General features: G+C 37.1%; 2 protein-coding genes across 7 annotated transcripts; one reads left to right on the forward strand and one right to left on the reverse strand.

The window, feature by feature from the left end:
• The first annotated feature begins 10,101 nt into the window (after positions 1-10,101).
• Positions 10,102-43,637, forward strand: MsrA (methionine sulfoxide reductase A). 6 transcript variants are annotated; one of them, XM_081746209.1, is made up of 5 exons: positions 10,102-10,297; positions 14,342-14,505; positions 19,988-20,102; positions 28,216-28,352; positions 39,563-43,637. In XM_081746209.1, exons 1-5 carry the CDS (start codon positions 10,199-10,201, stop codon positions 39,801-39,803), a joined length of 756 nt encoding a protein of 251 aa, XP_081602335.1. In that variant the 5' UTR covers positions 10,102-10,198; the 3' UTR covers positions 39,804-43,637. The 6 variants fall into 6 exon arrangements, with proteins under 6 accessions (XP_081602335.1, XP_081602334.1, XP_081602339.1 ...); XM_081746208.1 differs by having other exon boundaries at positions 10,103-10,303; XM_081746213.1 differs by having other exon boundaries at positions 10,278-10,414.
• An 8,112-nt stretch (positions 43,638-51,749) lies between these two features.
• On the reverse strand, positions 51,750-71,663 carry LOC145674896 (uncharacterized). Its single transcript, XM_081745155.1, has 2 exons — positions 71,392-71,663; positions 51,750-52,878 (listed from the first exon to the last, which is right to left on the reverse strand). The coding sequence occupies exons 1-2, from the start codon at positions 71,484-71,486 to the stop codon at positions 52,047-52,049; spliced, it is 927 nt and encodes a 308-aa protein (XP_081601281.1). The 5' UTR covers positions 71,487-71,663; the 3' UTR covers positions 51,750-52,046.
• Positions 71,664-72,089: the final 426 nt, after the last annotated feature.

Raw genomic sequence — 72,089 nt, forward strand, 5'->3', positions numbered from 1 at the left:
GGGAATTTTAAAACTTACCTCACCCTTGGGCACTGGCGGATCCAAGGGGGGGCGGAGGGGGCGACCGCCCCCCCCAAAGGTCTGGTTTTTACTTCCAGTATTTATTGTTAGAAAATACAAATATGGTCTTTTCCCGACCGATTCAACCTTTGTGACAAGCCTAGCAGAGTCTATCAAAATGTGTGGTACTTAGTAGTACTTAATACAGACATATTTGAAGTGAGAATAATGTTGTCCCTAGTTTCTTGAGGCGGTCACCATAAGGCCCAAAGAAGCGAGAATATGATTCATTCCTTGAACGAACAGATGTAGAAAGGAGGGTAAGACGCCTCACTCTTTGCACTAAAAAGATATATTTTAAAATTGTGTCCTAGAAAAAGGATATGGAAATGGAATTCGTATCTCGAAACTTCAAGTACCTTCACCTTGAATAAAGAGAAATATAGAATCTTCAGCGCTCCTTACCGAAAAGCTCTCTGAATCTGAGATTAGACTTTTCGGTTGGTTGATTAATTGATATGTATTTACTCGTTTGTCAAAAGTGATGCTTTACAGAACGAGAACTAGAGTTTAAAGTTGGATTTGAACCACTGTAGTGCGTTTGATGCTCACTCACCGGGAATCAAACCACAGAACCTCGTGCATGAAAGATACTTTCGCTAGCTACTAGATCAAAGAAGAGAGCCTGACTTTTGGGGTTAAAGATCGGTAACATTAGGAAGGGACCAGGGATTTATTGTGACTTTTAATGGCATTTCATCTTTTCTTGGGAAATAACACAAGCTGTTATATAAAAGACGAAGTTCTGTTTGAGTAACTGATCGCACGGGCCAAATCGCTCAAGTTAGAAACTTGGAATTCGGACTGTAGATAAGATTTCTGGTGTAGGGTATCACTAAGGAAGGATTTCTTGGAAATTCGAATCCCTTAAGGGGGAAGACTTGAAATTTGGTATTTGGATTTCTCATTTTAAATAATTTGACACTCGTTTCAACGTTTTTTGATACTTTAGTAAAATGGGGAAAAGGGAGGGGGAAAAAGGGGCGGGGATTGCAATTATTAAAATAAGATATCAATATCTAAGAATCTTCGAAGGTTAGAAACATGAAATTTGGTGTACGGAATTCTCACTCAAAATAATTCAATATGGATTTCAGCGTTTTTGATATTTTACCTACAAGGAAAGAAAAGGGACGGTTATTATTATTATTATTATTATTATTATTATTATTATTATTATTATTATTATTATTATTATTATTATTATTATTATTATTATTATAAGTTGCTCATATCTCGGGATCCTTTGCGGTTAGAGACATGAACGTTGGTAGTTTAATTTTTCATTTAAAATAATTAAACATATCTTTGAGCGTTTTTTGCCACTTAACGTAGAAGGGAAGCAAAAGATGTGGTGGTGGTTCACTAAAATGCCTTACGAGGTGTTTGAATTTCGTGACAGAGTTTTAGCTCAATCCAATGCTATATGAAAGAGATACGTAGAAGGAAGAACGCGAAAATTGTGCCACGGTAAAACGTAGGAGCATTTGCTACACGGTGTGAGGCAGTATGCAGAGCAAATTAGGGGTCTGAGGGCGAAGCCCTACCTAGCAAAGGCTAGTATAATACTTGATATAATTTTATTGTTGTTGTAAACATAGCTATAATTATATTATGTTTCTAACAACTGCATTTAAGAAATTACCTAATACAGCCAATTTCCAACCCCGTATTCCTAGTCTGGTCTAATGCTTTTTTTTTCTTTCATACTCAATTATACCACTGCAAAAGAGGTATATTCGTACAAAATACCCTATACAAAGTATCAGCTGAAATACCATTTCAACACTAAAAAGGTTGAAAACATAGCTACGGTCCCGGATGGGTGCAGATCGACTTAGCGACCTGGCACTACTATATGCGCACCAAGATAAACGTAGATTACGATCGTGTCATTGACAGATTTGCCAGGAACAAGACAGGGCGTAGATTTGCGTTTGTGCTGTAACTTTCACAGAGATGGACTGCAAGGTGACTAAGGCCGTTGTGTGGTTTCCGCCCGTCGTGGTGTTTGCTCGTAATTATTTTCAACTCGTGGGTACTCCCCAAAAGTCATGAGCCTGAGTATAGGTTGAACTTCTTGTATCTAAATCGCAAACAAAATCAAGAAAGATGAACGAACTCGAAAAAGTTTCTGAAATTGCTTTTTTTAAAAATCTTTAACTGAAACAAAAGGGCACAACCACAATCGTAAAAGATGTTCACCGGTATATAGGCTATATTATATTTTTAATAAACAATTATATATTATACATATGATATTTGTCCCACGTTTGTGCCAGAACGGCTAAAGGAGACGTGGACCTACTGATAATAGTGGAATCCGAACCACTTTTTCGTTCAATTTTACCCCCACCGGGAACCGAATCCGGGATCACGCACACCAAAGGCAAGCGTGTTAGCCATTAGACCACGTACTTTATTCTCTATTGGTAATTTCGTTTAAAGGTGATATTTTTTTCAAAATTAAATTTTAATTTGATTTTTTTTTAATATCTGATATTGTCAAATAATATCACCAGTCGGTACACTATACTATGCTTTAGGAAATATAGTTTGTGTGCTGTAATGAAAGGAAACATCACTTTGGTTTTACATTTCTGATCTTCTTTCGTTCATTTTGTTGTATACTTTGTTAATCTTTCAGAGTTTCTTTTTACTAGTTATACATTATAATAGCTTATATTGTAATTCTATATAATTTTAATTCGAGTAAAATTTATACACATTTCGTGCTAGATCCGACAAAATTTCTGTCGAGTTTGTGTAAGAGAAAGTTTAGTATTGATATTTTTGTTATTACATTATTTGCAGTATTTTACTGAATAAATTGTGCATTTACCTTCGTAGTGATTTATATGGTTAAGGAGTACTGCAATATATTATATTTATATGTAGGATTTATCTTCACAATTCATTTCTTTGTATGTTAAGGTATTTCTTTGTAGGTTAACTTCAAATCGTCCATCTGGGTTCCTGTTAGAAGTACAGTACAGTGCTTAAATGCAGCGATGATTAGTATTATGTATTAGAAAGTGTATCATTTCATTCTCCTGTACTTGATCTGTGCCCTTGAATGCGCAGGCCATAGTTCTTTTAAGGCAAAAACCATAACATCCTTATCTCGGGGGAAAGCCACGAAATTCAAGTTCGAGCAATCACTACCACGGGGAATTATCACGGAGCCACTAAACATCTTTGGAGTTCAGTTTGAATATTATATTTTTCTCTTTTCAATTTTCAATTTGCTGAATTATATCTGATATAAACAGAAATGAAAGCAATATGTAAAGATTGCTCCCCTGTATTTTGGCTCATTTGGAACACTGTGCCATATACTATTAACATCACTTTATAATTAATTATTGTATTTTTTAGCTACCAAGAAATATATACAGAAATATGATAATGTATTTTGTTATTTGTTGACATTTTGTATTATTCTTTATGCATGTATACATTTGATATTGATTTTTGCGTACACCGAATTTGTCGTTTTGTTTTTCAACTGCTGTTGCGCAATTGTTATTCAAAATATAAATGATTAGAGCAAATTGTACACGTTTTCGCTAAAGTGAATACCATCGTCAATAAAGTATTTTCTTTTGTGTATTTGATATATTGCGGTAACTAGTGAATCATGACACCGAAATGAAAGTGCGTATTTAATTTAAGTCTTCAGAAAAAATATACTTTCGTAAATAATAATAATAATAATAATAATAATAATAATAATAATAATAATAATAATAATAATAATAATAATAATAATAATAATAATAATAATAGGGTCTCAAAATGGAATCTTGGAATCAGGTTTAGGTACCCCCCTCTAGTCCCGCATTCATATGCGTCCGATTTTTGCAAAGTAAAATTCTGGTCACCTTGAGGCTACAATCATCTTCCAGGAAGCAAACCGCCCCCCCCAAACGATCCTTCTGGATCCGCTAGTGCCCTTGGGAGAGCTGTTTTATACTTTGATAAGTTCTCTTCTTCGTAACTGTATCTAGATATTCTATTCTTGGTTTTCCGCTTCCTGGTTTTCTTTCTGCCTTTCCCTCTATCAGCACAGTGATCCAATTGGAGTGCCGAATCAGATGACCAAGCATGCTGTTTCTTCCTTTTCCTATTATCTTCATGATGTGTCGTCCTTCATTAGCTTCCTTTAGTAGGTCTTCATTCCTTTTCCTTTTGGTCCATGATATAGACAGCATTCTGCCCCAACACCATATTTCAAATGCTTCTTGCTCGAATATTTCAGTTTTTCTCAATGTCCATGTCTCTGGTTCGTAAAGCAACACGCTCTATACCAAGGTCTTAATAAATCGTTTACGAACTTCCAGCGACACATTTCTTAATGTTAGTAGTCCTCTTTTCCTATTGAATGCTTGTTTAGCATGCGCTATACTGGGACGTACGTCTTTTTCACTTCTTCCGTCCGAGGATATAGACTCCCTAGTTAGGGGAACGTCTTTGATTTTCTCACCATCTAGCCATAAGTTCCCCTAATTCTTCTAAACTTCCTGTCCTGCTCTTGTGCACTTTGGTTTTCTTCTTATTTATATTCATAATATATATTTTACATAATATTTTCTGTCATTCGTTGTCGATGAAGTTTAGAAATAAATTGATTTAAAGTACTAAGGCGGTAGGCCCATTGTCTTCATCAAGCTATGGATGAAAACTCCATGAGCACGATAATGGGTGGAACGTACGGTGGTGACTCAATCGTGGGTCGACGTCGATGCAATACATTAGGCGTGAATATACTTATGGGGAAAACTAATTAGAAATTGCATTGATCATTCTTTAATTACTGGTTCAACTTGTAGACAAAGTTTCATGTCTCCTGACGACTTCTGAATAACAAATCACTTTATAAAAGACAGCTTTGAACGGGAGGAAAGCGTTATGCCGTCTTAATGATGTATTTATTAATTAAGTAGTTTTGTTTGGTAGTTGCAAAACTCTTTTGATACACTGTCCGAGTGTCCGTCCGTCGAGGAGACAAAGATCTCAAGATCTACGTGATGGTCAAAAGATAGGAAATGAGTTTGCTGATGCAGGTGATAATGAAACTGGAATAGATACAAATCAATAATTTCTGCTTTATTTCGTTGGCTATCCTCCATTTCTCCACTTGATAGGCAATAAACAAATGTAATATATATATTGTTTTTTTTTTAAAAAAAACAATTTGGTACCGTAGTTCTTTAGGTAGGTAGCCCATAATAGGATTTAAAAACGGTACGGTAGCTCAGAAGCTTCATAAGTTTGGCGACCACTGATCTTAAACGATAATATATAGCGATAAGTGGTTTTGTGTAATCGATTAATCGTTCCAAGAACACATTTTATTTCTATCCGTAACTCTCTATGAAAAGCAGGAGAGATAGAAATCCACTGAAACTTCTGGTTTCAATATTCATCTATATAGAGCAGAAACTATAGAGGTAGCGAGTAACTTTTTTTCAACTGATTAACCATTCTAACAATAGGTAACTAACATCTCTCCATTTAAAAAGAAAGTGACAGAAGTCAACCACTTCTAGTTTTGACGTTAATCGCCATAAGTAAAAACTGTAATAGATAGTGAGAAGCGGTTTCTTTTAATCAATTGAGAGTTCCAAGCATATATTACACCTCCACTCTAAACTTTCTACTAAATCAAAAAGTAGCAGAAATCAATAACTTCCGCCTTTAACATTCATCGTAATAGTACTACGATCAGTTAAAAAAAAAAGGATGGCAAAGAGTAATTTCCATGTTTAAATTTTGCCAGGTGTACCTTGGTCCACTTCCAAAATTTTCGGAGGTATATAGAACCAACTCTTAAATTTTGCAAATCAAATTTGGTATGCTAGTATACAACCAATGTTGTGTACATCATTTACATGGATAAAATACTTTCATTCATTTTAACATCTATCTATTAAAACGCTACAAAAGCTGTAAAAACGCCTGAACTCCAACCTCTAACTTTGGATTTCAAACCTTTGACTTACGGTTATTTGCGATTTAACGTTTAACAAAGACAATATTTTAAAGCATGTGTACTTTAAATAAATTATTATTTAAACTAGCTGAACCTGCGCTCTCTACACAGCGCATCATTCGCATATGAGCATAAATCTCCTTACCATTCCTTACAACATCTGTACATGTCCCTTTACAGACACAAGTGAAAGACGTCTTGAGAAAACAAATCAGCAAGGAGTATCACAAAGGGGAGATATTTTCGATTATTTTTCCTCAATATCTTTCACCGTTTGCAAAATTTAAGCCTACTTCATGTTGGAGTTTCTAAGTCATGTATGACCAGTGCTTACTTTCTTCTTGCATGCAGTATATAATAAGCAAATACATTACATACACAATTAATTATAATGTCAGTTATATATGGTGTTCATTAGTCAAAACACTCCCTCCCCCCAAAAAAAAGGTTCATCTTAGACTGGAGAAATGGTTATCCTTCCTTTTCCATTATTATTTGGCCATAAAACAAACGCCTGAGACATATACAACAGTGTGGTGTTGGAATGTATAATGCTTAGGATGTGATGCTTTAGTTTTTTTTTAATTTCAACACTTCCAATATACCCGTAAAAATGTAATAAAGAAATAGTGGCCATGTTTTTTTAAAAATATTCAATTAGAAATGGACAATCTACATGAAATTTGCAATCGATCAGTGAAAACGTCATCTTTCTAGAGCCTGTAGTTTCCGAGATCTCATTGTCGAAAGGATTGGACACAAACATATAAATGTAATTTAAAAGAGCTCCAAAGATGGCAGCACAATTCATTTGCATTTATTTCGGAGAAGGCTTATTAAAGGCAAAGGCCTTTGAACAATAATTTAAAAGGATAAACTTTGTGAAAAATATTTCTTTAGGTAATTTATTTAAAGTACACTCTTTTAAAAATATTTGACTTTGTTATAAGTGTGAAATCACAAATAACCGTAAATCAAATATTTGAAAGCTAAGGTTATAGGTTAGAGCTCGGTCGCTCTTAATTGGTACTGTAGCATTTTAATAGATAGATAGGCCTACATCTTTTTTTTTTTTTAAATAAAGTTTATGTTTTAAAACTATTGTTCAAAGCCTTTGTATTTTAATAACTCTTTTCCAAAATCAATGAAAATAAATTGTGCTGCTATCTTTGGAGTGCTTTTAAACTATGTTTGTGGCCAATCCTTTCGACAATGAGATCTCGGAAACTACAGGGTCTACAGAGATCACGTTTTCACTGATCGATTGCAAATGTTGCATAGATTGTCCAGTTCTAGTTGAATATTTAAAAAAAAACATGGCCATTATTTCTTTATTACATTTTTACGGGTACATTGGAAGGGTTGAAATTAAAAAAAAACTAAAGCATTACATCCTAAGCATTATACATTCCAACACCACACTGTTGTATATAGGAGTTGTATATGTCTCAGGCGTTTGTTTTATGGCCAAATAATAATGGAAAAGGAAGGATAACCATTTCTCCAGTCTAAGATGAACCTTTTTTTTGGGGGGAGGGAGTGTTTTGACTAATGAACACCATATATAACTGACATTATAATTAATTGTGTATGTAATGTATTTGCTTATTATATACTGCATGCAAGAAGAAAGTAAGCACTGGTCATACATGACTTAGAAACTCCAACATGAAGTAGGCTTAAATTTTGCAAACGGTGAAAGATATTGAGGAAAAATAATCGAAAATATCTCCCCTTTGTGATACTCCTTGCTGATTTGTTTTCTCAAGACGTCTTTCACTTGTGTCTGTAAAGGGACATGTACAGATGTTGTGAGGAATGAGAAGGAGATTTATGCTCATATGCGAATGATGCGCTGTGTAGAGCGCACAGGTTCAGCTAGTCTATATATTAAAATGCTAGGTTTATATGTTTGTCTCCAAAGAAAAGTTTATGTGTTTGTCTCGAATCCTTCCGACAACGAGATCTCGGAAACACAAGCGCTAGAAACGGGGCGTTCTTGCAAGTCGATTCCAAATTTTGTGTAGATTGTCCAGTTTTAATTAAATATTTTATAAAAGATGGCCGTTATTTCTTTATTACATTTTTTTTACTGGAAGTGTTGAAATTTTAAAAAAGTAGAGCATCATAGCCTACGAGTTATACATTCCAACACCACATCATTGTATAAAGGAGTAGTATATCTTTCAGGCGTTTGTTTGATGCCCAAATGATAATGAAAAACGAAGGATAACCATTTCTCCAGTCTAAGATGAATCTTTATTGTTTGGACTGTTTTGCCTAATGAACACCATATATCACTGACATTTTAATTAACTGTGTGTGTAATGTATTGGCTTATTACATACTGCATACAAGAAGAAAAAAATCACTGATCATGCATAAATTAGAAATTCCAACCGGAAATAGGCTCAAGTCTTGCAAACGGTGCGATACCTTGAAAATATAATCGAAAAAAATCTCTCCTTTATGATATCTCTTGCCGATTTTTATCAAGACGTCTTTCACTTGTAACTATAAAGGAACATGTATATATTAATTTTGTATATATGCAAGCAATGAAAAGACAACAATCAGAAGAAATAACTTTTGAGTTCACCTAGAGGAAATAATAAGTATGAAGACAATGGAAAAATAAGCAAACAGGACGAAATTTGTCAGGCGCGCATCCAGAAATGTTTGCTGGGAGGGTCCAAAGTATTTTGGGGGGTTCCAATACGTAGTGTTTCTTTCAGACATATTTTAAAGAGGCACTGTTCCCCAGAGGAGACCAAAATAATACGTCAATAATAAATAAAAAAAAAAAAAGTAGCAGCAGTGTTTCTCCCGGAGAGTGTACCCCTCCGGAACATTTTTGCTGAAAGAGATACTGCCCATATGTCTATATAATATTAAACCTCTCTTATTCTGTACTCGAAAAAGGGCCCATTACAAGCAAAGCTGGAAAACGTGGACTCTATCAGGCCCGTAGCCAGCCCAAAAATGTAGGGGGTCCGGCTGAAGTTAGGGAGGACCCGATCCAGCCATATGATAGTTCATTTACAAGCCTACCGTGAAAATTTTAGGGGGGCAGCAAAAATTTAGGGGTGGCGGACCCCTAGACCCCCTGGATACGGGCCTGGGCTCCATTATAAGCGAAGCTGGATAACAGGGTTTTCTTACAAGTGGAACTGAGAAATATGATACAACCCTATTACTTCCTCCATGACAATACACCATTGTTGTATGTTCGTTTTAACTTATTTGCTTTTTCTTGTTATTTGGAAAAAATTATTTTTTTTTGGCTTAATTTTTTTGAACCTTTAATTCTTTTGGCCCCCGAGCGAGTAGGGCACTAAGCTATAGTTTGTTTAGCTTACACGTAAATCCGGCACTGTAAACAAGTGTAGTTCGTTCTGTTAAGGGAGTTTGCAAATGTTAGTCGATTTATGTTACATTTTAGGGTCCAAAATCAATTTTGAAGGTCCCTGTGGGCACGCCCTTGACATCAACAACAAATAAAAGGATGCGATCTCTTCTTATTTAGGGGAGCCGCGGTGGCTCAGTGGTAGGTCGTTTACTTCTGGTGCTAGAGGTCTCGAGTTCAAACCCTGCTCCCGCCACGTGAACTTTGTGGTGGACAAACACCGTGTGCGTGGGTTTTCTCGGGGTTCTCCCGTTTCCTCCCACTTTCTTCATTCCACCATTTCATTCATTATTCATCATCACCGTCTCCTTTAGCCTAACCGACATAAACGTAGGACGTAAAACTTAAAGATTTCATTTCATTTTTTCCCCTCATTTACTGGGAGTACGAACTCCTGTTTTGGATTGAACCAAGGTATCTTACCACGAGTTGTGAACAATCTATCATTGATTCACTATGCTTAGTTATTGAAATGAGTCGCAAAGAAATTGATCGATAGTTGTAATACGGAGTTCTCCTTAGTCAAGCGTGAATTGATTTGAAATCTGATTCATTAGTTTGAGATAGATGACTTGCAGAAAAAATTAATCTAAATAAATGACAAATGAGAAATATCATAATACCGAACAATCAACAGAAAATGTGCATGTTGTAAATATTAAACAAACCATTCACAAGAGCAAAGAGGTTATCTTATAACTATGTTATAGTGCACAGTACATAAGAGCCTCCTTATCATGATTCGTTATATTGGATCACTGATTACTGATGGTGTGAGAACTCAGTTGCTCCAGATAGATCGAACAGCTGCAAGAAGCTTAGGATTCTTTAAGACGGTCAGAGTTAGTAGTTGTACTAATTTAAATAATTTCAACTATTAATATTTTGCATTTACATCATTGCGTGTGTGACAACCAAGATTGTAATTATTATATGCTTCGTCCGGATCAGAGGTATATAACTTGTTTGTACTGTTTCGAATGTATGATGGAGAAAAAAACCTAAACATATAATAATAATAAGGTCACTGACCTGACCTCCTGACCGATATAAAACTACAAATATTCTATTGTTTTCGCTGTTGGGCGGAGGTGGGTTCTGCGTGCATGAATGTCATGAAAGGGAGAGGAAAGGCACAGGTAGACTAGTGAATCTGTAGTGTATTAAACAGTTGCTCGTAAATTTCATGGGATCAGAATATTCATCACCTTTTAAAAAGGTAAATTACTAATTTTAAGAAAAAATTAATGGTTGCGCCTTTATTATTATTATTATTTATTTTCTTTTTAAGTTTTATTGTGTTGCATTTCAAAATCACAACAAGGAACTAAGTTCAAAGTGTTTTCCCTTTTGTCGTGGATCAGTTCTTAGGTATCAAGCATATAATTATATAATAAATAAATAACATTTTATTCCGTTACACCGAAAAGCCGTAAAAATGTACAATAGTCAAGTTAATGCAGGATATCCGAAGATATCCTCCCTGCTTTACAGGATATCCTAAGATATTCTGCACTTCTGCAGAACAAGTGATGTTGTCAGGATGTGGCACTGTTCACATAAGGTAATGTAAGGATAATTAGGGTAGAGTCGGGTTAGCTTAGGGAAGTTTGGACCCATTTTGTTGAAATTATTAGTATGCAATTTTTTCGTATTGGTATTTATTGTGAATCGGTTCCCATGAATGTTCCGCTCAAAGTGCATTTTTGCCCTGCTAAAAACAAACCAACCTTCGCTACGAGTATTGTGTATTCCGCGTCAGAGCATAGCAAAGTTGGTGGACCCGCGCGGAGATGCATACGTAAGGAGCAGGCGCGACAGTGGATATACTCACAATGCTGCACTAGGTTCCGAATATAAGCGAGAATTGTATGTATTGTATTCCGTGCCAGGACAGGGCAAAGCTGGTGAGCCTGCGCAGGGGTACGTTCGTAGGGAGCAGCTGTGGAGTCATCGCAATGGTGAGGTTGCACAAAAAATGATTATTTATGCGAAACACTCACTAAACTGTGCTAGCTTGTCATAAGCAGCAGCTTGATCATGATTTCGGCATACATATACAAGTGTCTTAATGTGCTTTTTGCAGAGTTTCAACATGTACGACGTTTCGAAAATAACACTCATGACAGACATTTTGTCTGCTGAAAGCCTTACTGCAAGTACTCAGAATTAAACCAGTTCCTGTAGTCTCATACTAGTAACCTTTCTGTTGTAAACATAAATGTGTTATTAAGTCTTATCTGGAATACTGGCCCAGACATATAGTAAAACTGTGTATGTAACCAGGTTGGTCTCTTTCTTTATCAGAGCTCAGTACTCAATTCACATACTAGGGGGCCGCGGTGGCTCAGTGGTAGAGCGTTCACCTCTGGTGCTTGGGGTCCCGGGTTCGATCACAGCCCCCGCCAAGTGAACTTTGTGATGGACAAACACCGTGTGCGTGGGTTTTCTCGGGGTTCTCCAGTTTCCTCCCACTTTCTTCATTCCACCATTTCATTCATCACTCATCATCACCGTCTCCTTTAGCCTAACCGGCATAACTGTGGGACGTAAAACTCAAAGATTTCATTTCATTTTCAATTCACATACTAATGCCGATAGAGCGATAGCGAGTAAAGGCATGTTAGTAGCCAAGTAATTACTTTCGGATGACTTACTGTCTGCCCCAGATCAATCGACGGCTCCGGAGCTGGTACTATAACATAGTGAGTCGTTGTAAACGAGCTCGTTGGCCCCCATGCTGCGCTTCTGCCCTGACTCGGTTGGACACCATTCGTACTTTTTAGTGACCACGTAGCACAAATTGGTTCGTGTTTCATGCACTGTAGTTTTTAGGCCATACGTCCGCACTATATTTATACTCATCAAAGTTACAAATAACGAAACGTAATCGTTACCAAGTGAGTTAGAATCACTACCAAGTGATTTGGGGGAGAAACTAAATAATACCCATACTTTCCTTATTAAGACCCAATGGGGATGCGGCCCAGTGTTCTAGAACACAGGTCCTCCTTCCCGTTTAGCTATAATAAAGACAGAAAGCAATGTGCTCTGCGGGCGTCTAACCCCTTTACTCACTAACGCTCGCTAGCTAGAACCCTACCGCTTTTTTGCCTGTAGTCAGGTCCTGGGACTAATGAGATTTCTTAAGTTCGGCTCTGGAAATGTTTCTTTCCTTTCTGTACCAAAGTTTAATATTTAATTCACATAGTATTGTCGAGCGAGCGTCAGCGAGTGAAGGGGGTTAGAGCCCCACAGAGCACGTTGCTTTCTGTCTTTATTATAGCTAAATGGGAAGGAGGACCTGTGTTCTAGAACCTCGCCTCTCCTTTCCTATAATTTTTAAGTCTCTCTGTCCATTTTATCTTCTCCATCCTCCTGCAACATCACATTTCGAAGCTCTCTAAATATTTCTTCTCTAGCTTCCGTAATGTAAAGTCTCTGAATCATATAATTCAACTTAATAATAGTACTTGACCAACTCCTTTTTTAGTCGTATATTAAACTTTCTAGTTAGAAATGATCTTTTCTTGTTGAATACCCCTTCAGCTGCTGTAGTTCTTGACCTGATCTCATTGGTGCAGTAGGCGTCGTTTGTCAAAATACTTCTCAGATATTTGAAATGAACGACCTCTTCAAGTTCCTTTGTCTTATATGCACAAAGGCTAAGTTTGACTTAGGAGACCCGGGTTCGATTCCCGGCTGGAGCCCATGTGGTTCTGATTCCACGTTAATCAGTAGGTCCCGTCTCATATAGCCTCGCTGCTGAAAGGGACATTAAACTCCAAATCAACTCAACTCACAGAGACTAAGGCAGACGATGATAATGATAATGAATGAAGAAAGTGGGAGAACCCTGAGAAAATGCACGTAGATGGTGTTTGTCAAACACAAAGTTCAGTTGCCACGAGCTGGGATCAAACCAGGGATCCCACACATCGGAGATGAGTACTCTAGCAGTGATCCACTGTGACCCCGTACAACAGTTTTATTTCAGTTTTCATACACTATTGTATCAAATACACAAGAGTGGTACCTATCTTAGAGGAGTCGGAATCAATTTATAATTTGCACATGAACGTGTGTATGGACCAGATCCTAAGACCTCCTTCGGTACCCAAATATTGCTGATTTCCATTTCACAACTTCTTCCATCATTTCTTCACGGTTGTTGTTCCTCCAAAGCCTTTATCTCGCTGAGCACTAGCCCTAGAATTTAAAATCGCGCTTTCTCCTATTTTGAAGTAATTAGGCTGAAACAACGCAGTTTTTAAAGTTGCAATTAAGTCTGCAAATTGCTTGAGTGCTAGCGCCAGTTAACCAACGCAAGTAGTGGCCTATTAGAGACCAGCAACTGTCAACTGTTAGAAGCGTTACTCACAGACTGAGGCGTCTCTGTATTATAATAAGGATTTATAATGTATTTCTTTTAGCCTTCAAGGTATAAACTTGTGACGTTAAACTAAACAGTGCATTTCGATAGACTTTACATTGTACATTCTGCCTTCACACAACTACATACTGAATTATAGCTAGTTGCATAATTACTAACATACGCTGTAGGGAGCATTTTTGAAATAACCTCTTACCTTGCACTGGGAACGTGCACCTATTTAGGATTCGTTTTTCACGATATTTCTGTCATCTTTAACCATGATCGCATGCGTCCAACTTACATTTCATATTCTCAAGTTTGAGCAAGATTGCCTTGGCCTTCAACAAGTCTTTATGGAATCCTAAACAGGAAGACGTTAATGATGCAGACTAACAGTTTATATAGTTAATTGAATGAAATCAGATTCATAACTTTAGTCTATGTATTACTTTAATATAAATTAAAACATTTGAGTACTAGTTAAGGTGTTGTGTAATAATTGCAGGTAATGGCTCCATTACATGATGTTGATGTGACAACGAAGAAGGCTACGTTCTCGATGGCTTGTTTCTGGGAGCCAGACGCTATTTTTGGAGCAGTGAAAGGAGTGATTCGTACTCGAGTGGGATACACAGGTGGAACGAAGGACGAACCTTCCTATAAGAGCTTGTAAGTAATGGCTTCCTTGACCCATGGGTGTTTATAGTAGATTGCTCTGACGTAGAATAAAGTAATTATTGTGTTACAGTGCCATAATGTAGCATTTTGTACATACATTCTCCATACTTTATGGCTTGAGATTATTATCCCAGAAAAGAGCCATCAGAGAATTGTGTCCAGTATGAATCTATTCTACCTCTGGGGAAACGAACGTGCTGACACAGCTGAGAAGAACGCCACCTTGGAGCATTGCCGTCCTTGCTCCGATCTTTTTCGTTATTTCTATAGCTTGATGCGCTCTCGTTGGCAAGCAGATTGGGACCAGGCAAATGATAAGAAACTTCATGCAGTTAAGCCACTCTAGGAGTATGGCATACATCTTCTCGCTCAAATTGTGGAGATGAAGCGCTCCTGACGCGTTTGCGTATTAGACATTCTCATCTGACACACAGTCATTTATTACGTAGTCTCAACCGTAGGTATTGTAAGGAATGTATTGTTCCCCTGAATATTCACCACATTCTTGTTGAATGTCCTGGATACTCAGATCTCAGAGAACGTCACGGACTGCTTTGTACACATACTCGTGATATTATTAGCCGGGTACTTCAGTTTATTAATGCGTCTGAGCTTGTTCACATTCTGTGAGCTTTTTAGTCTATTATTTCTTTTTATTCCTGCTACGATTTTATCTTTTGTTCTGCCTTTTTATTGTTGTTTTTTCTATATTTATTGTTATCGTTATCTGTTTTATTCCATATATTTAGTCTTTTATTTTTACTTTTTAATTTAGCAGCGTTTTTTTGTTCCTTCGTTTTAACTTTTCCCTGCTTTTTATCGTTCCAATCCGTGCTCGGGCACCCTTGTTAATCGTGACGGGAATGCATAGCCTCGATACTGATGTCCCCATTAACCCCCCTCCCCCGTAATCAATCAATCAATAATCTAGCTATGGAAGTGGCACTAGTTACGTCTTTGGCTGAATGATACAACGCTCATCTCTGGTGAAAGGGATTCCGCACTTCGATCTTAAGCCATGTCAGTTCGTGGTGAACAACGTGAGTTTTCCCGGTTTTTCTTTCATTATTATCCCACCAATTCTTTGGTAATCATTCACTTTTTTTTTTTTTAGCCTGAAGGCCATAACCGTGGGATTTTTTTTTAAAGGTTATCTTTCCACTTTGGTTTACCTAATGGACGTTTTCTCAAAGGTCTTTAAACTACAACTTTAATATTCTTTCGCGTGTATTATCTCGTATAAGTAGAAATATATTGCATTGAATTCAAATCTACATTTTAAATGTAGTTTTTACTTTCGATCAACGATTGGAGAAAAGAAAGTCTGCTGATCATGATCGAGATTCTGAAGGTATTACTCGTTTCGTGGACCAAAAGAGTGATTCTTCAAAATGAAATGAAATGAAATCTTTCTAGTTTTACATCCTACGGTTATACCGACTAGGCTAAAGGGGACGATGATGACGAGAAATGAAGGAAATGGTGAAATGAAGAAAGTGAGAGGAAACGGGAGAACCCCGAGGAAACACACGTACGCGCTGTTTGTCTACTACAAACCTTACTTGGCGCGAGCTGGGATCGAACGAACGATCGCATGCACCAGTGGTGAACGCTCTATCATTGAGCCACTGCGGCCCCTAGAGTGATTTTTGAATATCGGTTCGTCCGTTTCTACGTCGGGATGTTAATATGCTCACTTGCCTCTACACGTCATACCGTTCAACGAATCTACACCAAAGCTTTAAATTTAAGGCTTTTGTAACTTTTTTTTCCCTTTCTTTTGTAATTTTGTTCCTATCTGAAAATTAGGGTAGTTTACTGAAGTGAAGAAAGCGCCACGGTAGCTTAGTGGTAGACGGTTCACCTCTGGTGCGTGGTGTCCCGGGTTCAATCCCAGCTCCCGCCAAGTGAACTTTGTGGTGGACAAACACCGTGTGCGTGCGTTTCCTCGGGGTTTTCCCATTTCCTCCCACTTTCTTCATTCCACCATTTCATTTATTACTAATCATCGCCGTCTCCTTTAGCCTAGTCGACATAACCGTGGGACGTAAAACTCAAATATTTGATTTTCATTTGAGGTGATTTTTTTTTCTTACACGAAAACAGCCCTAAGGATTTTGTTCATATAACATATATCAATATTTCATGAAGAACCTACACTGTGGTATAAGTAATTTATCTGAGGAATACCTACGAAGGGTAATTTCATCTTGGTATAACTTATTTCATCCTGGTATACCTTTGAGTCTATTATATGAAAAACGCCAGGCGATTTGGTTCATTTATTTCATAAATAAATATTTCGTTAGTAACATTATAATGCAGAGTAAGTCATTATGACAGACTCCATAAGAGGCTGTTTAACCTTGGGAGTGAATTTCTTTTCGGATGATTTTCTCAGCTTTAAAGCGACTTTAGCGGTTTTGTTCATATTCTATAAATAAACGTTTCATTATTAACTCTATAATGTTGCCTAAATTGCTTCTTATGAATCCTAAGGAGTGTTTTACACTTGAGGATGAGTTCATCTTTAGACGGTTTTCTAAAAACTAAAATAAATATTTCATTAATAATCGTATAATATTGCCTGAATCACTTTCATGAAAATATTCACAAGATATACTTTATTTTTTTCTCTTATAGGATGCGATTTTATTCATATTTTATAAACAAATATTCGATTAGTTGGTTTTTAATGGATGTGTTAGCAGCGAAGCTGTTTGTCCCCGTCAAGATAAAGCCAATGGCCGACTCATTTTGTAAAGCGAAAATTCAAAATAAAGCTTCTAGAAATGGAGAGTCCAAGTAAAAATACTCAAAAAGAAAATATTAAAAGAAAATACAATTGAAACAGAACATTTGAAAATGCTAAAAGAATCAGTAGCAAAATCTAAAAGATATGACTACAAACAAGTCAGAAAAGCAGTAATAGTAACACATGATAGGAAAAATTTAAAAAGGAAATCTGACAGCGCGTTAACTATTCCAATCTGAGAAACAAAAGTGATGGTACGACCACTAGGGACCGCATTATTTCGAAAGTCTTATTAACACTCTTTTATGTAGTCCTGGCCGTTTTCTAAATTCTGTATAATCCACAAGAATGTTCCGAATACTCAGTGAGACGATGCAGCCTTCACAATAATGTCGACCACTAAATATGAATGAAGGGGGCACGGTGGCTCAGTGGTGGAGTGCTTACCTCTGGTTCGATCCCCGGTCAAGTAAGTTTGTGTTCCATCATTCACTTGCTTTAATTATCGTCTTCGTTAGCTTAAAGGGCAGAATCGTGGAACGTTAAACTCAAAGATTTCATTTCATTTTTAAATAGGAATGAGTAGAGGCACGAGTTTCTCACAATGCGCGATAAAACGAAATGCGTCAGAATTAAGTAAGTTTCAGCTTCTTGACATTTTATGACATTCTGTGTGTATTTTCATTGGTTTCTGTTGTGCGATAAAACGCGAAATTGGCAGTTTTACGCGAAATTTCTAACAATACGCGAAATTTCAAAAACAAGTTTTCATTAATTTAAAAACGCTAGTTTTCCGCTGATGGAACGATAGAACGTGGCATGAGCTGTGCATTTTGGGTGATTGGAACACGGCTATAGAGAACATGTAAATGCACTTACATATGTGTGGCTCCCAACAAGCAATGCCAATTGTGAGAGTTTTTTTTCTTTCTTGAGTATGGACTGATGATAAGTGGCAAACGTACAACAGTGAAAGAAGAAAATGTGGAAACATGTAACATGCTTGTGTTTAATGCTTAAATATAACCTGTGTTTATGTGTTTTCAGAAAACAGCAAAACTTATTTTAAGTTTAGTTTACTGATTTTCCTTCAGTTTGGTTAAAAAAAATATATAATTTTTTATAAGTGAAATCTACAATGTCAAGTGAAATATTCAGTGTATTTTATTTTTGGGTAATTAATGGTTTATTTCTGTAGTGATTTGTAAATAAAAGGAACAATTGTAAAAATGTCACAGAATAACTTTTTCACAAGAGCGACAAAATGCGAAACTATTTGGAAAATGCGACAAAACGCGAAAAATGAAAAACGAAACGCGAAATTTTTAAATTCTATGTGCGAAAAACTAGTGCCCCTAGGAATGAGAGATGAAATTGTTCAACATGCAACACTTAATCTCGGCGACGCCTGCCAATTGCCCAAAATACATTGTACTAAGTGAAACTTACCTTCGTTGGCCTGGTTGCAATCCATTTGGCTGCGAGAGCGCTTCCTTTGCATGAAACAGTAGCGGAGAGAGAGTGCTTCATGCCTCAGCATTCGTGACTGCTAAGTCGGCACGTTCTTCTACCCGAATACTGACCCAAAATGTTTTGTGCCGGGACGTAGCAGACGACGGCACAGTTTTGTTGCTATAGCTAATGGCGTCTCTCAAAAAATGTCTTGCACTAAGAAGAAACAAAGAACAGTAATAGATGTCGGAATTAATCTATTATAAAAAAATCCCCAAGGAGTAATTTACTTTTGTGAGTGAGTTTGCTTCGGGCGAAGTTTTCCGAAAACTGATAATTTTGTTTCGCAAGAAAATTTTTCATTAATGATTGTAGCATAACATGATTTATTTTAAGGAATAAGAGCGAGAAATTTTAGTCCGGTGGCCAGTATTTTTTATTTGTTAAAATATTATAAAGGACCCAAATGTAGTTTTGAATATTATGTGTGCTGTTGGTTCCCTTGTTTATTATACACGAAGGCATAAAAAATTTGTCGAAATTTTGTAGAAACTATAAAACATGGCAGCTTTCTGTTGTGTTATATAACATTGTATGAGTGCCTAATGTTAACAAACCCTATAGTGAAGCAGTTGAAATGTATGTTTCTCAGATTACGGCGCTTAACTACGTTCTTTGTTCTCTTAAAAATCCTTCCCCTTCAAACGGGATTAATCGTAGAAAATTATATTCCAATATCTTGTAGTTGCGAAATTATGTAAACAACGGAATTTAGTATAGAACATTTTGTTCCAAAAACTAAGAATTTAGTAACCCAACGAAACGTGAGATGTGTAAATTATATCAATATACTGTATTTAGGGTGTGAAAATCTTGAGGAGGAAAACCTCTCTCCATTTAATATTTTTGGAAGAGAACTCCCACTAATAACTTACTGGAACTTAATAAAGTGATGTTCTTCCCAAAAGTTTGCAAATTAGTTACAGTAACTCATATATAATTAACATCTATGTGTTCACAATTAACATGCAGTTAAAGGGTGAAGTAGTTCTTAACAATATGTCCTAATTTTTCATACTTTAATAATTATGGATCTTCAGATATGCGAACTATATGTCGAAATATTTAAGTAGGAAGAGTTTTTTTTATTTTATTTTATTTTTAATTTTTGCCCACTTCTCCCTTTCCCACCATTTTCACTGTTATAATTTCGCCTGTATTACAACTTCTATAAAATCTAAAATGTTTAATCTTTCTTTGTTTTAGAGGTGATCATACAGAAAGCATCGAAATAGACTACGATCCTACACAAATTTCTTACAGTGACCTTCTGGAATTGTTTTGGAAACATCACGATCCAACAGCAAGGACGAGTAGACAGGTGAGGGGAAAAGAGACGTATTTAAACATGCGATGCAAAACTCGCCTAAGTTTCGATTTCTTTTGCTGGGCGTTTCTGCACATTCGCCAATATATTCATAACTATCACTGTGTTGCAAATGATGATGATATTTAGAAAAATGTAAGCAAAAGGCTAATACTCACCGCAGAAAACAAACCACTCCTCTATGAAGTACTTTCGGAGAACATTATCTGTATTATCAACCTAGACACAATTCAAAAAGGATTTAAAACATGGGGAGAAGTGTGGATGGATAAAATTGGTTAGAAAGGATTTAAAACTCCTCAGAATCACCCCAAAGTTTTAAATCCTTTTAACCAATTTTACCCATTGAAAAGGATCATGGTGAGAAATGTGAGTTGCGACCCATTGGTGGGCCATGAGTAGTGTTGAAAAGGCCTGGAAAGAAACGGAAATTTTGGGTAAAAACAGTTTTTTTTACCGTTTTTTCTTCCGAGTTAGGAAAAAAATGGAAAAATTGAAATTTTCGAGTGTTTTACTACATTATGCTTTTAAAATGGGAACTATTTTATATTTACTAGTTTACAGTTAAGATCATTGAGTAGTTATGTTTCTTGTATTAGCATAGGGAAATTTTGTGGCAACAAATATATTTGTACCATGCATTTGCACCGTGATAGAATGAAGTCAAGGCTACTAACTAACTAACTCTATGGCCTATGGAACCCAGAGGTTCAATGCCGTGTTCACAAAAGCTCTCCACTAACTTCTGTCCTTAGCTAACTGCATCCAGTTTCTACTTTGTATTCCAATCTCTGCGAGATCCATCTTAATATTGTCCTCCCATCTGCGCCTAGGTCTTCCTAATGGTCGTTTTCCGATTGGTTATCCAGTCAAGACTTTGAAAGCGTTTCTACTTTCTTCCATTCTAGCTACATAACCCGCCCACCTAAGCCTCCTAGACTTGACGACCCTAACAATGTTGGGAACTTGTTCTGAAATATTTTCAGTCTATGTTCTTCCCTCAGAGTAAGTGACCATGTTTCGCAACCATACAGAACAACAGGCATGATTATCGTTTTGTATATTTTAAGCTTCAGATTCCTCGACAGAATTCGCGAGGACAAGAGATTTTGAACCGAATAGTAACAGGAATTCCCTGCTTTTAGTCGACATTTAATTTCTCCGTAAATATGATTTTCGTCTGTTAATACTGATCCTAGATATTTGAAACTATCCACTTTATCAAAAGTATTATTTAATATTTTAACGCATCCATAATTTGCTGTATTCCGGTCCCGACGCACTTCCATGTATTTAGTTTTCTCTGCATTTACTTCTAAACCCATATCTCTGCAAGCGTTTAATAAGATCTCTGCATTTCTTTCTATTGTTCTCCTATCATCCCCTATTAAATTTACATCATCAGCATATGCCATAACCTGGTGGATGCCGTTCAACTCTTGCCCCTGCTTGCTATCTTTGATTTTCCTTATAGCGCATTCCAGAACAAAGATAAATAATAATTACGACAACGCATCTCCTTGTTTCAGGCCATTTTCGACGTGAAAGCTCGTGGATAAAAATTTTCCTACCCGGACTTTACTTTGGGATTCATTTAAACATATCTTAATTAATCTAATTAGCTTTATCGGTATTCCAAGTTCTGTAAGAACGTTGTATAATGTTTCTCTCCTAACCGAGTCGTAACCGAGTAGGAATAATACAATGAAATGAACTTATATCTGTGCAAATACATTTACACTAACATAGAGAATGAAACTAATCGACATTTGAGGTTATTGGGTTGTGAGTATTTCCAACCTGGTACAAAATGTTTTGCTTTCAAATAGCACTAGACGTCCACACGTTAGCATATGATTGCTGACATTAAAACGTTTCTAAATATGGGGCACTGTCTTCCAAAGTTTATTTGTGGTATAAATGAGACCTGTGGCCTCCATCGAATACCTTTCTCAATTACTTATCTTTCGAAACATGCAATAGTTGTCATCTATAAACCGTTGTTTACTAATTTGAACAATTAATTGGTTTCACACTTGGACGCCTTGTCTTTCGAAAACGAAGCGGAACCTGTCTCATGTTTATAGGAACATTTTTACTTATATGGATGTCCGCAATCACCTCGTCACTTCTGGCCATGCATTTATGTTACACCCTATATGTATATATATATAAGGTTCATTAATTGATACATCTCACGAAGTGGAGCCCATCATATAATGGCATTTCTTTGGAAACTCTGCCCTTGTTTCGTGTATTTCAAAACGCAATTCGCTTAAAAGAAAAATTCAAGTTGTGCACGGCACGATATATTTCCGTCCTACCAAACTGTGTATAAAATCTTCGTGCATATTTTTGGAGGAAGGATGTCCTTCATTGTTACTGCGTTACTCGTAGTTGATAAGGTTATCATCTTCCGTGGAAAGTTTAAGATGTAAGAATTTTAAATTTTAAAAAAGACGTATACTCTGCGTTGTGTTCCTAAGATAAGCACTACTGTACAATAATACTAATTTTTCTGAAAATACGGGTTTACTAAAGACTGAATTCTCTCTGTACAATTGTATATGTATTTTTTCTTACGTTTTTCTCACTGTCAAAAATAAACCTGTTTTCTTTCAGCTGTTTCTTATTGTATGGAGTGGAGTAATATATTTTATTAAAAATCTTCGTTTGTTTATTAAGATGATACATTTGTCTAAAGGTAATATTGTTGTATAGAGGTAAGCCGTCTGTTATTGTCAATTTGATGACATTTGTTGGTTTTGTGACTATAGTTTGTGTGTTGGGGTGGTTAGCACATCTGCACTATTCATATTTTGTAGCACCGCTTTCAAAAGTGTGAGTGAGTAGCTAGTCCTGTAAGAAATGGTTGATATAGTGGTTAAAGCACCGGTATGATAACTGAAAGGTTCGTGTCCGATAACCGATCTAATCGCGAAGTTTCATTTCTTCAAAAAATCAGTGTACAAAGCACGTAATTATCTGGCAGTGCCATAAGATATCAATACATACATACATACATACATACATATATGTAAAAAAAAAACTGAAAATTTTAAACAACCCTTGTGGGATTACATATAATCAGAAGTTACCAATGATATAATCAGATCATTTCTAAATGAACATTCATTAGAGGAAAGTGCCTAAAACTCTTGGAGACTACCGATTGTTCCAAGATAAACACTGGTTAAGAATGAATTCCTGTAAAATTGATATTCCATAATTATAATAAACATGTAAAAGATTATAATTAATCCTATTCCGAATTATCATTATTTCTAAAACAATGAAAAGTGAGTAAGTATGATTTTTCTTTGTTAATGACACAATACGTCACTCTTCCTCTACCTCGTTGGCGGGAGATAAACATTTGAGGAGTCGAAGAAAACAAAAGGAGTGAAGTGTTGCGTTCTGAAGAAACAAGATATTGTTAGCTTCCTGTTCGCGCTTTTACTTCACAAAATCAGTTGAATTTTCATTAATGTGATATTAATGCAACAGAAACATACACATTGTTAAATACGCTCATCATACAGTTTGTATCCAGTGTAAAATTATATTAATCGAAAGATACCGAAGTGACAATGAAACAAAAGTGAAGAAAGCAGTGCATACGCCCTTGTCTCAACGTGTTATGTAATAAAAATATTTTCATCCATCGGTAATACTCAAATCCAGCAATGGGTAGAAGTCACTTGAAATGTAGTAAAAGATTAAAACAACTCAAGAATAATGTTATTCGAAATTATGTTGATTTACATTTATAAAAGGGCCAGAAGTTGAATCGCGCATCCGCGACGCGAACTGGTGAATCAAGGGACTATACGTGAAAATGTTGGGAAATAATAAATATGTGGACATCTAATTGAAATATTAAGTAATTAAAGTGTTGTTGTGTGTGTTTATAATATATGGCAAGATGTATTTCTGTTTTAGTGATAACAAGTTTTTTCATATATCCAATAAATGTTTATTAATATTACTACATATTTTTAAAGGTCCATAAAACTCATATTAGCTATGTTAAATATTCAACAAATATTTAAGCATTTTACTGTTATAGTTAGCGTTGTAAGGTGCAAGGTATAACCTTCCAGTTATTAGCTTGTACTTGCACAAAAATGTATTCCTGCATTCGGCTAGTAACTATAATTTGATTGTGTCCTGTGACACGAACCTTACGTGGATCGTAAAAGCCTAATTAAAACCCTATATCGTTACCAGTGGTTTGCTCTTCCCAGGGTTCAAACCCCGTGAACATTTTCAGTTCATGCCGCAGTTAATCTGTAATTTTAAGAGTGACATATCTGCCGAGTAGTTGTATCCATTTTTAAGGCAAAGACGTCAGGTTTAGAGTAGACAGAAGTGCAGGTGCTTTGTAGGAAGTTGCGATAATATTGAAGAAAATCGGAATACCTGGTGCATGTAATGTGGTCTTTCATACGATTTTTGAATGGACGGAATGTGCGAGCAGCTCAAATTAACCATCAAGTTCGTGAAGTGTATGATAAAGAGATGGTGATTGTGCTTTGAAAGATACGAAGATGGATGAAACAGTTTAACGGTGGTTGAGGCTGGATGAGACAGTAATAACAGTACTTTATGTGTTGTGTAGTGAGGAAGGCTTACAGACTTTGGCTGAGAAATATTTCTCGTATCATCCAAGTGATCCAGACCTCACCTCATTAAATCTCTCTTTTTTGTTGTTGTTGTTGTTGTTGTTGCACGTGAAATCTTCCCTTGCTGGCCAGAGCTTCGGAGATGACGATTCGATGAAATAAGCTGTTACCATCACAGGTGGCATCGTTCTTGGATATGGCGATACAAAATATGTTGTCTTGTTATGATAATCGTGTCACCAAGGTCTGACTTCAGTATACAATAAACTCTGATAAAGCGCAAAACTTACAACTATGAATGAGTCTATGCTGATAGTTGAAGCCGTCAGTATTATACCTGAGTATGTGAGGTTTTAACCTTAACAATATTTTTTGAGATTTAACCAAGAAATATTACATTTGATGCAAAACAATAACAGTACTCTAACACGGGATGTACGGTTCTGAATATGGGTCTGGGGTCAACCTATATATGTCCAGAAAGTACGCGTCATGTGATGGAAGAATACGCTTGTAAAAGTTCCGTCGGGCCTAACCCAGCCCACCCCAAAATAGGGGGGTCTGACAAAAAATTGAGCTACCCTGTTGACCTATAGAGCAAATTTCTTGTAGCTACCTCTAGAATATTCTTCAGGTAAGTTTGACACGATTCTCACGAAACGACACATGTAGAAACATATTTCAGCCATTTTGTCCTATAGGAGCCGCGGTGGCTCAGTGGTAGAGCGTTCACCTGTGGTGCTTGGGGTCCCGGGTTCGATCCCAGCCTCCGCCAAGTGAACTTTGTGGTGGACAAACACCGTGTGCGTGGGTTCCTTTGGGGTTCTCCCGTTTCCTCCCACTTTCTTCATTCCACCATTTCATTCATTACTCATCATCACCGTCTCCTTTAGCCTAACCGGCATAACCGTGGGACGTAAAACTCAAAGATTTCATTTCATTTTTCATTTTGTCCTATATACTGATATCTATGAGGAAACCAACCATGAATCCATGACCTGCTCTCCAAGACAAGTAGTGTAATATGTCGCATCCTATACCCTGACAGACATCTCTATGACTTGTCATTAACTCATCCCAGATTCCATGTTCAGAACCGTGTACATCAAGTGCAAGGTTTATATATCCTCTCATACGCCAAGTATGTAAGATTTACCTCACCAGTATTTTTTAAGGCTTAACCAGAAATCTATATAAAAAAAATAAGTATCAACCTCAAAAAATGGGATTAGTGGTGGGCACAAAAACTGGTTTTTCGATTTTTAGAAAACGGAAACCGGTTTTTGAAAATTAAAAAAAAAAAAAACTTTCGATTTTCTCCAAAACCGGTTCGGTTTTTCGCCGGATCCAGTTTTGATTTTCTTCAAACTCGGTTTCGGTTTTTCCAAAATTTGTTCTATTTCTGAGCAGAATAGTGTTTCGTTGTTTTCTGGAAACTGATTCCGTTTTCGCAGAAATAATTTTGTTTTAAAAAAGTGTTCACCGAAACCAGTTTTACCGCTTTTAAAGAAAACCGACGGTGAAAAACCGAACCGGTTTTGAAGAAAAGCGAAATGTCGGTTTTTCGGATTTTAGTTTTTCTAGAAACCGGTTTCCGGTTTTTATAGAAACTGGTTTTGCCCATCCCTAATTGGTATATGGATAACTACCGTTAAAGTCACCTGTAACCTTTAAGATGTTAAGAAACTTGCCGAGAACTTGCTATAGCTGTTTACTGAAAAAAAGCACAGAATCAAATTCCCGACTCAATCGGGGCCACTTGACATATTCATTATAAATCCACTCATTCAGGAAAGGCTAAAAATCTAAGATTTGGAAGAATTTCTTTTTACATGCCATTCAACGTACCTCTTTGGATCAGGCTTACAGATAAAGAGTGACTATTTATTGAAACTCGGGAGTATGAATGGGTATCCAGTCCCATTATTAATAAATTGTTTTAACCAAGTTAGAAGGAATTCATGCATCGATAATCCTGAAACTGAAATCAGGGGCCGCGGTGGCTCAGTGGTAGAGCGTTCGCCTCTGGCGCATGGGGTCCCGGGTTCAAACCGTGATCCCGCCAAGTGAACTTTGTGGTGGACAGACATCGTGTGCATGGGTTTTCTCGGGGTTCTCCCGTTTCCTCCCATTTTCTTCATTCCACCATTTCATTCATTTCTCATAATCACCGTCTCCTTTAGCCGGCATAACCGTGGGACGTAAAAAAAAAAAAAAAAAACGAAATCAATGTCCGGGAAAAGGTGAGACGAACTAGTTTGCCCGGATTGACAGTAGCATTTTTTTCAGCATGGTTTTCGTACTGCTTTGAAATACTCCAAAACTTTAAAGAACAACACCCAGCTTATGAGGAATCGGGTAACTGTGAAATAAAACACAGTTCCCACGAGAGCTACATAGACAAGAGTAACAGAAACCTCAACATACCTGTTAAGTAACGTGTAAGGGATGCCAAAGCGAAAATTCTGGTGTCACTTGTTAGGAAGCATTTAAAAGAAACAACACGGGATAGAAGATTCAAAAAATGTATTGTGGGCTAAAAATGAAGTACAGAGAGACTCGTGTTTAGAAAATGTGTTTATTGATTCGTTAAGAAAAAAAAGGGAATGATTAAGTGACGAATGGGAAGCAGTAATTTTAAAATTTACACAGCAGTGGCATAACAATAAAAATACCAACATGATTAGCAACCTTCTACCAATAAAGAAACGACTGTACAAATTATCCCCTGCCATATTGCAATCCGCGTGTCTATTACTTGCCGTGTGAGTTTGGTTTTGACAAGGAGTTTCTAGCACTACTGTGAATTGGTAACTCCTTTTCTTTTATTTTCTCCTGATTTTTTAAAAAAATATTTTTCCTCTTCCTGTTTTTATCTTTCGTGACCAAGACTCCAGTGCAGAGCTGAAAGTGCGGAAATGCAAATAGAATTCAGATATCCCATAAACCTAAGTAGAATGAATATTAGAATTCCTGAGCGTATTATTAGAATGTATGTAATGTAAATTTGTAAATTGCTACCATATCATAACAGAAACTTGTCTTAGTCACATTGACTTACAAACAAATTGCTGTAATTGTATCATAATATGTAATACAAAAAGTTATATTGAATCATTTAAGTCCAACATAGAATGTTTTGAGGTTAGTGGTTAAAGTAAAAGGTCTGGCCACCGGCTGTTATGGTACGACGTTAGTTTGGTGATCTAAGTAAGACCTCTCTCTTTCGGGTTCCATTGAGAGCATAAGCATTATCGTATGGCCCTTTGATCTTTCGTTCCATTGATTTTTTTTTTTTTTTTTTTAATTCTTAGCCTAATTTCTTAGTTCTCTAAGCCTAATTTCTTTTTTTAATTTCTTAGTTTCCTTTAGCCTAAAGGGTAGAAAATGAGACTTAAACCTCAAGAACAAATAAATGTTGTGTGTCTTCTGATTAATATGACGTGTTTAAAGAACACTGACGTAGTTATTTCTTGTTACAGTACACGTCGTTTGTATTCTACCATGATGATGAGCAGAAAACATTAGCCGAAGCGTCTCTAAAAGACAAACAGCAACAGACAAAAAGTGTGATTGTGACTCAAGTGAGACCAGCTGGAACATTCTACAACGCAGAATAGTAAGTAGTTTTCCTTACTATGTTTCCATTAATATTATAATAATACATTGAAACCTTTGTATATTGGCCACCATCGGCCCCATTGAAAAGTGGCCAACTTACAGAAAATAAGTGTAATTGATGTATTTTTAGACTATGATTTCTAGTATAACTTGATTGTAAAATTTTAATAAGCAATGGCATGACAGATACTTTTAAATAATGTTTATAAAGTGATTATAACAAAATACATTACTAGAAAAAAAAAAAAAAAAAAACTACAGTACGTTAATACGCTCAAGTCATTCAACTTTCTCCGTTTTGAATCCATTATGAATTCATGAACTCAGCACTCCTCTTCCACTGAACACATACATCAAAATCGGAAATCGCTCTTTTGCTGTCTGAAGAGTAAGAAACTTTTATCTAAACTGATTAAACAGTGACAAAACATCTTCCGTAGATATCATCGAAAAATAGCAAATCCACTATTAATGACAAATTTATTCATTGTGGTTCATTCTAAAAGCACTCCTTTTATTCTTTTTTGGGTCATATGCACATTCTAATTTTGTATTCAACTACCTCTTGTTAATGAGCTACAAGTGTTTGCGTCGGAGCAAGAGATGTTTTGAGAAAATCTTAATTGAATTCATGTCTCAAAACTTCGACAAGCCGTCAGGTGCCAATAGTTGACAATTGAGATGATTAGCTTTAACCTTGAGAATTGTCTGGAATTACTAAGGCTCCCCACTGATGAAGGGAGCCGATATAGTTAATGGTTTTACCACAACAGACAGGGCAAACAAATGCGTACAACCATTTCCTGAATTCCTGTACGTGCTTTCTCTTATTCACATCTCCCTTCACCACTCCTTTATTAGGGTAGTGTTCTGGCCATTGACCTCCAAGAGTAAATCGCGCGAATCATTGCTTCGTTTCTCCAGTCACAAATACAGAACATCTGCCTCTCATATGGGAATACGAAAGAGTTAAGAAAAATGACAAAACTATATTTTGCGTGGCCAAGATACGCAAGTAAATTTATCATCATCATAGGGTAGCATTGCTTCAAGGCGGCCAACTTCCAAGATAGACAGGTGGCCAACTTAAAAGTAGTAAGTAACGAATGTCGTATGGGAAAATGCAGGTTCTAGACGAACCAGGCCAAGATAAGGAGGTGGCCAACTTAGAGAGGTGGCCAAGTTGACAGGTTTTACTGTATAATGATACGATATTTGACCAACTCCCGCGATACCATATGAGAATTCTAGTAGGGAATTTTAATGCGAAGGTAGGACGAGAGGATATTTTCAAACCGATTATAGGAAACGAAAGTTTGCATAAGAAAAGTAATGACAATGGTGTTAGACTCGTGAACTTTGCAACATCCAAAAACCTAATCGTGAAGAGTACAAAATTCCCACATCGTGACATTCATAAATACACTTGGACATCACCAGACGGGAAAACACATAATCAGATTGATCACGTTTTAGTAGATAGAAGAAGGCAATCTAGCATAATTGATGTCCGGTCGTTTAGAGGGGCTGATTGTGACACTGACCACTACCTGGTAACAACGATAATACGAGAGAGGTTATCGTTGAATAAAGGTAATATTCAATGCCCGAAAACGGAGAGATTTAATTTAAAGAAATGAGAAGAGAGCCAGGTAAGAGAGAAATACCATATTAAAGTTTCGAATAGATTCTCGGTTTTAGAAGATTCGGAGTGCACTAGTGGTGAGGATACTTGGATTGAAATTAGAGATAGCATTAAAATTTCAGCAAAAGAGAAATTAGAACGCGCGGAAATACGTAGGAACAAACCATGGTTCGACCAAGAACGCATTCAACTAGTGGAGAAGAGAAAACAGGCAAAATTACGGTGGCTACAAAATCCGAATGAAATAACTACACAAAATTTCGCAGAAACTTCCAAAACTTTTAGAACAAAGAAACGCGATTTTTTGAAAGCTAAAATTAAGGAACTTGAAGATAATAGTAAAAATAAAAACATCCGGGACATGTATAAGGGAATCAACGAATTTAAGAAAAGCTATGAACGTCGTGCTTGTATATTAAAGAAAGCTGACGGAACAGTTCTCACTGATACGGATAGCATCTTAAATAGATGGAAAGGTTTCTTTGACGAATCGCTTAACACGCAACAAAAAACTAATGTGCGTGGAGAAAAGGAGATACATCGCAGAACCGTATATTCCAGAACCCAACCGAATAGAAGTGGAAGTCGCTATAAAAAAATGAAAGAAACATAAATCTTTGGGTGTAGACGAAATTCCGGCTGAGTTAATTTTAGCTGGAAGCGAAAAATTCTGGAACAAGATACACAAACTCATTCTCCTTATCTGGAACAAGGAAGAATTGCCACAAGAGTGGACAGAATCAATCATTGTTCCAATTTATAAGAAAGGCGACAAAACTGACTGTAATAATTATCGAGGCATTTCTCTTCTGTCAATATCCTGTAAAATCCTTTCAAACATTCTATTAGCAAGATTGACCCCATATGCAGATGAAATTATTGGAGATTATCAGTGCGGATTTAGGCGAAATCGATCAACTATCGACCAGATATTTACCATTCGACAAATACTCGAAAAGAAGTGAGAATACAATACCCCGGTACATCAACTATTTATTGATTTTCGAAAGGCTTACGACTCGGTTAGGAAAGAAACATTGTACAACATTCTTATAGAATTTGGAGTGCCGAAAAAACTAATAAGATTAATTAAGATATGTGTAAATTAATCCCAAAGTAAAGTCCGGGTAGAAAAAAATTTGTCAATGAGCTTTCACGTAGAAAATGGCATGAAACAAGGAGATGCGTTGTCGCCATTATTATTTAATTTCGTTCTGGAATACGCTATAAGGAAAATCAAAGATAGCAACTATGGTCTAGGGCTGAATGGTATTCACCAGGTTATGGCGTATGCTGATGATGAAAATCTGATAGAAGATGATAGGAGAACAATAGACAGAAATGCAGAAGTCTTATTAAACGCTTGTAGGGACATGGGTTTAGAAGTAAATGCAAAGAAAATTAAATATATGGAAGTTCGTTGGGATCGTAATACGGCAAATTATGGACGCGTTAACATATCTAATATTTTAACCATTTGTTAAAGTGGATACTTTAAAATATTTAGGATCAATATTAACAGACGAAAACCATATCCACGAAGAAATTAAATGTCAATTAAAAGCAGGGAATTAGTGTTGGTATTCAGTTCAAAATCTCTTGTTGTCGCGAATTGTGTCAAGGAACTTGAAACTTAAAATGTACAAAAGGATAATCATGCCTGTTGTTCTGTATGGTTGCGAAACATGGTGGCTTACTGGGAAGGAAGAACATAGACTGAAAGTATTTGAGAACAAGATCCTGAGACGAACATTCGGACCCAAGAGGAACGGAAATGGGGAATTGCGGAAACTTCATAACGAGGAACTACATAGTTTATACTATTTACCAAAAATTGCTAGGGCCATCAAGTCTAGGAGGCTTAGGTAGGCAGGTTATGTAGCCAGGATGGAAGAAAGTAGGAATGCTTTCAAAGTCTTAAGTAGAAGACCAACCGGAAAATGACCATTAGGAAGACCTAGACCCAGATAGAAGGAGGATATTAAGATGGATCTGGCAGAAATAGGAATACGAAATAGAAACTGAATCCAGTTGGCTAAGGATAGAAGTCAGTGGAGAGCTTTTGTGAACGCGGTATTGAACCTCCTGGTTCCATAGGCCATAGAGTTCGTTAGTTAGTTATAATATAATGATGATCAAGAAGGAAAGGCAGTAATCGAATAAACAGGATAGAAGGAAGTACTGTTTTGTCATAAGAATATCCTAGTTACGCCTGGACTATACCAGTGGCGCCCGAAGAAAATTTTCTGAGAGGGGATCATCTCCATTGTTGCTATATTACGTCTGGTATTTAATATACGTGGCTTTGCTATATCACGTACACATTTTTGTGAGCCAGAGGGGCGGACCCTTGCCTTCGGGCGCCCATGGGCTTGGACTAGACGGATGTTAAAGGCGTGGCATGAACAACGCAGCATTAACGCCGGCCGATTGGAACAGTGGCTATACAGACTTTTTCAGCCAAGCGTTGAGAATGTTTAACGCGTCTAGGTGCTTTAAAATCCCGGCATTTGGTAGTGTGTACGTACACAAAGTAAAGGAAATTTTAAAACATTCAGTGATGTGCCCAACAGTAAGAAGTTATGAGGAATCCCACAATTTATTTGAAAAGGGAGGAAAGATTAATATCGTGAAAATGCAATCCACGCAATCGGCATCACAATTATTGCATACAGAAGTATTTTTCGAAACCTGGAAACAATATATAGCGTCCTTCTGCTACATGTACAGAATTAATTGGGTACCCCCACCCCTCCCACAAACGAACATCTTGATGAGACGGCAACATTGTACCTTCAAAGTTTGGCAATGGTGTAGCATGTCTTGGTATCCTGACATAACTAATTCTGAATTTAGAGTTAATTCGTACTCCTAAACACCGAACCATGAAAGTTCACTCGAAACAGCAGGGCTATCGTCCATTCCGTTTATCATATGTGTGCTTTAGCCTACAAGGCATAAACAATGGAACGTTAAATTTAACAGTTCGTTTAAGTTTCATGTTGTCCTATTAGCTCTGTCGGTTGATTAGGGTTAAGCGTTCCTTTCAGTAGCAAGACTGTATGAGACATGGACTTATAGGTTAATGTGGAATCCGAACCATATGAGCTTCTCCGGGAACCATTAGTTTTATCTTTCACTGAACTGCATCTATTTTCTGCCTCCATTCAAAAATGGCTTCCACTTAAACGCTTCATAGCTTGTACGCTGTTCGTTTTCCCTTTTCTTCGTAGTTCTTATCTGATGAAGCATTAATGGAAGAGCTTTTATTATATACATTTTTAGTGTGTGTGTGCGTGTGTGACTGACTCGTTTCTTTATTTACTGGAAAGTATTACATTTCCCATTCCCGCTTCGGGATCGCTTTGTTCCAGTTATCAGTCTATTTGATATTTCATCTATGTATATTTTATTACACTGACTGTGTCTATGTTCAAAGTGAAAAGGGATTGTTGTGCAATTATTGTGATATAAATTTTAAATTGTTAAATATCCTAATCCTAACTATATAAAACTACATGAACTAACATAAAATAATGGGTACTTCTGGTTGACGCGGAAAGTTAAAATTTGGCATGATTATATCTTTCCAAGATTAGTCCACAGAAAAATGGCCAAAAGTCAATATTCTTAATTTTTAGAAAGTCTAAAGGAGCGATAAAGAAATTCCCCATGTATTTTAAAAGGGCCTTTTTTGAACCTCCATCTCATATTTTAGGTACTTGGAATTAAAACTTGGAATTCGATTTGCTTGTACAGCGGGGGACACTTCTAAATGGTACACCTTAGCCGTAAATCTCCATATGGCTGTACCATTTAGAAGTGTCCACCGCTGTACATTTTCGATAGCGTTATCTAAGTAAATCACCAAAAATAAAAATTTCTAACTTTAGAGTGGTTTTATGGGAAACTGAAAGATCTTTCCCATGTTATTTATAGGTATAGAGCATCTTCTACACCCCAAAATGTTTCGACTCTTCCAGCAGGATTAGAATGATGAAATTTGGCATGATTGTAGCTTTCCGGAACTAACCACAGGAAAATTATCAAACGTGAATATGTTTAGTTTTTAAGGGGTCTAAAGGGGAATGAAGAAATTCCCATGTTATTTAAATAGGCGTTTTCTTGGGATACAAAATCTCGTGTTTGACATAGTTGAAATACAAAAAGAAACTTGAAATCTGGTAGAGTTGTGGATTTAAGAGGCACAAGGCCGTAGGCCAAGTAAACGTGGGGGTCAGGGGGCAAAGCCCCCAGTTGTGCCAAATTCAGGAAATGTTAGGAGCAAATGCTTGAAATTCGTTCTTGATACAAAGGTTGATACATAAGAGACACGAGGCCGTACGCTGAGTAAATGCGGGGGACTGGGGCGGAGCCCCAAGCTATTGAAATATAAAATTGTAACAATTAAATACAGTGAAACGTCTCTAGAGCGGACAGCCATGCGGAATCAAAAATTGTCTGCTATAGAGAGGTGGCTGTCTTAGAGAGGTTTCAATATTTTCTTAGGTAAATTAGTAAATAAGGTAATATGCAATTAGAAAAAACAGGATAAATCATGAATCATGTATTTTCGAATATTACCAAAATGTTACTGTACCTGCATTATCCTCCGCCATCTAATACTCTATGTTCGAGACACAACATAGAAATAAGATGTTATAGTTCTCTGCACTTTACACTTATCACTACTTACTACGTTTTCAGTATGTTGCTTTAATTTGTGGATTAATTGCAGTCCAGTAGTGTCATTTTTTATACTGATAGAAATTTTCCAAAATTGATAGATTGATTGGTGTTTCGGTGTAATTTTTCACATTGCATGGTTTTTCCTCTTCCATCTCCTCCTCGATGTCTTTCACTTCTGTGTTCTCCTGTAGTTCTTTTATTATGGCACTCATGTCAGTAGGCCTACTCGTAGAAATCTGAGCATCGATAAAACCATAATCAGTTGCAGCAACATTGATGTTAACAGCAATGGTAACCAAGCAAGCAACACCTTTTACTGCAGCATCATTTGACGTATCTTTGATTAAATCATTATCTGAAGGAAAGCCTGCTCTGCAGAAACACTTCTGAATTGCTAGGAAGTTGACTTGATCACAAGCGGCTTGGATCCACATTATTGTTTGAAGTATGTCAATTTTCTTGCTTAACAATTCAGTTGACGACTTTTCCGTTTCTGCATTCGTAATCAAACTTTTCAAGACAAGCTTGCGACAATTCAGTTTGAAATTTTGAATGATACCTTGGTCAAGAGGTTGTGAAATAGATGTAACATTCGAAAAAAAAAAAATAACATTCTTTCTTTTCTTCTTTCTTCGAGGGGGGCGCGGTGGCTCAGTGGTAGAGCGTTCACCTCTGGTGCTTGGGGTCCCGGGTTCGATCCCAGCCCCCGCCAAGTGAACTTTGTGGTGGACAAACACCGTGCTCGTGGGTTTTCTCGGGGTTCTCCCGTTTCCTCCCACTTTCTTCATTCCACCATTTCACTCATCTCTCATAATCACCGTCTCCTTTAGCCTAACCGGCATAACCGTGGGACGTAAAACTCAAGAGATTTTCTTCTTTCTTCGAACAATTTCTTTCTTCAAAAATTCAGTCACTTCGATTTTTTCTTTTAATGTTATCGCAATTGAGTACACTTTATTGCTTATTCGATGCAGAATGACTTATAAAAAAAATTCTTTCTACAAATAGGGGTACTGAGACAATATGCGTACCCGCGGGTAAAAATACGAAACTTATCTTCTGCTTGGTTAGAGATTCCAGCGGGACAGTAAACAACGTCTCATCCCAAGCGACAGGCAGCTGTCAATTACTTTTATTTCTAAAAAGGTTGGGTGGCAGTGGATGCAAGTAAAAGACATGAGGGTGTTGTTAAACAGATGTGCTTCGTTTGGGTTGCTAAGAAGCCAATTGAGGAGGCAAAATGTCATCCCAATGGTTCCTTGGTGACACATATATGAATTACTAAAAAGGTACTTTTACTACGGAGGTAAATAATACCTATAAAGAACAGGAAAGACTGTCCGTATCCGTACTAGAGTTTCCGTTTTAGAGAGATATGTTTCTTCCTATTACAGTGTTTGGGAATTATAAAATATAACCGTTATGAAAGCTGTCCGTTAGTAGAGGTTTCACTGTATTGGTACCAATTTGATTCAGTTTCTCGATTAGTAAAAAGATATTCAGTTTCTCTAATATTAAGAAAATATTCAGTTTCTCCGTGGAATGATAAATACCTTCAGTGATTTCCTGTATGAATTTTATTTTGTTCATTTATCTCCAACGGTTTTCATATTAGTGGTACTGGACTTTTTATCTGATACAAGCACCATGTCTTGGCGGCAAATTTGAAAACGGTGGCCCATATGAACAATCTTTTGCCACAACGCTGTTTAGTGTATGAGGATCTACGGAAGGAGGTATCATTTGACCCATATTTTCGTTTAAAATTTCTAAGTTGGGCCTGGGCCCCCATGAAAGGCAGCCCTGGGGGACACCGCAAGAACATCATTCAATTTGCCCCATGGCTTTCCTATTTGAGTTTTTGTTTGGTTCATATATGTTCAAACGTTTTCATATTATTGGCACTGGACGTTTATCTGATACAGGTAACATATCTTGGCGCCCATTTTGAATACGGTGACCGATATGAAAAATCTTTTGCCACATCGCTTTTAATTTTTAAAGATCTATCGAACGAGGTGTTACTCGCCCCATGTTTCCATTTAAAATTTTAAAGTTGGGCCCCGGGCCCCCTTGAAGGGCGGCTCTGGGGGGCATCGCGACATCATTCGGTTTTCCCCATGGTATTTCCTATTTGAGTTTTTGTTCAGTTCATTTATGTTCAACCGTTTTCGAGATATTTCCGTGGAAAGATTAAAATGGGCCACCCTTTCGAGTTGAGTTTAACGTCCCGTTCAGCAGCGACGCTATATGAGACGTGGACCTACTGATTAACGTGGAATCCGAACCACGTGAGCTCCTGCCGGGGATATATACACTTCGACTTGGAATAATAATTCAAAATTGTTCAGCATTGAGAAAATACATAAAGTATTGAAAATGGTTATGCGTTACATGACAGATGTGTTTAAATTGAAACCAAACTTGGCGAATACAGAATGGCATTATTTCCCCAGTCTATTGAATGTTTTATGAAAGTAGACATTGGTACAGCCACACGCAGAGCTAAGGTAAACTTCGTCTTTGCATTACAGTTAATCCCTTCTCTATTGTATTGTGAGGCTCAGTAGTTCACTCCTTAGAATAATTGACCGTCTGAGTGTACGTTTATATTCGTTTGTAGGCTGAACGTCTTGAAATGTTGATTTTTTCATATTGAGGATTGTATTCGGTCTAGTTCAATGAAGAATCATTCATAGCTATTTTATGTAAATTTCTATAGAATGTGAAATTACAAATTAGCTGTCAGTTTAATTTCGGTAAGAGCAGAAATAATAAATATTAGACGCATTCAGAAAATGAGTTCTGGAAGTGCCTCAAAATGACACGAATGGTCAGAGCGGGACGCGCTTGTGGAAGAGTGCCATACCAAAAGACGCAAGCGTATTTATGTGTCAGTGGTGAAAGAACTACAGTACGATAAATATGGCTGCGGCCATATAACCTCCCATCTGGTGCAGTAATCAGGTTTCTCGACGTTAATATGATGTCAGCGTCGGAGATCTACCTGCAGTTGTGTGAAGTGTATTGATCGGATGTGATGAGTGAAGTATGGTCAGGAGATGATGCATACAGTCCACAGCAAGCCGCACCAATGTTCATGATGAACACTGTAGTGGTTGCTATCCGTGGCTACGCCTGAAATAGTGTAAAGTGTGCAGCAAACAGTTCTGAAGAACAGGCGGTTCACAATGTCTGAGCTCTTATGTCTATTTCCGCAGATCCCACGTTCATTACTGCATGAGATCGTCACCCGGTGATTTCAGTTCCGTAAGTTGTATGCACGATAGGTTCCGAAACAAGTGACAGCGGAGCACAAGAAGTGCCTTGCGTCTCTTCGACTTTGCTGCTGTGTAACCACCAGGAAGGTGACCAGTTCCTTGATCGCATCGTCATGGAGACAATAAAGGTGTCCCAGGTGATGTCTTCCGACAGCCCCGCCCCCATATGTTCCTCCACCTGAAGCGACTTGTGACTGGACATCGTTTCGATATTGCAGTTGAGTTGGAGAGGGTTGTAACCTCCTGGTTCCAATCCTCCGCAATAGGATTCTTTGACAAGGCATGCAAAAGCTGACTGTCTCACGAGAAATGCCTCAACAAGGCTGCTGAATACGTTGAAAAGTAGATTACGTATCACTACACTATCTCCAATATATATATATATATATATATATATATATATATATATATATATATATATATATAAACTAGTCTATCATCATTGCTGGAAACTGAGAAGCTTGCATGTACCATGGTTTTCACATAATTACTTCGTCTTCACGTAGGAGTTTTCTGTTTTAATACCGTGTGTTAATTGTAGTTTCTTTCGCCCTTCCCTCTTTTTCGTACCACCATACATTCTAGCACATTGTTCATGATACAGTTCCTTCTCAGCTAGTAGAGATTTTCTTCCTTTCCTATTTCTAACACTTCTTGATTCTTTTCCGTTTGATTCAGTTTTTCTCTATCCTTTGTACACCTACATTTTGAAAACCTCGAATTTCATCGTTTTTTTTCTTCTTTTTTTTCCAGTGTGCATGTTTCTTTCCTATATACCATACGAAACATTTTATAAGTAATTTTTCTTAACTCAATGTTCAAGGACTTGAGCTGAGAGAGTGGTGACAAATCAACTAATTTCGAAAAGTGTTTGCAGAGTAAAATTTTTACTCTCGAAATGCGGGCATGTTCATATAAATGCTGACGTATGGTAACCCTAAATCAATGAACTCCATGATGTTCTTACCACAACCTTAATTTGACTGTGATTGCTCTCCCTCAACTCCATTGATCAGCATTCTCGTTCCGTTTCGTTGACCTGCTTCTCTTCTTCCGTCTAATTTGCAGTTTTATTTCCTGTTTTCGAGTCTTACGGAAAAGCGTGTTTATTTTCAGACTTGATAATGTCTGCATACCATGGCTTATTTTACACTTAAAGAATGTCTTGAGGCTAGATGAGTCGTCCTGTTCCAAAACGATTCTTGTCCATTTATAGAAAATCCCAGAAGAAACGTTGGATCTGCATGTGTTGTAGAACTCGAAATACTTCAGTGTGAATACCAATTCTACAAAACGATCGATCCTACAGTTTTTTCTCGGTTTTCTGGGATTTTCTGTAAATGGACAAGAGCCATTTTGTTACTGGACTAGTCATATGCAGGATTTTTGTGTATTTTTCCTTATTAGCAAGAGTTCGTGTGATTGACCTACAGTACCAGCGAAAAGCACGATTTATTATAAGATCAAAAAATGGAATGATTTTATAATTCAAATAAATGGAAAATATAAATAAATATTAATCCATGATTCTTTTTTTTAAAGCATATTAAAATATTAGAGCATACTTATCCTTTCATCTTCATTCTCTTTCAGTTACCACCAGAAATACCGTCTCCAGCAGCATTCAAATTTAATGGAAGCAATAGGGTTGAAACAAGGCCCACAGCTGTTAACGTCACACATAGCAGCGAGGCTAAATGGTTACGTGGTTGGTTACGGCGGAGTTCAACAGTTTGAAGAAGAACGAAAACGCCTTGGGTTAGAGGATGACAAAATTGCTGATTATATTAAAAAGTTAATTATTCGCTTTGAAGGCAGAGGGCCAGTCTGTTAGCATATCACTCGTTATCTGTTACAAAGCAAAAGCGAAGTGCACTTAGGAATGAATTGTATCCTTAAAACACTCTACAAATACTTAACTGAAAATGTGCTTTACCTGGGCATTTAGTTGGGTATTGAAGGACTTATTGAAGAAATTAAACGCAAATGAAGCTTATATACCAGATCCATTTCCAACCAGATTTTGTTTATGTACCACTGCCACACTCGTCTCTAAAGGGTTAATAGTGCTAAACTCAAAATACTTTCTCTTACTGTTCTCCACAACCTCTAAACATCACCTTTATTTCATTAATTCTTACAAACAGAAGATTTACGTAAGATAATTCTTATCGATTATTCAGCTGACAAAGTCTAGCAGTGAGTGATACTGTTCTGCTTGTAATAATAACCTTGGTAAGCGATCAGTTATATTAAAAACATTAAATGGTATTAAGCAATATGCTAATTTTAACGATTATTCGTGAAATCGACAATGTCTTTGTTCTTTCTAGGATTTGTTTTCGTCACACTGAAGATTTGTTCGGGTAATTATATATATATATATATATATATATATATATATGAATTTATGAGACCATCGTGGATTTTAGTTAAATGTTTTTAATTATGTACTTTTATTAATGTGTTTAACATTGCAGGTAAAATTAAATACCTGAGCTCAATTTTATTAGTATTATACTCTGATTAATGTAAATATTTGAAATGTAACTGTTAGAGTGAACTAATTTCATTTTGTATTACAACACAGCAACTAAATTTACATGGTTTTAGTTGTTGCTTGAAAGTGCTGTAGAAATTCATTTTTTATTGAATTATTTGTAGTTAGTATTGTATAGACATGAGTCATTGAACATGTCATGAAAATCGAGAACTACCTCTGAAAGTTGTTACATGTCATTATCTTTATTTAAGGTTCTCTATGTTAGCTTCTAAATATTGAGTAGAAGTCTTGCTCTAAAAGAAACCTGAGCACCTCTCTCTGAAAAATTCTGTACTTTATCCACAGTCAGAATTAATGATTGGTGGGATGACTGAAAAATTCTCGGCCTACCCAATAAAGATTGTCAGTAGCCCAAATGTTTATGGTTATTTTTCGACATAGTCCCCTTTTCTGGGTCTCACACTTTTTCCACCGGTGCTGCAAGGCTATTATACCCTCCTTGTAGAAGGTTTTTCTTGCATATTAAAAAAAGCTCTCCACCGCAGCCATGACATCATTTGATGCAAAGTGGGTACCTGCTAGATCTTTTGTAAGGTTATGGAAAATAGGAATGTCTAAGGGAGGCAAAATCGCCAGAGTAAGGCGGCTATTGAACCATCTCGAAGCCACAGGATTCGATAACAGACATCACAATGGTGTATATATTATCTTAATGAAAGGGGACACATTTTGTGAAAATTCCTTGCCGCTTCAATTTGATTGCATCCCTTGCCACCTCCGAAGTTCGTCCCCAATTACTAATCACCATTCCTCGTTTAAAGGAATCATCCCGAGAACCGAACTTGTGTCCACAGATTAAAAGCGGCTCATTTAACATCTGTATGCACACAGGAGGAATAGCATAGTTGAATAAAACAGAAAAAAAAATGAATAAACGAGCCCCCAAGGAATCTCTCTCTCTAAGCAATGTACCGAGTCCGGCTTAAATGTATCAGATTTAAACAAAACTTCAACACACCAAAACAACAATCAAATAGGTAGTTCCAAAAACCTTAATGGGAAGTTAATATAAGAAAGGAAAACACCCAAGGATTAACCTATAGTAAATCTTTATTCATACTAATACAAAAAAAAAAAATCTCGAATCGTTTATCTGGAAGTAAAGAATCCAGCCCTTTATAGGAGAGAACAATTTATCGCGCATATCTCCCAAAATTGGCCGAAGAATACTAAACGAATCGTTATTTTAACGGAAAAAAAATCAGATAAGTCTAATTTCGCCTCCTAAATGAGGTGTCAATCGGGACTTGAACCCCTAGCCTCTCCTCCCTCTAAAGGAGTGGCATGGCCCCAAAGCCAGTTAAAAAAAAAAAAAAAAAAGGTTCAGCGACTTAATTCGCATCCCTCTTCACACAACCCTTTTGCTGTGTGGTACAGTTTAAGACCAACTATCTCCGTAGCCCCCAGACTCTCTTCCTCTTAAGAGAGTTGTGGTCTGAAATTATGTCAAACTATAGTTTTTGCATCACGGCGATACAGTTCTCTTGCTGTACCATGTCAATCTCTAGCCGCCTCTTCGACCGAGAATCTGAGAATTCCAGAAAAGAGATCCCGTCCCCTCTTTGGACAGAACCCTAACCATCTACCTCTTTAGACGGTCGAGCTGGAATCCTCCCCCACCTATGATTCTCCTGCTCTTATATAGAAGATACAACCAACGGTCACCAGCCAGACGCTTGGTTTAAATATTTTAAAAATTAACGAAAAAAATATAAACATGCAAGATTAGCGTTCGTTTCTGGCTCTCCCCTAAGTGAGCTGTTAAAAAAATCCTGTTTGGGAAAGAAGGAAACTGCTGTTAGTTAACAAGCTACAGAAAACAAAATTATACAAAGACAAGAATAAAAATATAGATTATATGAACTGTAATCATAATTTTCCCGGGTGGGATTTCTTTCTAAATCTATATTAACTAAGAAGACAATATACAAGAATAATAAACAAGATAATAATTACAAATATTAATAGCAGCTCCCTAAGAGGAGACTGCATGTTACTTACATTTCCCAAAAATAAAAAAAATAAAAACCCACTTAACTTTGCACTTAAAAAAATGAAAAGAGCCATTAGCGAAAATCACTTGTTCAGACTCTTTTAGTTCTTTAAAATATTGAAAGACACTTTTTTTCTAAACACACACACAAAATACAAATAATCGAGAGCCCATTGTCCGCAAGCGCGCACACTCGGCGGTCCTTTTTGAATATATATATATATATATTCACAAAATAAAAAAATAAAAAAAAATCATTGATGTGTCCAATCCTTCAAACACATCACAATTTGGAGTTCCATCCAGTGATAGTCCTTTTTTTTTTATTTCAGAACTTCAATCTCTTCTTCGCCGGGCAGGCTTCTCAGTGGTTCCCGTCGTTCAATCCTTTACCTGGAGTGAGTGGGAGTCCCTCGCCATTAGTAAAGATCTCTATGTAGTCCACTGGCTCATCCTCCGGGCAACTTGTCGACGGTTCATAACTCGAACCCGGAGCCTCTGCTACCGATGCAGGCCTCTTTCGTAGTTATTCATATTCTCTCAGGTCCTTGAGAGATAAATTGCTCGGGTTCCCTTGCAGAACACGTTCTGGGTTCGGGCCCGACTTCTGTCTCGCGGCCGGTACTGGTCTCGCTTCTTATTACTTTTCTCGTCGTCGATCTTAAACATCAACTGAAGTTCGGTGGGATTCCACGCCTTTGGTCTGGCCCCCTTCATCATTTTTTCAATGACATTATGGATCTCCTGTGCACTCATGGCCTTTTTCAGCAGATACTGGATGACCGCACGTTTGCTCGTTTTATCCATTTTTATAAATGTGGTCACCTTGGCAACTTCAATCTTCAATATCTGAAACAAAGAAATATATGTTAGTGTGAAATTTGGTAGGTAAGCTAGCAAAAATACATACAATTAGTTGCTAAAAGGATATTTGGCTAAGGTAAGTATTTCATGAGTAGGTCGAGACTTTTCAGTCATTCCACGTATATTGATTTTCTTTGGTAGTTGACTTCTTTATTGGAGCCAAAGTTCAGAATTTCCTGTGACCTTTTTCTTTCTTTTTTTCTTTTCTTTTCTTTTCTTTTTTTTTTTTTTTTTTTTTTTAAATAAAACTATATAATGCAATTCATTATAAATTTCCTTCCAACATCTTCGTCGGATACTTTTTAGGTTTAAAGTTTAAAAACCTTGTTTGTTAAAAACTGTAATGTACCTTGTTTGTTGAATACTGTAATGTACCTTGTTTCTTTTTTTGTTGTAGAGGATGAATTAATGAAGTAAATAGTTATAAATCCATGCAATTCCTTTCATTTTACCAATAGAAGCTAGTTTTCGCACGAGAGGAATAACATTTATAGAAAACGTTTGGAAAATACAGGGCTAGCATAAATGATACATTTGTTTTGAAAAGGCTATATTTTTAAACGTATTACACATACAGACATGAAAGATATATGAAAAGAACCACAAACTCACCAAGTTTATACACTCTCTACAAATGTTCAATATGTGCCTCTTTGATGACACGACACACATCCAGACGATACTTGATCTCATTCCATACATTTTGTAGCATAGTCCTGCGTTCTTTGAGCTCGATTAAGGATTGCGGTAGTGTAAGAACGTAAACAAGGTCCTTAACGTACCCCCACTGAAAGAAGGCGCAGGGTGTTAAATCAGGAGATCTGGGAGGCCAGGGAACAAAGCTAGGTCATTCTCACCAATACGCCCAATCCAGCGATGCAGGATGGGCCAATGAGGGGCTACCCAGACTTGTGCCGCCCCTCGTACTGCCGCCTAGAGTACAAACCTGGTGAGTTTATGATTCTATTCATATATATTTCATGTGTGTACTTGTAATACTTTTGAGAATATAGCCTTTTCCAAAACCCTGTATGTACAATTTTCTTTTCTGGTTTCAGATTCCTTGTTGATTCAAGTTCAATTTTACTGGAGTTACGTGAACGTTTATCCCCGGTTTCCCATCAAGAAGGGTTTCATTTCGCGAAATGCAGCCTTATCTATAGCCCAAGATCCAACAACAATATATATATATACACAACATTTCAAAGTATAATAGTGTCGGAGATCTGCTGATGAGAGAGACAGTGTGTTTACTCTTTTATATATATTTTTTTCTTTCTTTTTCTTAAGGTAGAGAAATACTATGCTATTCCTGAAAATCGTTTGATACTAAATTAATATGGCAAAAACAATTGTCACTAATTGGAGTCCTACTGGTGAGCTTTCTTACCGCATCAGGAAGTCGCGGTCGGAAAGAGGGATTGCCTCCAGAGGCAGCCGGCACCCGTCCGCGGCGGCACGACGATCTACTTGTTCAAAGTTGCCGACCTTTTTCCGAGGCGGCAAACGGTCGAAATCGTAAAATAAAATGACAGTTGCCTACCGTCAGAGTCGGCAAAACAGTCGGAAAGGCCTCTCTCCGACCCTCTGCCGACTCTTTATGCCGGCCTCTTTTCGACGGCTACGTCGGCGCATTTACAGCAACTTTACGGCTGTTTGCCGACTACTCGGGAAGGCAACTATTCGTCGCGGTCGAAAATCGCGCTGAAAGACGCCAGCGCCGGCAATCCGACCACGGCATCTGGTCGGCATGGACAAATTGTCCGATTGTATGCGGAAGAATCCTGATGGGGTAAGTATTTCTGTAGATATAGTAATAATGCACACGTAGTAATAGCGTGTACTGCATGTCTATGCTGCAAAGAAGTTTTAAAAATAATATATCGAGGAAGCTGAGAAGCTCTAGGGAGAGGGGTTCCCGCGCTTAATATTTTCCTTACTAATCCCTGTAAGTCACTATTTTCTTACACATATGTATGTTGTTGCTTCCTTCGCCAACAATTTCGTATGCTAATTTGAGGGAGGAGGGGTTGAAATCACGACATACCGGAAATACATAGTAAAAATAATATTTTCCGCACATTTATCAGTTGATTCAACTTTAGCAACCCTAATCCATGTAGAATACCTAACAATATTTTTTCGAACTATTTTAAGTAATTCCGGCGTTAAGGAGTTAAGAAGAAAATCAGGGTGATGTAAACCAAATGAACTAGTGTGTTTGAAATTTCGGTCTGTGTGCTGCGAAAACTTCCTTTGAACTTTAGTGTAAGAAATTACGTAATTCCAGTAAACTTCAATTTGCAACAAGTAGTCTTGAAACAAAATAAATAGAAGTATAAATATCTAATGTTAATGATTTCTCGCCAAGAAAATTGGGACATGCCTTAGTGGCACTGCTACAGGGATGAAAGCAGATATTAAATGCTAAGATATTTAGTGCCTTAAAGACACACGATCTTTACCAATCTTGTATTGGTAATTTTAAGGTCTTTTGACAAAAATTAAATGTTTGTCATAGATGTATAAAATCTGACTTTAATTATCTCTTAGTAAACATTGAGAAAATGCAGACTTTGATTTAATGTAGAGAATTGTGTTCGCACATATTTCTCTCACTGAAACTGCTTTTGGCGATGCAAGTGGTTTCCTTCTTGTGAGCCTAGTAACGGTTTGTTCTCGTATAACAATGAATGAGACTACGCGAAGTTCACTGGATTCATTACTTTTCCAGTTCCAGTATAACTTAGAAATTGGATAAACGGTACTTGAGTGTTACTTTCCATAGAAAAAGTTTAGTTCAAATTTAGTGTTGCTGTTTGACTCTGAAAGGCTTGTGATGTAGGTCTACTGCCAACAAACTGACAACACTAGAGACCGAAATATGAGAGACAAGGAAGTCCTCAGTTTATATACCACGGAAGGATAACACTGAACACGACGAAAAAAATGATACTGAACATTTCGAAAAGTACTACCTGTAGTGTCTAAAATCCGAAATCTCGAAGTGTGTAGAAAATTGTCATTTAGAGAAATGTTCATCAGTATTATGGAACTAGAAATTATAATTTGTTGGAATTTGATGCACCCACAGTATTACATAACTAAGATGTTATATAATTGGCAAAACAATTCAGATTTGTAGACACAATGCTGTTCCTTTCCGGCTTGTCTGGACGATTTGATAGGTGGATAGAAAAAAAAAGTAAGATTTTGATTATCAAAATTATAAATTGAATGAAATGAAATGAAATTTTGAGTTTTACGTCCCACGGTTATGCCGGTTAGGCTAAAGGAGACGGTGATAATGAGTAATGAATGAAATGGTGGAATGAAGAAAGTGGGAGGAAACGGGAAAACCCCGAGAAAACCCACGCACACGGTGTTTGTCCACCACAAAGTTCACCTGGCGGGAGCAGGGTTTGAACCCGAGACCCCTAGCACCAGAGGTGAACGCTCTACCACTGAGCCACCGCGGCCCCAAATTATAAATTGATTTCCATGTTTAATTTTTGAGATTGTTTCCGTAAAATATAGAATTTTGTGTAAGGTGTATCGATGCTACTTGCAGTCACCTAGTTTCACCATTTTCCCATAGCTAGTAGTCAAAGAACAATTGCGTCTAATTTGCTCCGAGTCCTATTTACCCTATAGTTACCGCTTTTGCGATAGACATGGAAACTACTTGGGTTCGACACACACCATTGTTGCATTGTCTATGAAAAAAAAAAAAAAAATTATTCGCATACTCATTTGAATTGTATTTGATACCATGGCACGCATTGAAATATCACATTGAAGCTCGGTTTCCTTCAAATTTTGTGGATTGGTTGCTGCTATGTTGGTTAATATTTTATGCTCAGAATTCTTATGCTACTTCCAGTTCTTGTCGAAATCCATCAAATTTCTGACAGCTTTAAAGACTATTTTCTGTGAGATCATATTGACGTAACACTTTCCTTTAAATATAGCGCTCAGTTGAGTTGGTTCTGTACCTCGTTCAATTCTCCTTTGTTACAAACATCGTGTATTTTTCTAAGGCATTACATTAGGAGCTAGTATAAGCCGAGTAAAGGCGAAGAGTTGTATTTTCCCCCCTCAGAAACTGGTGATAAGTTGTTTCATCACATGCATTGTTTTGAGTGGAGATTCCGTTAGAATTATTTTAGTGAAAGCTCTCAGCAATTTGAAATGTTACGGTAAATGTTATAACGACTTTCAGGTACTCTCGAAGAAGCAGTTACTACTCGTACGCCTCAATACTTCTGTAGTCTTGGTTCCCAAATTGCCCTTCTTCGTTCTTTGTCCTCATTATTAGTCTCTAGACAACACACTTGTGGCTTTATGGTTAGCGTACAAGTCAATGGCGGACAGATGCAGGTTCGATTCCTGTGGGAGCTGATATACGTGGAAAAGCATGACAATCTCTATGTCGATGTCTCATACAGCTTTAGTGAATATGATGGACTCCAAGCCAGTTACTGTAACTTTCGTATTGTTATGATGTCCATTAACCAACTGAAAATAACTGGGTTAGATTGTTGGTTTTACCAAAATGCGAAAAGCGTAAAATCGTTTGAATGTGTTTCCAGCAATAAACTAATTCCACTTTAATATTTACATAAAAATAGGACACTGTATTAGGAATATCTTTCGCTGTTAGTAAATTAAGTAGATTCTTTAAAAGATAGTTGGAGAATTCTGATTTGAATACAGTAGAGTTCCGAAAACTCAACCTAATATGGACCGAAGAGTTTGTTAAAATGCCGGGTTATCGGGAATGGAGTTAAAAAGGAATAAACTAGTTCCAGTTAAATATTTACATAAAAATAGGACACTGTATTAGGAATATCTTTCGCTGTTAGTAAATTAAGTAGATTCTTTAAAAGATAGTTGGAGAATTCTGATTTGAATACAGTAGAGTTCCGAAAACTCAACCTAATATGGACCGAAGAGTTTGTTAAAATGCCGGGTTATCGGGAATGGAGTTAAAAAGGACACTGTATTAGGAATATCTTTCGCTGTTAGTAAATTAAGTAGATTCTTTAAAAGATAGTTGGAGAATTCTGATTTGAATACAGTAGAGTTCCGAAAACTCAACCTAATATGGACCGAAGAGTTTGTTAAAATGCCAGGTTATCGGGAATGGAGTTAAAAAAGAATAAGTACGAGTGTTTCCTCAGAAAATACAATACTGTACTTGGATGTATTGGTTGCTTGAGAACACGACAGAGAAAAAAACTACCCAATTATCCTTAAAGGAAAAGTACGTACTTTATAAAGGCATAGATCCTTTACTATTTATGAAAATGAAAATTAATGAATACACACTGTAAAGTAATTTATCTGATAAGACAAGACTCAGAAAAATACTTGAACGGGTCTGCGCGCGGTTTTTTTTCGCCCTGCCAGGGTGTGCCCGAGTTATATCGATTACCGAGTTTTAAAGGCTCTACTGTTTCAGGAAGTAGAGTCACTTTTCTCACTAAAAGCAGGGAATTCGTGTTACTATTCGGTTCAAAATCTCTTGTCGTCGCGAATTCTATCGAGAAATTTGAAGCTTAAAACATATAAAACGATAACCATGCCTGTTGTTCTGTATGGCTGCGAAACATGGTCGCTTAATCTGAGGGAAGAACAGACTGAAAGTATTTGAGAACAAAATCCTGAGACGAATATTCGGACTCAAGAGGAACGGGAATGAGGAATGGCGGAAACTTCATAACGAGGAACTACATAATTTATACAGTTTACCCAACATTGATTGGTCATCAACTATAGGAGGCTTAGGTGGGCAGGAGAAAAGTAGAAACGCTTTCAAAGTCTTGACTGGAAGACCAATCTAAAAACGACCATTAGGAAGACCTAGGCGTAGATGGGAGGACAATATTAAGATGGATCTCGCAGAGATAGGAATACAAAGTAGAAACTGAATCCAATTCGCTAAGGATAGAAGTCAGTGGAGAGCTTTTGTGAACGCGGCATTCAATCTCCGGGTTCCATAGGCCACAGAGTTAGTTAGAGTCACTTTTCTCAAATTTAAGTTCTAACGCGTACATGCTCTTGTGGTTCTCTTTGATTGAACATTACTTCAAAAAAGATAGAAAAAGAAATAAAATTAAAGTGAATTATCGCATACTATACTTGAAAATGGGTATAGACCATATAAATAATAGATTTTATAATATTATAAGATAAAGATTATTCAAATTCCAATAGATCATATAGATGCATTATAAAATATTCTCGATAGCCTTCTATTATTTATCTTGATCGTTTTCTATTAATGACAGTATAAAATTAAAGAAAGTGTAATTGATACTTTTTAAAAATATTTTGGTACGTGCTGAAAACAAAACAAAGATATTTGCTCCGAGTGTAGCAAAATTACAGAACATTCTGGATAATAAAAATGGTCCCTGCTTGAAAAAGGTTTGAGAAACGCTGAAGCAGCGGAATGTAAATAGGAAATTACTAGTGGCATAATTCCTATTCCCATTCACGTTCCTATTCCGAAATAAGGCAACAGCTAACCAGTCAGGACTTATCAGAAGTTGTTCAGAAAGCTGCCCACGAAAAAAGAAAAAAAGAAAGAAAGAAAGAAAGAATTTCGCTGACCCTCTCGAACGACATATTTAACTATTATGTCCCGATACATTGCTCCTTACACTGTGGCTTGTACTTCATAACACTGTCAGTGGAACAATGACGATAAAAGTGACCGTTTTCTCGGAGTTGATTTGTAGACATTCATCGCCCATTATAGCCTCTCAGTAAGTGCAACTGTGCAAATTTAATCATCATCCGATGATATGCCCAACAGGCCCTTGCAGTACTAGTTAGCTGGAAATTGTGAGAAGGCAATCCTAGCCCGCTTGAACCCCCTATACATTGCGCACCATTAGGAGACCAGTGACACGGGGAAGTTTGACCAGACAGCATGGTATCTCAAAAGGCACGGTTTTCAATATCATCCGAAGAAGTGCACGGACACCGCCTCACAAATCACCACATCCAGGAGACGTTCACCAATGCCAGAAAACCATGTTAAACACACCTCACAGGGAACAATTGGAAATGGTGTGTACCCTGAGTGAGGGGTGTGTTTACCTATATGATACCAACAGAGCCATTTTCTACTATCAAAGATCATGAGAGCCATTTCTGACTTCACGCTGCAGTCTAAGAAACAGTTTCTCAAAGTATTTCTGGAGGTTTCGGAACATTGCAGTCGGGGACAACGTGCACACATCCCGCACTTGTAGAGTGACGGGGCCACAAGCGTATGGATGCATATGGCCAAGACACTCAGGCATACCGTTCGATCATTCCAGGCGTTTTACTCAAGGAAGGCAGAAAAGACAAAGAGTTCGAGAGGTCCCATTTTCGTCATCTCTATGAAATCCTCGGACACCTCACCAATGTACTACTCTGGGTTTGAACTTCTCTAAAAGTCACTTGCTCGTATTATGTAGTGTCTTCACAAAGTTGCCAAAGCGGAATGGCGAGACATGTTCCTTTCCATTCCACGCAGGAGTTTGCTAAAGTGGAAACTCACATTGAACACAATCGATTGTCCGCACCAAGTAGACTTTGTGGTGGACAAACACTGTATTTATGAGTTTTCTCGGGGTTCTCCCGTTTCCTCCCACTTTCTTCATTCCACCATTTCATTCACTTCTCATCATCACCGTTTCCTTCAACCGTGAGAAGTAAAACTGAAAGATTTCATTTTACAATCGACTGTGGAGAAAGATTCACTTGCCAGATAAGTCATTCTCAAGAGACTTTTTATTGCAGACACCCTTGTGCTCAATAAAATTTAAATTTTCTCTTTACAGCTTCTTTTTAGGTCGTATCAAGTTTCAAGATTTTGGAATTCTTCTGTATGTAAAATAAATACTTAAATATAGCAAAGTAAGACATGATTTAAAATAATAAGATAGCATGCTAAGAAAAACGAAGTTAGCCTCGCCTCATCCTGTTGAGATTAAATCAAACAAAAGAGATTTAAAAAAATAAGAAAAAAAAAACGAAGTAACAGAAGTAGTAGCAAGAGAGAATTTGAAAGATGTAGTTGCGTCTACCCTAGATAAGACCAACGGAAGTTGACCAAGATAAGGAGCTCCTTAGTGGCTGAGCGCTTAGCGTACGCGTCTTTGTCATGGGAAACGGGTTGGATTCCCGGCGGGGATAATGTGGTTTCGATTCCACGTTAATCATTAGGTCCACGTCCAATATAGCCTCACTGCTGAGCGGGACGTTAAACTCAACTCAACTGACCATGGTAGGGAAAAATGAAGGCTGAAAAAAGAGTCCTACACAGTCCATTAAATTGTGGGAAATGATTTGAAAGCAGCTTTTGACAATTTGTATTATTATTGAAATAACGTTTTAGTAATACATTCGTAATTTTAAAAATTATAATACTAAAAGAAAAAGAAACTAATTTTTTGTACAATACTATTTATAACATGTTAACTATTCTAACATGAGTCGAAACAACTGTTACAACACTTATGGACACATTTTTACAATAAAGATACTGTAATTCATATCTTGAATTTAATTTACACTTCACAGAAGAGAAAAGTGTGCAACAACAAATGAACTTATCTATGACAGTTGTATACACGTATAAATATTGAATAATACTTCTAAAATCTCAAACCTTTTTTGGAAACAAAGTTACGATACATGTAATAATTTGTTGAAAGGATATATTCTTCATCGAAGGGAAATGGGTAGGGATAATGCACCGGTGGTCGTGTGCTAGTTGCTTCCGTTCTAGCTTGTAGCTCATGTGAGGTTTTTCCTCTTTCATTGTTAATTTTAGAAAAGTCTGTTGACGAATGACTGATAGAATTCACTTGAACCTGTTGGTGAACATTATATCTTCGTTCATAGGTTTCTTTTGGCATTATAGCTTCTATGGGGTGATTCTGATTTCGTGTGTTATACCTAGCGGGTTTTGCTGGTGGCGCTGATTTCCACGGAGCGGGAGCAAAATGGCGAACATTAGAGTCCGAAACTCTTAGATTTACTTCTGGCTTTACTGTGACGTCACTGTTCGTAAAAGCAATTTCTGTATTTCTTCGTACTCTGTTCGGACGATGTACTTGGCCATTATGAGAAAGCAATGCTCGTCTACCACCTGTATGCTGAGAGGAATACATATTGTAATGTTGATTGCTGTAACGCTGCATGGTGTTTAGTGGCGTAGATGTTACAGAAGGGACTTCATACATTCCAATGTCATCTATATCTGAGTCTGTACTGGATGACTGAGGACATGGTGTGAACTGTGGACGAGGGATACGAACTTGATAATGGCTTGGGTGACGCCAGGGAAAGCTCCGATCTTCTACAAAAGAGTCTCTTCTTCGTTCCAATGAATGCAGTACTCGTTTTCGCTCGACGATGGCCGGTAATTCATAAACAGCGCGCCTCCTACCAACCACTTCAGGAAGTTCATATGAAAACTCGTCTCTGAAAAAGGAGAAATAAAATAATGTACAATCTGCAAAAATAATAGAAAGTCACATTCTTGTTAATCATGCAAGAAATATACAATATTGACTGTTAACCAAAAAAAGAAAAAAAGAAAAGAAAAGAAAAAAGAAAAAGAAAAAAAGAAAAATGAGATTTTCCAATCGATATATCCCAATGAGTAAGATTTTGTAATAGCTTTGTTTTACTGTTTTGCACAGTCAATGTCAAAATTCAGCAAAATTCAGTAATAAGTGTGCCATCAAACATAATATAAGATAGAAAGCATGCAAACACTGTGATAAAAGCCCTAGAATAAAATTAGTAACAGTGGGATATTAACCCTTGTGTATTACTGTGAAAAATATAGCATAAGAAATACCGTGGGGTCCCTTTGAGACCGCATTTAAAAATAATTAATTGGTGTTTCTTATAGAAATTTGATACAGATACATTTCAAAACAATACTTCATTGCAGTGCACTCCAACTGAAACTGTCACCTTCGATATCATTGAAATCAACGTCACGAAAAATAGAAAAGAAATACTTGATGACCTCTTCTCCAGATAACAGGCACAACTACAACTCAGAATAGTCAAGTCGTGTCGCCATCTTGGGGTTATTGCTTGAAGTAACGGGTTTCAGCCCTTTCAAGCTAGCCACTTTGTTATTTACAAGCTGATCAAAAACATAAGCAGGTTTCAAAATACAACGTATTTATTACTTCAAACTATGACTTGAGGAATAATAGACAAAATCAAATAATACAGCGTAATGTAAGAGAACATTTTTCTTAGTACACATCCAACTTACATCATTATGTCAATCCTGAAACGAATATTCGGACCCAAGAGGAACGGGAATGGGAAATGGCGGAAACTTCATAACGAGGAACTACATAATTTATACGGTTTACCCAACATTATTAGGGTCGTCAAGTCTAGGAGGCTTAGGTGGGCGGGCCATGTAGCTAGAATGGAAGAAAGTAGAAACGCTTTCAAAGTCTTGACTGGAAGATCCATCGGAAAACGGCCATTAGGAAGACCTAGGCGCAGATGGGAGGACAATATTAAGACGGATCTCGCAGAGATTGAAATACAAAGTAGAAACTGGATGCAGTTAGCTAAGGATAGAAGTCAGTGAAGAGCTTTTGTGAAGGCGGCATTGAACCTCCGGGTTCCATAGGCCATAGAGTTTTTTTTGGTTAGTTAGTTTATTATTATGTCAATAATGACACAACTTTCGCGAAATGCATATTAGTCATTTCTGCCATTTATTGAACATTATACAAACTACTAATTTTGCTCGTTTTGGTGAGGAGAAACAAAATAAGAAAGAAATAATTGATTACTTATATGGGTACTACCTTGAGGTTAAACAGAACAGACTTTTGGATACTCGTTCATTTAAGACATATAGTACATTAAATCTCTTTGGATCCCATAATGACCTCACGGAGTAAAGAGGGTTAATCTTTTGTTGGGACTACGCGGGAAAAGTAAAGAAAGACCCAAGTTAATACGGAAGATAAAAGAAGTAAAGTACTTGTCAGGAGTGTCAATTGAACTGGAAACGAAAAACTCGTTTAGTGACAAGAGACAGGGGATAAACACATAGAAGGGAACAAGAAATGAGCTAAATACAAACACTAGGATGATCAAAAGCGGGTAGGATAAGGAAGTACGAAGAAACATAAAAACTTGGTGGTCATCTTCGAGCAGTGTTGGTCGGAAATGACCATGCTGTTAGGGCAAAGTGAGCATGATCAGGACAATCCACGAGCAGATGTTGAATACTTTATCTAGCTCTACAGACCGCACATAATGGTGGGTCTTCGCCACGAAATAGAAATCGATGTGTCGAGTATGAATGTCCAATGAGAAGTCAAATTAGAATTCGTTCCTTCTGTTCAGATCTTGAGCTGTTGTCCAGACACCAAGTGCAGTTTCCGTACATGTAATTTATTGTTTACAGCTTGGTCCCATTTGAGCTGCCAGCGCTGATGCAACTATGCATTGAATGGAGCACCCTATCTTCAAGAGCAGTAATATTCGCTGCATTGTCAGCTTCTTCATTACTAGCTATACCAACATGCCTCAGAAAGTAGCAGAGTTGTACCTCACATTCCTTTGCTAATAACTTGAGACATAACAGGATGAAAGGATGTTTATTTTTCACACCAAGAAGGCTACTCTGAGCACTTTCATACTCACAATAGATTAAGATCCTGCGTATACGACATACAGATACATCACGTGCAGTTTTAAAATTGCAAAGAGTTCAGCAGTGAATACAACACAGCAGTGAAAAACTTAAAACAAATCTAAAATTATTATAAAAATAAGTAAAAATGATGTTTATAAGGTATATACAAATAAGATAGTGAAATGCAACAAAGAAAGAGAAAGAATACTTCAGTATAAGATAAGAAAGGATAGTCGATGCGTACTATTTTACAATTCATATGAAATATATACAATAAATTGAATTAAATAAAATTAAATAATTTGGTAATACAAGAACTGATTATTTGATAAAATTAATTATATTCATTTCAGGTTCAAAAGATGAACTCATTCAATTATCAAGAAAATATATATTTGTTTTGATGAAAGACCATTTGAAAAGTGATCTACAAATCACAACTGAAAATTTGGAAAATCGCCTATCTTCGAAGAGTGGTAGTTGTTTTAAAATGTGCGACGTATTAAAATATTTATGGAAGATATTTTTTTTTAAGACTTACGACACCATTAATTCATGCGTTTCAACTTTGCGAGAAGAGCCTCAGAAGGAAGTTAAGAAATTATCTGAAGATGTAGTTAAATTATTATGTTTATCAACCACTAACTGATCTACTGAGAAATATTTACAAGAACATTCATGGGAAGATTTAGATGAAGATCCACATGGGGCACCTGACGATGATTCCAGTGAAGCCGATTATTAAATTTTTGTATTTTGTATACTTTTTAATAAATTGAATTGCATTCGTAAATACTTTGTTTTAATTCTCCAATCCTATTTTTTGTACACTAATCTTCATTAACACTGGATAATTGTTTCTTGGTATAATTTCAATTTTCAACGTGTAATTATACATTTTCACAAACGCATACTACATTTTTTATATCATTTAATCATTTTCTCCAATTCCGATCCGCCATATTGCATCCATTATTTTAAATTTTTCCATTTTGATATGAAATTTGTAATCAGTGAGGTGAAAACCTCCTAGTATACAATTTTTTGTTACTATATTCCACTTTTTCAAAATGTGAACCGCCATATTGGAATCGCCATTTTGAAATTTTCAATTTTGATATCAAGTTAGTGATCAGTGAGGTTAAAAACCGCAGCATATCCATTTTTGTGCACTTTGAAAGAGATTTTGAATTTTGGCCCCGTTTTAAGCATTTCGCACCACTGTGCGATGTGCGCAGTTGCGTAAGGAACAAAAGTGGATACAATCTTGTCGATAGAGAAAGTAAATCAGGCAGTCGTTGACCAACGTCAAAGCCTATTCAGAGCGAGTTGTACTATCAACAAGACTAAAATTATTAAATTGCCAGGTCGTCCACATACAACAATCCATGAACGGGAGCTAGTATTTGTGTCATAGCACAGCAAAGCACTTATTGCCACAGTAAAGAGAGAGTTACACTTAAGAGATTGCATTGTGGAACGCCAATTTCTTGCAATAAGCGGTTGGGGTATGTGAATTCTAATCAAACTCGAAACTCCAGATTTCGAAGAAACTGGTGTAAAAAGAGGCCCGTACAGCTTTGTACTCCCATAGAAGATATAACGTGACATACACGAATAACATAATAACATGTTTTCCCTTTTTCTTGCATCTATAAAAAGAAAAAATATCAAGATTGTCCTCCACTATACCTTCCATCATTGAGGCATTACTCTAAGCGGAACTGGAGGATAAGTGTGTTTCTTCTTATCCAGAGGACTCAATGGTTACTAATGTGTAAGTTTCTGTTTCACAATACGTGATGCAAGCAACAGGCTGAGATTTAACAGATCACTCAACTGCACGGCCTAATGTGAACTTTAATTCTGTAGTTGTAGACTTTTTAGGTTGGTTCGAGGTAGAAAGTGGTGCACTCTTTAAGAATTGTTCCCTCAAGGATTGTTGAGCAATATCGTCGGGAAATTTCTACAGAAATAGTGGTGGTTTCGGTAGTAGTGATTTTGATGACAACTGAGCAGTATTCATTGCTAGCAGAACAAGATCAGAGTCCTGACGCCAACAATCTGTATTCTGTGTTAAGTAATTTCAGAGCAGATGAAAAATTGGAGGCAAAAGTATGCACTGGTTTGATGTGACGCTTAGCGGAAATCTTTTCAGTAATAAGTTCACGGATTACTTTGTAGTCCTTCAATGTCAGACAATCACGAGGCGAAGCTGGATGTGTTGCTCTACAATTGGCACATTTAGAAGGGGCAGTGAAATGAACCTGCCTTATGTTGAACCATGTGCTGCGTCAGAACAATTACCACAGATTGCAGAGACATTGCATAACTAGATGAGTGGCCAAAATGCTGGAATTTAAAACACCGCAAAGGAGAGGAATGTATGGTCTCATCTTCAAGCGACAATATGCTACAGTAAGATTGGGAGATGGGGGTGGGATGGCAATCATAATGAAACAGGAATATGTATGTTGTAGCTCGCAGCTGAATATATGGACTCGGTTAACGTCCAGAACATACTACTGAAGAAATTCATCACTGATTTCAGCTCAGAGAAACTTTGAAGGTCAAAGCAGGTAATTACGCCTTTGCCACATTCAGTTGAAGTCCTTCAACGTGTATTGAGACTGTGCACTTGAGGAATAATTTACATTGTCCTTAGCAGTCTGTATAAGAAGAGTTCCATTTCTAAGTTTACGCAGCCCCGCTGGAAAAGTTCCAGTGGCAATATGTTGCAAATACCTAGGAAAAAACTTAAATCTTTGAGTTTAATGTCCCACGATTATACCTGTTAGGCTAAGGAAGATGATCATTAAAGCAAGTGAATGATGGAAGAATTGGTGGAATGAGAAAGTGGAGGGAAACGGAAGTATCCCGAGAAAACCCATGGGCATGATGTTGTCTACCACAAACTTACTTAGTTGGTGATCGAACCAAGGACCTCACGCTCTACCACTGAGCCACCATGCACCCCGCAAATACCTAAGTAGAATAAATGGTGAACGTTTATTCAAACTAGCAGCAGTTTCTTGCTTTGATTTTTTGATAACCAAAAATCGTGGGACATGTGACGACCTATTCCTCATTCGGTGCCTGTGATTTATTATTTGCTTCTCTCACTTTTAAGTGGGTTTGATGCTAACTTATGTGATGTTGCGAACATAACCATAATCTCCTGCACTTCCCGTCGTCGTTCTGGAGGACCAATGAAGCGGGCAGGTACTACGTACCACAATCCTTGTCAAGAAGTTGAGCGATGACTCCAGGCCCAATATACAAGGAGCCAGCGTCACTTCTATCCTCGACTGATGGATATTTATAAGGAGGCAACATCTCATCGGCTTCTTTGCCACGTTCTTAGTTTTTCCTTCCAGGGCATCGCTTCATACAGGCTAGGCGCCAACAAGCTTCACTTCGTCGTCATATGACCCCAGGACAACCAAATTAGATCTAAGAATCATTACCAGGTGAAAATAAGTCAAGAATGGACCTATAAACTGAGTCCATACGTTTTGGTCAAGTCACAACGGAAAATCAGACCGCTTCATTTGAGAAATCATATTGTACAGTAACGTTATTCCCCTGCGGCGGATTAGTGATCTAGGTGATCATCCGCATCGGGGGTTTTACGCGAGTCCCCCAACCTAAAAGAGCAGTGGATATTGCAGTTCCGAAGACCTGGACGATGGGGTCGCCAGTTTCATGACAACGGAATTAAATCTCTTTGAGCTAAATAAAATGATACAAGCGAATGCGTAGTTTTCTGAAAAAGTAATAAAACAACATATTTATAAAATGATAAATTGATGTTGTACGAGATTGGGTTGAAACTGATACCGGGACATCTCTCATTATAACTCTGGCCAAGCGATAGAAGACGGGAGCAGTCCTGTGATCGGCTTTCTTGGAGGGAAGAGTGGTGCAAAAAATGAAATGTAAGCTTTTAAGTTTAACGTCCCACGATTATGCCGTCTAGGCTAAAGGAAACCGTGATGATGAGAAATGACTGGAATGGTGGAATGAAGAAAGTGGGAGGAAATAGGAAAACCCCGAGAAAACCCATGCACACGGTGTTTGCCCACCACAAGGCCCACTTGGCGCGAGCTGGGATCGGCTAGGAACCCCAAGTACAGAGGTGAACGCTCTGCTACTGAGCCACCGCGGCCACCTCGGTATGTGCTTAAATGCGTTTTGACTAGGTACATTTGCGTCCAACACTTAAGCATGATTAGCCGAGGGAATAGGGCATGAAGAACAATAAATCGTAGCAACGGAAACAATCATACCATTATACCAACACACGATACATCCCTCACACGGAACAGGCAACATATGCCAGAACCATGGTAGCAGGGGTTTACACAACGGAAATGCAAAGAATGGACCATAACTTCGTATCACAAAAACACAGACGCACTGCTGTCACCGGTACCCCATGCTAAAGATTAAGTTGTTGAGCAGCTCTTGGGACAGCTAATTCCACTCATCACGAAGAAAAGTGCAGAGCTCCAAGTATGTTCTGGGGGTATTTGCCTGGCTCAAACACGTCTCCTTAGTGAGAACAAAGGATGTTCAATTGGGTTTAGGTTGGAAAATCGCGCTAGCCACCCCATGCGTTCGATATTTTCCGTTTCTAGGTAATTGTCCATCAGGTTAGCACGATGGAAATAAGCATTTTAATCTAAGAGCAGAAACTTGGGTGGCTGCGCCCCTGAAAAGTCGCATATAGGGATGCGGAACCTAATTCTCCGGGCAGTGGCGTATCCTGCATCGATGATATTCAGGTCTGTATGACAGTAGCGTCTTCTGACGTGGATGTTAGGGCGTTGGCAAGAAAGGAAACATATATTAACCCTCACAACCATAGGCGATACTGGAGGGGGAACTCCCTTTTCCCAGGAGCAAAGATGGGTCCACCACATTGTTTTACTGATCAAAAATATTGTAATAAATTTACCTCAATTTACGCATAACTATTTTAGTGGCATTCGCATTCAGCATACGAGTATTTAATAGTGACTATACTTTGCCCACCCATCGATTTCCTGAATATAGTCTATACCTGGAAGTTCTCGCAATTTTCGAAAGTGAGGAACTATGATCGTCACTGCATAATGTCCTATTTACGCCAACATTATATAGAAATTTATGTCTAACAATTTACGTGCTCTGTAAATTATAAAGAGCAAACAAGGAGGATGTTATTACGTAAGGAATACATTTAATTATAATAATTATAGTATAAGTAAATATACCCTCAAAATATGAAACTGAAAATAAAAAACAAGCAATTATTTATTTACAATTATGTGAATTTCAGCCCAAGTCGTCTTTCTTTGCGTAGCAACCTCTGGATTACTGCTTTAGAAACAGTAATAGAGGCCCGAAACCGTAAGTCTTGAGGGTGATCCACTAACAACAAAGTAATGAAAATTAGGGAAATAAAAAGGCAGAATGGAAAACCGTTTTGTAGCTTAACGTCCAGACTTTTTTCTTTTTTCTTTCTTTCTTTCTTTCTTTCTTTCTTTTTTTTTTTTTGCATCAACTGACACTTCCAACACAACTTGGATCGAGAAAAAAAATGTTTCTTTTCACCTTACTCCTTACACGTGTTTTAGGAAGAACTCGATTGCACCATCAACTTTTGAATTAAATGATATGTTTAGCAATTAAAAAAAGTGCGTAGATCATAGCCCCTCTGCCCCCCAAAAATGTTTTCAGTATTGCTATAAAATATCTGTACATCCACAAATAAATCTACAGAGTTGGCAACGCTTGAGAGAAGCAGAAAACTCAAGACGTTAATTTCATAACCAACACCTTGGATTACACAAGCACGAGGTGAGAAACACGAAGCGCATGCGCAATAGGAGTCTTCTAAAACAGTGAAACTTCAGCCATAGCGTTGCCAACGACTTACTCGCAGAGTTGCCTCCTCAAAACATGACTGAGATCGCACAGCACTTCCCTCTTCTTTTGCACTTCAACAGATGATTCTGTCTCGTTGAAAATAAAAAATCCCAAGTTCTGACGATCCGTTTAATTAAATTAAAATTCTCTTTTCTTCATTTTTCGTTGGGCGTTAACACACGACTTGCACACCCAGAGAAGACGCTACTGCTGTATGACCATCATCATAATGCATGCCCAGGAAAGTACACTACTCTCACCATATCATTCCCTTTCCACGATGTTTAAGGGATGAAAGTAAGTTCCTTGTTCGTGTCAGATCAGCATGCGATAGGAATAGAACGGAAATTCTATAAAGATTCATCCTTGAACAATACACTGCTCCGTTTATTAGGGATCGACTGGCGATATTCTCGATACCACTGAGAGCGGGCCGTTTTGTGCGCTAGTGTCAGTGGAACTACGGTGGAACAAATGCTGCTGGTCGTGGGTATACAGAACATCGGCATCCAGTCTCCGGTACACAGTTTGGCATCCTTCAGACGGCTGCAGTGTCTGTTGAAATTTAGCTTCCAGGCATAGTTCGGTTGGAACATGCAATTACGCTCAGATGTCAGTCCTTCTATTATGGACTTGTCACAGATGGACGACCTCCACCAAGACTACGGATGACGCCTTTTGTGTCAATAAACTTTTCCACAACCTGAACATGACACTTTGCAACACATCGATGGCTGGTACTACTGCTGTCTGTGCCACTCCATTAGAAGTCACTGATAATATGATCCGTGATAAACGCACCCAAAAGACATCTTTCTGCCAGATTCTTGCGTTTGGCACATTCAACTCGGCAGTACCCTCCCTCTCTTACTGAAACAGATTTATGCACACAGAAAGCGCGCATTTCGGTTCGTTTTGTGTTTTTGTTTTTTTTTTTTTTCATATAGGGCCAATTTGACGCTTGCCGCGGTTAGTCCAATATGTCTCATAAGCAATACGCACCTTCCGTCGATCTTATTAGTGGCGTTGATAGAGGGAGTGAGTGGGAGCAATTAAAATATTTTAAATAGTAAAGAGAGTCGAAGAATACGTATATGTTTTGAAATGACTTAAGGAAACAAATAATGTGGTACAAGTTACAGGTTGCTCAGTAAGACCTGTCGACAATGGCAGTTCAAAGAGAGTACCTAAACAGTGACGATCAGGCACGTAGCCAAGGGGGGGGGGGTCCGGACCTCCCCCCCTTCGAGACCAGAAATGAAAAAAAATTAAGGAAGGATAAAACGAAATGAAATGAGAAAAAGAAGAATCGGCGTTAAAAGTTAAAAAAAAGAAAAGACTACAGGAAGCTTTTGGTTACTCTTTCTTACCAGGAGATTTCTATTAGGGGTCTACTTGCAATACATGGTGGCGAGGTGAGTGGGATATCCTGGAAGAATCAGGGAATTTGAAATTTCCGGAACTTACGCAATTCTTAGAATTTCTGCTACTAGTCAGGGAGATTTCAAGCTTCTGAAAGCATAATGCCGGTTGTGTAACAGCGTGGACATTTTTGATCATAATTTTTCGTCATCGCATCCTTGCAGTATCAAACATGTTATTTCAAAAACAATTTTCTACTACTCCTTTAACCTGTCATTTGGAACAGACAGTAGTTGAAGTAATAATAAAAACAAAAATTTATGTGAAAGGAAAGTTCTGTTAACATTTGATTCAACACAGAAAGGAACGCAGATATTGTAAAATATTTTACAAGACATTATTGAGTTTGTACACTCATGTCCAAAATTATTGTCGCATGTCTATAAATATGTTGTTGTTGTAGTATAATTTGATAACGAATTCGCCCGGTATTTTTTTTATATTGTTAGTATGTGTATTATTGGCAAAGACATGTATATGGCAAATTTCATGTCAAAAGAGCAGTAAATAAGAACAATAAAACGAAAATAAAACTTTCTTGTCTATTTAGCAACATTTTGTTTTACTCATTCTAATTTTCGTATTTATAATTCTTTTCCTATGAAATTTACCACAAATATACATTTCCTGATTATACCTATAGTATCAGTATTAAAAGTACCCTGCAAAATCATTATTACATTATATTCTTACAAGAAGACAGTTATAGATATGCGACAATCATTTTGGACATTAGTGTACTTTAGTGAATATGTACTTTTTATAATAGTTGAGGTCGTAATGAAAGGAAAATTGTTATATTTGAATGAACAGAGGAAGAACTTAAATATTGTAAAATCATTTTCATTATTTGTTTTCTTATTTTACTCGAGATTTCTTCGTAGTTTGTTATTAACTTAATTGGTATTTTGCATCCTGAACATAATACTAACCCGTTATTCTCAACAGCACTACGGGTAGTCTGTCGTACAAGAATTATATCTATAATTGGGAATACTTGGGAACCGAAGAAAAAGAAATGAAATTTGAGTTTTACGTCCTACGGTTATGCCGGTTAGGCTAAAGGAGACGAAGATGAGAAATGCATAGAAATGGTGGAATGAAGAAAGTGGAAGGAAACGGGAGAACTCCGAGGAAACTCACGCACACGGTGTTTGTCCACCACGCCCACATTTTGGGATCAAGTGGATGGATCACTTGCATCAACGACCTTGTTTTGTAACTTCTGGTATACCCTGGCCAAAATATACGATAATCTATCAAGGAGTTGAGATTTTCTCTCTCCTGGGCAGACACAGAATAATTAAGACCGTTTTTGGTAAAGCACATCCCGTTAAAATGCAGTAGAAATGAGTTTTTGTGAGGTGACAAAGATTAAAACTATTGGAAGCTTCTTGTTGAGGACTAACATTTCTATGGATATTAGGGAAGTGGTTCCCCCGCGCTCAGTGCTTTCTTTGATTTTAGTTCTATTTCTTGACTTTAGCACGCAATAACTATTTTCTCATCTTTAATGCATTTTTGTGAATTTTTGGTAATAACCCAACAACACTGAATTACCCAACAAATAATGTCGTTTAGTGACTAATTTTCCTTGCATTTTATAAAAACATTATTTCTAAAAGTTTGGTTTATACTTATTATCTTTGTTACTCTAAAGCTCTCTCGTGGCTAAGCGGTTAGCGTACTCATCTTTGGCGTGGAAGATCCGAGTTCGATTTCCGAAGGGAACTCATGTGGTTCGGATTCCACGTTAAGATCGAGGTTCACGTCTCATGTAGCCTCGCTACTGAAACTAAGCCAACGTAATGGGGGGAAAACAGTCTAAAATATTTTATAATTAAGCATACTTTACAAACTTAAAATTTTCAAGTAATTAAGATTACAGTATACATTTTATGTCTATTTTTCTCACAATGTTATTATTTGATTGCTTTGTGCTCTTAATGCTCCATACAATAATCACAAGCTTCAACAATTATTGTAATAGAAAGCCGTGAATATAAGATGCGAAGCACTGTAGCTTTTGTGTCTTAATTTATTTCTCAACTAATATCGATCGTTTTCGATTATTTTTACATGTAAACACACTATCAATTTCCCATATATAGAAACAGTCTCCCTACATTAAATGAGAATTTTTAAAAATGTTAGGGCATGTTCTGTTTATTTTTAATAAAGACTTAATGTACTGAATTTCAGCTCCCTAAGTTGAACGTCTCCTGAGATATTCAATTTTTGTTAAAAATTCGGATCCCCCCATTTCCCCTTAAGATATGTATTATAATGAAAGCGATATGGTAACATCCCAGTTGGGATTGGGGTCCTATGGGCCTAGCTATATACCAAAAGTCATTTCATTTGGGTTTGCCATTTGGCCTATTGATTACGCGCACACAGTTACATTCCTTTTTTTTTTTCTACAATGCACTGAGCAGAGTAGGTCGGTGGCTGGTAGGTCACAGTGACTCACGTCCTGTTGACCATGATCCATTGACCCACTCCATCTCTGCAACGGAGGCTAACCATGCTTTCGACTGCTCCCTAGTCTTGATATATTTTAATGTAGGTAATACAAATCTATATTTTCAATACAGAAAAAAAAACTTCTTAAAAATGTCTTTGCTTGTCTCCCCCAAAGTAAAGCTGGCGTCATCATTGGGTACTAGAACTTGACCTACTGGGTTCGTTTCCCGGCGGGAGCTCATCTGGTTCGGATTCCACGTTAATCAGTAGGTCCACGTCTCATATAGCCTCGCTGCTGAACGAGACGTTAAAATCAATATCAACTCAATTTAACCTTGACCTACTATATACCTGTGAATTATGTTATGCAAACTTACGGTTCCCGAGTTATACGCGGTGAAATTTTGAGTCACATTTTCCTAATCGAAATGATAATAATTATTGTTAAATGATATTTTACTTAAGGCCCAACGATTATGTGCTTTAAGCTAAAGGTGAACGTTGATTAATGAAAGTGACTGATGGTAAAATTAAGCTCTTGGTGCTCCCCCTCCGGGAATTTTACCCTGGACCATATGCATCAAAAGGGTACGCGCTAGCCTCTAGACAAGCAGAAAGAACGATAATAAAATGAAAAAAAAATTCAGTTTAATGTCCCATGATTATGCCCTTTAGTCAAATGAGACGGATAATTAAGGCAAGCGAATGATGGAATAATTGGTGGAATGAGAGTGTGGGAGGGGAGTAAGTATCTGAGGAAACCCACTGACACGATGTTGGAGGACAATAATAATAAATGGAATAAGGGGCATTGCGTACAAATGGTTTAAATCGTATCTGGAAAATCGGAAGCAAGCAGTAGAAATTAAATACAATAACAGAGAAACAAACCAAACTACATACCACATATCGGAGAAACAAGAAGTATCATGTGGAGTGCCACAAGGATCCGTATTAGGTCCGTTATTATTTTTGATATACATTAACGACCTACCAAGTAATGTTGCTCGAGCAGAACTATCACTTTTTTGCAGATGATGCTAATATTATAGTAAAAGGGAAAACAAATGAGCAAGTTACAGGTAGTGCAAACGAAATCCTCTGTAAACTATCTCACTGGATTCTAGAAAATAGTTAGACATTGAACAATTATCATCATGTGCGCAACAAACAAGCACAGCCTGTGAATACTTTAATTGAAAATAATGAAATAGACTACGTGAATTCAAGCAAGTTCTTAGGAATTTGGATAGATAAAAATCTCTCCTGGGATGTGCATATAATAAAGCTTAGTAAAAAATTAAATCATTTTTTTCGCAATTAAAGTACTCAAAAACGTTTTAAAAGACTCTACTTTAAAACCGTTTACTTTGCATTATTCCAATCGAATTTAACATATGGTATTATAATTTTGGGAAACTCAGAGAAAGCCAAAGTAGTTTTCTCAATACAGAAACGAATAAAAGAATGATGGCAACTGCTAAGCCAAAAGATCACTGCAAACCAATATTTAAAAAAAAAAAAAAAAAAAAAAAACTTCGTATACTTCCAGTACTCTGTAAATTTACTGATATTTGTAAAGAGACACCGAGAGGATATCCTTACGCGGGTAGAAGAAAAACATGATCATGATACAAGAAACAATTTTTTTTTTCTATTGTAGACTACAGAACTGTATTATATGAAAATGGGTGTAAATACACGGGTGTATCATGCTTTACAATAAACTTCGCAAAGATATAAAGACTCAGGACTCTGTTCCCAAATTAAAAAAAAAAAGAAAAGAAATATTTATTACAATACAGCTTTTACTCGGTAGAAGAATACATGAGCTGCAAACAGCGTAAAAAATTAATATCATCATAGTAAATCAGCGCCATTACTTGTTTCTAGCATTAGATATACAGTATGTCCAAGGAATTCTATATGCACTGCAAGTAATAATTGCTTACTGTAACATTATTTGTAACAACAATATAATGCAAAAATGTAACCATAATTATGAATATATGCAATTTACATTATTAATATCAGTCTCTCAACAAAAAACTTCAGGTACAAATTGAAAGTGACTATCTCTGACTCTCAATCTCTTGAACCACCCGACCGATCTCGATCAAATTTTTGACGTAGGTGCAGTTCTATCCTGGGAGTGATTTTTCCTATTCACTTTGACGGTAGGACTTAGGAGAGGAGGAGATATACACAAATCAATAAATATAAAAATAAAAGTAACTATGTTCGTGAGTTAATAACTCTTGAACCAAACGACTGATCTCAATCAAATTTTCAGCATAGGTAAGGTTCGGACCTAGGATGTTTTCATCATTTTACTTTGACGGCACAATGTAGGGGACGGGAAGGCGGGACATATATGTAATAAATAAATAAATAAATAAATAAAAATAAAATAAAAATAAAAGTCACTGTCTTTGTAACCTCATCACACTTAAACCACCGAACCGATTTTAATCAAATCAACATAGATGAGGTTCTAAACTGGGGTGGATTTTATCATATCCCTTTGACGGTAGAACTTAGGGTACGGGTAGGGCACGAGAGATCATATATATATAAACTTAATTCTTGAACCACCTTACCGATCTTGATCAAATTTTCAAGACAACGTTCGAGCCTGGAAAGTTTTTTTTTTTTTTTAATATTTTCACTTAGACGGTAGAACCTAGGGTAGGGGTAGGGGAGATTAATATATAAAAATAAATAGAACTTAACTCTCTTGAACCACCCAACCGATCTCGATCAAATTTACAACATACATGACATTCGGGCCTGAGAATTTTTTTTATCATGCCGTGCCCCACAACAAGGGGAGGGGAATAGGATATATAAAAATCACCGAAAATGACCAATATCAAAGAGCGCTTCAATAATAGTAAAAACGGGACATATTACTATTTTTCCTTAATTTAACCCAGCGAAATTGGGGTGTGTCTTAGATTCGAGGACGTCTTCAATTCGACTAATTATCGTGAAATTCTTAATTCAAGATATTATTAACGTGTTATTAAAACTACTTTGCTACCCATAAATATTTTAAATTTTGTATCATATTCAATCATTCAGACAACAATAGTGCCCTGCTCTTGCGCATTAATTGCGGATTTCCTAGTTTACATATTATTATTATTATTATTATTATTATTATTATTATTATTATTATTATTATTATTATTATTATTTCTTTTACTCTTGTGTTTATATATAAATGACGTGTCCAGTTCAGATACCGGTACATTGTAGTACAGTGCTAAATGTATGAAAAAAAGGAAAAATACAATACAATACAATAATAATAGAGCTCCTTCGTGGCTAAGTGGATAGCGTACGCGCCTTTGGCGTGGGAGACCCGGGTTCGATTCCCGGCGGGAGCTCATGTGGCTCAGATTCCACGTTAATTAGTAGGTCCTGTCGCATATAGAATCGCTGCTGAAAGGGATTAAACTTCAAATAAACTCAACTCAATAATAATAAACAAAACACCCAATCGTGAAGAAAGTAAGCATCCTGACAGACCTTAACCTTCTACACGAGAGACTGACATATATTATGGTTTCAAAGTTATGCAGAAAGTTCTCAATCAATTCTCTGTGCATATTAGACAAGTTTTAAATACTTTATAAATAATAACTGAACATGAATCCTGAGAGAAAAGTATTAGAAAATCAGATGAAGAACCTTTTTAGGATTATGGTACGTCACTTGTTAATTTGAAGTAAAACTGTAAGATTCAGCGAAGAAGAACGTTTTAAAATGGCCCATTTATTTCACTTCACAATATATCCCAAGATGGTGAATGTGAGGATGGTTCATTTATCGAATTCTTTTGAGAGATTATTCACATCACATTGAATAAATAAGTACCAAGAGCAATATTGAAAATTCATATTTTAACTTTGTATGAATCTAACTGTAAAGTACTTGTTCATCCTAAACGAAGGGAAAATCCCAACCTACACCTCCTCGCGGGAGAAAGCAGGCAACGTGTTTGGCGACTAACGTAGGTGGGGACCGACCGAGTCCCGGGATAAAAAGCCTTCTCGGACGGCGGATGAGCGGGTGGAGGTTAGAGAATCATCTTGTCCTTAGCAGGGGAAACGGTTTTAAAAGGCGGATGAACCACTAAGTGGTCAACGACATAAAGATGTGGAAAGGAAATGGGAATACTACCACTTTATCTTTTTTCCTAGGAGGGACGAAGAAGAAGAATAAATAAACAAACGAAGATGTTTTAAAACGGATAGGAGAGAAGAGAACATTGTTCAATTGGATTAGACACATCTTAGGACAAAATCCTCATTAGTCCCAGGACCTGCTCAAAAGCAGAATATACTTAATAATAAATCTTATTGAGATAAATGAATTCTGAGCAAAGCAGTATATCTGAATAACTATATTAAACTATGTTAGTTTTGGCATTAAGTCAAGATACCGGGATGGGAGGGGAGCAATGCGTGACAACGTAACTAGAAGTAATTGAAATTAATTCAAAGTATAAAGCATATTAATTGGTTGATTTCGAGTTTATCATCCCGTTCACCACCAAGGATATATGGGACTTAGATTACAGCTTAAATGAGGGATCCGAATCTTATGAACTTCCCGCAAGAATCGAGTGTTCAAGGCGCATATGCTAATTATACAGTAACGAGGGAGTTCGTCCCAAGTGTACGTCCTATATGCAAAAGGAGATTTGTGGTCAAGGGCGCCGATCCTGAGGGGGCGTCCCCAATGCTCATGTGGGCTCCCATGTATTTTTATGAATATACAATATTCGGCATAATTTGAATTCAATTTGTCTTAAAATCCTCATGTATGCATTCTTAGACCCTTATCTAGAACCAAACACACATATGAACGGAGCCCGCAAAGTTACAGAGAAATTGGCATCCTTGTCGGCGATTAATGAAAATGAGTCATTATATACGAAATAGTGGAATGAAAATGTAGGAAACGCAAGAACCCACAAACACAATATTATCCACCACAATATCAGCCTGGAATTGACGAAGGATATCCCCCATCGGAGCTCACCATACCCTCCCAGAAATAAAATTGCGGTTAACTTTACAATGCCCGCTCCAGGTGGAATACTCACTCAGAAACGAGAAATTACACTCTATTTTACGAAAATGGATCAAAACTTCCCTAACCTTAAGCTAACCCGTTCCTACCCCTACCTTACTTAACCCTATTTTACTCTACTCTACTATACTATACTATACCCTTTTAAGCCGGCCTTACTAATCGATGCGCAGCTGGAGCGTGTATTGTAAATTTTCCCCTGAAATTGATCGAGAAGTTCGAAAAGAAACGAAATATTTCAGATTAATGCTCGTTAGGTTAAGGGAGACGAGATTAAGACAAGAATGATGATAGAAGAATTGGTTGAATGAGGATGGGAGTACGCGGACAAACTTACTTTACTGGGATTGAACCAGAGACCCCTACCAGTGTTTAGCGCTCTACTACGGAGCCACTGTGTCCCCGATAAAGAAGTTTGAAAAAACGAACAAAAAAAAATGCTAATGTAGTGTATCATAAGGATAACCAAAGTGAAGTAAGCTAAGATCTCGGGAATAAGATAAATCTTGGAAGAAGAAAATAGAGTACTGAAGAAAATGAAATCTTTGAGTTTTACGTCCCACGATTATGTCGGCTAGGCTAAAGGAGACGGTGTTGATGAGAAATGAATGCAATGGTGGAATGAATAAAGTGGCAGGAAATAGAAGAAACCCGAAAAAAACCTCGAACACGGTGTTTGTCCACCACAAAGTCCACTTGGCGCGAGCTGGTACCGGTATCAAACCAGAGATCCCACGCACCAGAGGTGAACGCTCAACCACCGAACCACGGTGCTCCCAAGTCAATGGTACGGTTTGAGTGAGATCCGAACCACCGCGATACGTTCCAACTTGAAGGCTCCCCATCTGGAGTCGAATCCGATACTATATGCACCAAAGACCCACGTGTTAGCCATTACACTAGCGGGAAGAGCGGGAACTCCACTGCATCTCCACAACAAGCTTATATATTTTAATACCAAGGATAACTGTATTCGACTGAAGAAATCCTCAAATGTCTGTTTATTCTCACTGGTGTCAGGGGCGTCATTTAGGGAGGGCAGGAGGGGGCAATTGCCCCCGAGAGTTCAGGAATACATATACTTTAAGAGATTCTCTACTAATATACTAGTACAAAACGTGAAAGTCTTATGTCAGTGGAGCATTTGCCCCCCTCAAGCGAAGTCTGAAATGACGCTCCTGATTGGTGTGCGCGTATTGACACTCATACACAAGCAAATCTCCCCTTGTTTAATTCAAATATCTCTCTAATTGTACCAGAATACTGAAGCACACACAATATTTTGTTTCTTCACTAAAAAACAGTCAACAGTGACAAGCATCCACACTTAAAGCAACTAATAATAATAATAATAATAATAATAATAATAATAATAATAATAATAATAATAATAATAATAATACCTGCTTCTTTGTAGACTGGATTTCTTCTGTCCTAAGCAAATACAGTGAAATCCTGTGGACAGTACATCTACGGGCGATGAACCTGTGTTCCCCATACTCCTCGACCAAGGCACGGATACACTGACAAATATTGAAACGAAATGACGTGATTTTGTTTTGCTGAAAAGTCTGATAGAGGACTCAATCTTTTGCCTTCAGGCTGTGCCAATGAGTCAAGGAAGTGAGATAGCCAAAAGAGCCACTGAGGTGCTCCTATTCGCCAATCATAGAAACAATTGCATATGTTTTTCGTTCAACGTCAGGTGAGTCATCCTTGTTTTCCAGGCGAATCTTAGACAACGTAAACAACTATGTGATTCTGAACAACATAAGAAAACAAGTTGGATTTTGTTGTCTTCAAGGGTTGAAATTTATCTTTTCTTTCCTTTTTCTTTTTGGTCTTATTTCAATTTAAAACTCGAAAGATTTTTCAGAAGTTTGTTAAAGTTTTCCTTTACCAACTCGAGATTTTATATTTTTCAAACAATATAATTTGCTCCATTATTACTTTATGGTCGGGATCGCAATACGGCAAATTATGGATGCGTTAAAATATTAAATAGCACTTTTGATAAACTGGATACTTTCAAATATTTAGGATCAATATTAACAGACGAAAACCATATTGATTAAGAAATTAAATGTCGACTAAAACCAGG

The sequence above is a fragment of the Thermobia domestica genome, chromosome 18 (genome assembly GCF_964235325.1).
Source record: "Thermobia domestica chromosome 18, izTheDome1.hap1.1, whole genome shotgun sequence".
In the NCBI taxonomy this organism is placed as follows: domain Eukaryota; kingdom Metazoa; phylum Arthropoda; class Insecta; order Zygentoma; family Lepismatidae; genus Thermobia; species Thermobia domestica.

Excerpts from the sequence above, each read along its gene's own strand:
- MsrA (XM_081746208.1), top strand. The coding sequence starts at position 10,199 with ATGATTCGTTATATTGGATCACTGATTACTGATGGTGTGAGAACTCAG. Across the intron at positions 14,506-19,987 it reads GAACCTTCCTATAAGAGCTT|AGGTGATCATACAGAAAGCA; the intron begins GTAAGTAATGGC and ends TCTTTGTTTTAG. Across the intron at positions 20,103-28,215 it reads CAGCAAGGACGAGTAGACAG|TACACGTCGTTTGTATTCTA; the intron begins GTGAGGGGAAAA and ends TTCTTGTTACAG.
- LOC145674896 (XM_081745155.1), bottom strand. The coding sequence starts at position 71,486 with ATGGGGAACACAGGTTCATCGCCCGTAGATGTACTGTCCACAGGATTT. Across the intron at positions 52,879-71,391 it reads TCCAGTCTACAAAGAAGCAG|AGACGAGTTTTCATATGAAC; the intron begins GTATTATTATTA and ends CTCCTTTTTCAG.